The following is a 72,089-nucleotide window of genomic DNA, read 5'->3' as shown; positions in this document are numbered from 1 at the left end:
ATATATATATTACAGTCACTGGATAGGCGCAAGAATGGTGGACATTGAGCTTTTATCACAGTATGATTGACACATTGTGAATGATTCCGTTTTTATCATTGGCTATTCCATTAATGTGTTTTTGATATAATAAAATTAGACTTTTTGTACTTGCACAGTGGGCTGTGTATTTCCTTTCCTTTTTCCGTATCCCCTTTATGTCATTGGAGTTGGTTGAGCCCAAACAGGGTTTTTATTATTAGTTTTTGACACACATACAAACACATGTACACACACATACAAACACATTTTAAAATTTGCAGCACGGTACCTTTCTTCACACAGCAGGTTACTGCACTTTAGGGGGAAGCAGAAAGCACAGCACACACTTCCCCTCCCTTTGCTTTCACTTTGCTGAGTGTATTCAACAATCTAACAAGCTCCCTTACTGCTGAAGTACAGTTCAGCTGGGGATCAGAAGCTCGGTCTTCTCTGACAGCTTTTCCCTACCAGGATGCCATGGCACCCCTGAGGACCTCTGGTGGCACCCCAGGGTGCTGCGGAACCCTGGTTGAGAAAAGCTGCTATATAGGGGTGGGGTAGGGTGGGGGAGGGTCAAACCTAACAATATCTATAAGTGCTAATCAATGAACAGCCATGCTGCTTTGCTAAAAAAAACTAATTAAAATACACACAGGCTATGGTAAATGGACATACAATGAAGTGGAGAGAGATACCTGAAGCAGAGAGGCTCCCAAGGTTACAAAAACCACGCCTTCCTAGTACAAAGTTCCACCCACTTTCTAATGGCAATTTGAGCACTTCAATTGCTGTATTACTGGGTAGGGCATAACTTCGAGTAAAGTAATTTGACAGTTAAAATATTCAGACTTTTGAACTTTTGTTCTGGTTATGTATCATTTACAGGAAGTTCCATGGGCACATAATCAAGGGATAGTATTAAAATAGCATAACAAGCTGTAAAATACTTAAACTGTTTTCTGTTATGTATTTGAGACACATGTGATATACATAAAACATTTAATATTGCTCTAATATTTATGTTGCTCCATAAGATGCTCCTTTAGGGGGAGAAAGCGTCTTTGATTATGGAGATCCAAGAATTTTTGATGTCACGTTTTCATTACTTCCAAGCACATCATGGATTTGATTTGCTTAGCTAGGCTTCAAAGAAGTCATAGAGAGAGCTCTTTGCTGCAGTCAATGTGGCGTGCTTTGGCCATGCCTGAACTGCTGAGAAATTATTAGCAGTCCCATTTCCTCTAGTTCACACTAAATATGCTTATTGTGGTTCATACTATCTGTTAATGGTTCAGCATGGCAGGGATAGCTTTAGTGCCAGAGGTGAGGTAGCAACCACTCATTGCACATTCCTTAGTCAAGAAGTCTACAGTGTTTTGTAATGTTTTTACATTTCGGGTCTCATGTATATGTGCATTAGAGGAAAACAAAATGTTTTTTCTTGTAGCAGTTATTCGGATTCCAGTTCCCTATTATGAAGTATTGTGAGATATGTTAACGGGACCCCAAATGTAGCACTACCCCCGTAGGGGTTGCAAATGACAGGGTTCCCCACTGCTGCACGGCCAGGCACACAACAACTTCAGCTTGCATCCGAACACATTGACCAGTTTGTTTTATGTTTTATTAGGTAGGTAATAACGTGGATGGAGATAGGAATTATGGGATGTGCAACTTGACAAAACCAATGACAACTTCCTCCCTATTTACAGCTCTGACTGATTCTTCTTCTTTATCCTGTACAACTCCAATTGATTCCTCCTCCTTGGTCTGTACAGCTCTAATTGAGCCATATTTAGTGACTAGTAGTCTCTGTTAGATCAGCAACAGCCCCTTACAGGCTAGGAACTCTAAGTCCCTTGGGAAGTAGCACAATGTGTTGTGAACTGTATCCTGGAGTAACTTCCACTACCTTGTAGACACTGGTCCCAGTTCTGCCACTGCAGGAAATGCTAGCCCACCTGGCTTCTTCTTCACCGGTCTACCCAACTGACTCTCTTCACCAGTCTACCCGACTGACTCTCTGGAGATCTCCCAGGGCAAGGTAGGGAAGATTTAAGCACACCGCTATCTTCCCGAGAGACCTGCTACATGTGGCAATCGCCTTAAGGACTGGAGTTGAGAATAACTGTGCTAAGGCAATTCAGACCTTTAAGAAAAGTCAAAACTAAGGTAGCTTTCTTCAAAGTATTAGTATTTAATATTATTTTTATTATGCAAGATTATTAATATGCAGCACAAAGTTTACAAAGTACCTTATAAAATAAAAATAAATAGTACAGTTACAATACAATTCAAGACAGTAGGGTTTGGAGGGCCCTGCTCATTAGAACTTACAATCTAAAAGTATTCAGAGGTTCAGCGAAATTATTTTTACATATTGTTTTAATGAAAAAAAGAAAAATGTTGCAAGAAAAATACAACATAGAAAAATAATATTACAAAAAAATAAGAGCAATGATAAAATAAATGGGATTAAAAATGAAAGTACTTATCAAAGTTTGCCTATTCCTTGTTTTCTGTTTATTCAATTGAGAGTCAGAGACAGAGTCACTGGCCCTGAGAAATGACTGTTAGCATTCTAACATGGTTCTATTGAAAAACAAGAGCTACAGCTGCCGATTGCATTAGCTTTTCTTGAAACTCCACCTCCACCCCCCACCCAATCAAAAGAGCTGCTGGTCTGACGTAGGAGTGCTGAAGTGCTCACAATCCTTTATTGCTAAGTAATCAATTTATATTCATATTTCTAGATGACGTGGTCCATAATCCAGCAACCAACATATAATAATCATAGGCATGCGCACAGGGTGTGCCAGGTGTGCCTGGGCACACCCTAATCACCCCGTGTGGTGCAGATTCCCCCTTTTTAGACCCCTGATATTTCACCAAAGCCTCCTAACAGGGCTCCTAAACAAAAAAACAAAGTTGTAAAAAATAATAAAAAATAAAAATAAGAACTACTGACACTGGCCACTGCCCTACTGATAAAAATATCTGCCCTACTGACAGTGTCCACTGCTCTACTGACATCGTCAGTATATACACATGCACACACATGCATATGTATTTGAACTTTCGGGTACACACCCTAATGCAATAGGATGTGCACACCTACGTACATTTTATTGAATGGAAATCAGTCACGATGTCATACAGACCAAACATAATAACACACGCATAACAAATGCATATATCACCTAGGAGATTTAATGTGCCCCATCTGCCTTCTGTACAATATAGCAAAGGCATGTTTGGTATTGAACTGATTGGTATTCTCTAGTACATTTGTGCAAACATTTGTTATTAATTTAGCGCCATCATTGCATCAATTATGGAAATTCTATGAGACTTAACTCTGGACAGCTTACTTATAGGGTAATATAGGTCTCTAACTTCAGTTTGATAGATATTTATTCCTGTAGACTATTTACGATAGGCTATGTTTGGCTTTCCAGCCTCTACTAAGTACTGTTTATGATAGCCATTTGCAAAACTGCTCATTAACCAGCCATGCAAATCCTAGAATGTTTTAATACAATCTATGATAGCCTGCTTCGTTTCAAGGACTGAGCTGTGTTCAAGTGTAGAGGTGTTCAGTATGGTCTGAGGCAATTAAATGTCACCCCTTTATGCAATTTTGTTTAAAAAAAAAAATACTCTCCAAGGACATAGGGACTATTATAGGCATGTCAGACAAAGGAAACTCTGGAATACATGAATATATAAAAAGTATAAATTGTATTATATATCAGATTCAAATATATTGGATCTAAAAGAATGGCTTGTAGACATAGAGTAGCTCACAAAAGTGAGTACACCCCTCACATTTTTGTGAATATTTTATTATATCTTTTCATGCGACAACACTGAAGAAATGACACTTTGCTACAATGTAAAGTAGTGAGTGTACAGCTTGTATAACAGTGTAAATTTGCTGTCCCCTCAAAATATCTCAACACACAGCCATTAATGTCTAAACCGCTGGCAACAAAAGTGAGTACACCCCTAAGTGCAAATGTCCAAATTGGGCCCAATTGGCCATTTTCCCTCCCCGGTGTCATGTGACTCATTAGTGTTACAAGATCTCAGGTGTGAATGGGGAGCAGGTGTGTTAAATTTGATGTTATCGCTCTCACTCTCTCATACTGGTCACTGGAAGTTCAACATGGCACCTCATGGCAAAGAACTCTCTGAGAATCTGAAAAAAAGAGATGTTGCTCTACATAAAGATGGCCTAGGTCAGGGATCCTCAAACTACAGCCCTCCAGCTGTTGCAGGAATTACACATCCCATGAGGCATTGTAAAACTTTGACATTCACAGACATTACTAGGCATGATGGGAATTGTAGTTCCTGAACAACTGGAGGGCCATAGTTTGAAGACCCCTGGCCTAGGTCATAAGAAGATTGCCAAGACCCTGAAACTGAGCTGCAGCATGGTGGCCAAGGCCATACAGTGGTTTAAAAGGACAGGATCCACTCAGAACAGGCCTCGCCATGGTCGACCAAAGAGGTTGAGTGCACATGCATAGCTTCATATCGAACGGTTGTCTTTGGGAAATAGACGTATGAGTCCTGCCAGCATTGCTGCAGAGGTTAAAGGGGTGGGGGGTCCACCTGTCGGTGCTCAGACCATACGCCGTACACAGCATCAAATTGGTCTGCATGGCTGTCATCCCAGAAGGAAGCCTCTTATAAAGATGATGCACAAGAAAGCCCGCAAACAGTTTGCTGAAGACAAGAAGACTAAGGACATGGATTACTGAAACCATGTCCTGTGGTCTTATGAGACCAAGATAAACTTATTTGGTTCAGATGGTGTCAAGCGTGTGTGGCGGCAACCAGGAGAGGAGTACAAAGGCAAGTGTGTCTACAGTCAAGCATGGTGATGGGAGTGTCATGATCTGGGGCTGCATGAGTGTTGCCGACTGGGGAGCTAAAGTTCATTGAGGGAACCATGAATGCCAACATGTACTGTGACATACTGAAGCAGAGCATGATCCCCTCCCTTCGGAGACTAGGCCGCAGGGAAGTATTCCAACATGATAACAACCCCTAACACACCTCCAAGACGACCACTGCCTGCTAAAGAAGCTGAGGGTAAAGGTGATGGACTGGCCAAGCCTGTCTCCAGACTAAACCCTATTGAGCATCTGTGAGGCATCCTCAAATAGAAGGTAGAAGAGCACAAGGTCTCTTTCATTCAACAGCTCCGTGATGTCGTCATGGAGGAGTGGAAGAGGACTCCAGTGGCATCCTGTGAAGCTCTGGTGAACTCCATGCCCAAGAGGCAAATAATGGTGGCCACACAAAGAATTGACATTTTAACTTGGGGTTGTACTCACTTTTGTTGCCAGCGGTTTAGACATTAATGGCTATGTGTTCAGTTATTTTGAGGGGACAGCAAATTTACACTGTTATACAAGCTGTACACTCACTACTTTACATTGTAGCAAAGTGTCATTTCTTCAGTGTTGTCACGTGAAAAGATATAATAAAATATTTACAAAAATGTGAGGGGTGTACTCACTTTTGTGAGATACTGTATGTACAGTGTCAGTACAGCAGTATGATATGATTTCCAAAACTTCAACCAAAACATAATGGTAAGATGAGACATCCGCACCATCATCTTATCATTATATTATGGTTGAGGTTTTGGTAATCATATCATACTGCTGTACTGACACTCTGCATATGTCTACAAGCCATTCTTTTAGATAGAATTCATTTTAATCTGATTTATAATAAAATGTATACTTTTTATATATTCATGTTTTCAAGAGTTTCCTTTATCTGACATGCCTATAATAGTCCCTGTGTCCTCGGAGGGTATTTTTTGATGCTTTGATTGGGATCATGGCATTCTCACAGCTTTCCACCTTCTCCATTTGTTTCTGCAACTTTGGAGAAATGAGGATGGCACTGTATGCAAACAACTTCCTCCTTCGCCCCACTCAGTTTGGGGTCATGAGAGCTCATTATCATTACAGCCGTCGCCAAAAGTTTTGAGAATGACAAAATATAAATTTTCACAAAGTCTGCTGCTTCAGTGTTTTTAGATCTTTTTGTCAGATATTACTATAGTATACGGAAGTATAATTACAAGCATTTCAAAAGTGTCAAAGACTTTTATTGACAATTACATTACGTTTATGCAAAGAGTCAATATTTGCAATGTTGACCCTTCTTTTTCAAGACCTCTGCAATTTGCCCTGGCATGCTGTCAATCAACTTCTGGGTCACATCCTGACTGATGGCAGCTCATTCTTGGATAATCAATGCTTGGAGTTTGTCAGAATTTGTGGGGAAGTTTTTGTTCACCCGCCTCTTGAGGATTGACCACAAGTTCTCAATGGGATTAAGGTCTGGGGAGTTTCCTGGCCATGGACCCAAAATGTTGATGTTTTGTTCCCCAAGCCACTTAGTTATCACTTTTGCCTTATGGCAAGGTGCTTCATCATGTTGTAAAAGACATTGTTGGACATTGTTGGATAGTTGGGAGAAGTTGCTCTTGGAGGATGTTTTGTACCATTCTTTATTCATGACTGTGTTCTTAAGCAAAATTGTGAGTGAGCCCATTCCCTTGGCTGAGAAGCAACCCCACACATGAATGGCCTCAGGATGCTTTACTGTTGGCATGACACAGGACTGATGGCAGCGTTCACCTTTTCCTCTCCGGACAAGGTTTTTTCTGGATGTCCCAAACAATGGGAAAGGGGATTCATCAGAGAAAATGATTTTACCCCAATCCTCAGCAGTCCAATCTCTGTACCTTTTGCATAATATTAGTCTGTCCCTGATGTTTTTCCTGGAGAGAAGTGGCTTCTTTGCTGCCCTTCTTGACACCAGGACATCCTCCAAAAGTCTTCTCCTCACTGTGCATGCAGATGCACTTACACCTGCCTGCTGCCATTGCTGAGCAAGCTCTGCACTGGTGGAGCCCCAATTCCACAGCTGAATCAACTATAGGAGACGGTCCTGGCGCTTGCTGGACTTTCTTGGGTGCCCTGAAGCCTTCTTCACAAATGCAGTGGAAATTTTGTTTTTTTTTGGGGTTATGTTCATTTTCATGGCAAAGAGGGGCTTTGCAAATCATTGCAATTCATCTAATCACTCTTCATAACATTCTGGAGTATATGCAAATTGCCATCATAAAAACGGAAGCATCAGACTTTGTGAAAATTAATATTTGTGTCATTCTCAAAACTTTTGGCCATGTCTGTACACAATGCATGATATTGTGTATTATTATTACTCCACATTTTTGCATTGTACTTTAATTTCCTCAAGGATACAAAAGGAAAACCTAAACAAATATACATTTTGAGGAAAATGTTCAAATAAAAAAACTTACAAAAGTGAAAAAAGTTTAAAAAAATTAATTGGCAATCTCGAAAGGGTTAAGCATTTGAATTTAATAAAAATTTCCGCTACATTCCATGTAGCCTAGAGTGAGATGTGATTTCATTACGTTTGCAAATCCCCAGCTAGTTTGCTAGCTAATTAGCCCTCATTATAATTTTTGCTTATTCGATACAAAATATCCTGCAGGTAAATATTTAATACTGTTGCTGAAATAAAAACAGTAAAGTAAATACCTACTATACAGGAATTAATGACTTCTATATGGCGGAGCCCATTAACAGCATGCAAAATGGAAATTAAAGTGTAATGATTATGAGAAACCTATTATTTAAAAATCTTTTTATGTAAACCTGTAATGTGGGCAGACAAAACAAAGCAAAACTGACACTATATAACAGGAACCCTATGGTGCCAGATTTTTTGCTGGTATAATGTGCACACCTACACTATGAAAGGATGACACATCATTTTCTGTCCTTACAAGCACTCTAAAGTTATACAGCAGTAGACCATACATAGCTTTGGTACTGCTTCTTTGCAAATTTGGCACAGTAAAGATATATTTAGTATTTAATTAATTGCCTAGAGTTTAGGCTAAAAATAGACCCTGTTAAAGGAATATATAGGTGGATCTTCCGTATTTCTGCACCATGTGTAAACTCAGATTTCACCTAAGGGGTTACTGCTTGAGAAAAACAATTATGCATTCTACTGTATTAGACATAATACAAGTCTATTGGTTATGGGCAAAATATCTGTGAAAGGAAAAACATTGTTTGGCCATAGATTTGTAGGTCTTTTCTAACACCAACCCCTCATCCTCTATATCAGCCCTTGAAGAAAAAGTTTAAAAAAAAAAAGCTTTCTGCAAAAGACAAGGAATATTACTAACCTTTTAAAAAAATGATGACTCCCCTATTAGCTCTCTTCAATGGCTACAGTGACTGAAGAATCTTCAGCATCATTCACATAGATTGTGTCAGATTCCTTGCTCCCCACTGCATGCCGTGTCTCCAATTACAGGCCCAACATCGTCATTGTTTCCTGTAGTGATGATGAACTGTATATCTACACTGTAGTGACCCCTATAATCAGAATAAATGGCCATTACGCAATAAAATGCTTATATATCTTTATGGCATTCACAAACATGCTCAAAAACACCTTAGAAGATTATTAAAACACAAAGTAGAGGTAGAGGGGAAGTGTGAAAAGAGGATTTAATCAGAGCATATGTGCAACACGCTTCTTGCAAAGGATATGGGGTTCGACGAGAAAACTGTCCTCATATTTAGTTGAGAATTGGAACTGAATCCAATGGAATCCTATTTTTGAAATATACTCATCTTGCTGTCTAAGTGACAGGGTGAGGTCTTCCATTTTCATGATATCGGTTACCACAAAAATCCATTATGCCACCTTTGCAGGGGATGTATCTTTCCACGTATACAAATTCTTGCGGCATTTAAGAGGTGAATTACCAAGGAACGTTTATAATATTTCTTTGAGGTAAAACTGAGATGTAGAAGGCAAGCAGTAGGACTATCAACCAAACACAGGCTCAAGACTCAAATGTTTTTCCTGAAATCACACTTTAAAGTTAAAAACTGAGAGTATCAATATATTTCAAGAATATCTTAAGTTTAGAATTCTTCAATATGACCCAGTCAAAACTTCAGAGTGTAGAAATCCTAAATCTTGATTTTGTTAATCCTATAGCCAATTTGAACTATGTTATAACAGCATCTCCAGACTTAATGACCATATATAGAGAGTTTTGCCATTTCCAATATCTAATTATCTGGTCTGTATTGTTTCGCAGAAATCCAAATGTCAATGCAGGCAATCGTCATTATTTCAGAAATGCCAAATGTTCATTTAGAAGTATACTGGAGCTTTACAAATGTCAGTGGCTCAGGTAGTATATAGGGTTTTTAAGATAATCAAGGTCAAACCTTCCTCTTAAAATTTTTATTTGAAAACTTGCATTAGGTAAACACACACACATATATATTTATTATTTATGTATTATATTGCTTCTTATTTTAATACATTTTAGTACATACATAAAAGGTAATGATATTAGCAACGTACAATAAATCTTGGCTTAGGTTGTAGTTATTTATGTAGTATAATGTTGTAGCAAGGTCTCCGGCCTTGTCCAGTCTAATGAGAACTTTCCAGGCCAAAGCTAGCTGACATCCTTCAATGTGTGGTGGGTTGTGAGGCATAGTGGGTGCAAAGATGGTGAAAGTCATTGGGCTCCAGGCACTTCTTAGATGTAAAAGAGGTTTTATTTCTTTTGACAGTCCTTTTGTATTTTTGGGGGAAAGAGGGTTAGGGCCAGGATACCCTTAGGTAGCTGCAAATTTAATTGTCAGGCTCCGAGACTTCAATAGGAGGACAGTCGTGCAGGGAAAGGCCCCAGCAAGAAGCCACTAGATCAATAGATAGTCAATAGATCTCTATTAATCGACCAAGATACCTACTCTTGACAAGTAAATTTGTGAGGAGCTCCCTGACTAAACCCTAGGGTGCTACAATGTATTCAGGACATTACAGAAAAAATGATATATTGTTATATAATATTGTAAATGCACACAGAGTTATAAAGAAGTAAAAATGTAGTAACCCTTAAAAGTTTATATTGCTGAAATACAGGACATATGATTAACCCCTGTAGGTTCTTAGGTAAGATATCTCAAGTCTTACTCTATGGATTGTTCCAAAAAAAAAGAAAGTGTAAGGGAAGGGACAACTGTGTTGGTAAGAGAAACATTGTCATCCCTATGGGGAGGATAATGAGTGAGAAGGGGCACAGGAAATAAGAAAAAAAGGGGGGGGGGATTGGAGGAGGAAAAGAAAAAGTAAGTGTAAGGGGAACTATGGTTGGTTGTGTGTTAGTGCCAAATTGCTAGAACCCCCACCCCACTTCTTCTTGGAGATGACAATGATCCGCTGCTGGTAGATCGAAGCCTTTGCCATATTGTGCCCAACTCCTGACCAATCTTGAGCCTTTATATTCATAAAGAAAGGAATGTCCAAACAAGAAATGTATTTTCTGCACTTTTCTGTGGCTTGCAAAGATGGCCGTGACATTAATATTACATTGACATACTGACAGAACTCTTTGGCGCAAAACATAGTAGGCATAAGCAGACATCCTGCAGCAGTCAATAGGGCGCAGAATGCCAGTGCATACTTGTTAAGCCATCTTCTCTTAGCATCTCTTTTCCCCTCTCCTCTGGAGCACCACAGCGTTGCAATTCTTTTTTTCAGATCCTCAGAGAGTTCTTCGCCAGGGAGGGTGCCATGTTAAACTTCCAGTGACCAGTATGAGAGACTGAGAGCAATAACACCAAATTTAACACACCTGCTCCCCATTCACACCCGAGACCTTGTAACACTAACGAGTCATGTGACACCGGGGAGGGATAATGGATAATTAGGCCCAATTTGGACATTTTCACTTAGGGGTGTACTCACTTTTGTTGTGAGCAGTTTAGACATTAATGGCTGTGTGTTGAGTTATTTTGAGGGGACAGCAAATTTTCACTGTTATACAAGCTGTACACTCACTACTTTACATTGTAGAAAAGTGTCATTTCTTTAGTGTTGTTACATGAAAAGATATCATAAAATATTTACAAAAATGTGAGGGGTGTACTCACTTTTGTGAGATACTGTATCTTTCACAAATTCTAGCATTTTTATTGTTATCTTTATAGCTGTAACACTAATAAGTGTAGGTTTAAAATTGTTTTTGTTCGCCCTGGATATTTTTCAGGATTTCAGGACTGCCATTCTTGGTATTAAGGTGAAATAATGTCTTGCTCTGAAACATACTAACCTCTTAACATAACCTGAAGCAGCTATCATTAGTTGATAAGTAACCCTAAGCTGTCTAACCCTAAGCTGATGCCTTTCTAGGGATTTGTATCTGGTGCATTTTATTTTAATGAGATTATATTTTGAGAAATAACTTGTGAAATGTATAGAGAGACAAGCTGTCATGGAGGACAGCAAGGTAAAAAAGAGGAAACAGAGTACAGTTCAATACACAGATATTTTCCCAGGGGTACAGCACAATGGATAGTTAAAAAAGGAGCACTACAATAACTGCAAATACACTGATAAAAATTATTCTGTTGGCTTGTAATTTTAACATAAAAATGTTATAATTTGCAACATCAAAATAAATGTTAATTCATTTACTTTGATATTTTAAGTACCTTACTTCATTTTTGATAGTTCTTAAAACACACCTTTTACATTTACAAAAATAATGTATAATATTGAGTAATCTATATTATAAAACTTTTAAGGTATGTGCATTTCCATATTCTAATTGAGTTACCTTTAATTTAAATTATCTTTTCATTTGACTGAAATTGCGGGACGCATATGTTTGCCAAATGTGCAACCGCATGAGTTGTGATGTTGTATATTTAAAGAATTTGATGTCTTTTGCAACTTTGAAAGCCTACACAAGGCAGTTCCCATATGTTTGAGGCCCATCAGGACAAAAGAGCACCACCAGTGACAAAAATTTTTCCAAGTCACTACAAAGCCATGCAATGCCATTGAAAGGTAAGAGTGAACATTGAACAAATTATCGTTCACATGCTTTAAATGTTGCTTAACATACCATCCAAAATGTTTATTTTATTTGCAGATTAATATATTTATAATAAATGGACATACGTCCATTGTATACACCTATTGAGACAACTCACTTGTGCGCGCGCAAAGTTTGCGTTTACTGCATGCGGCAGAACACAACCAAGATGCAGGGTGAGGGACCGCCAGCTTTTAAGCTTAAAAACTATTTTGTGCCATAAAAATGAATGTTTCAGCCGCTTAGGTTTTTGAGATATTGTAATTCAAATTCAGATTATATCACATCAAGTCCCACCCACTTTGCACCCAATTTTATTAAAATTTAAAAACAAAGATAGCATTTGTTTGCACTGCATCTGTGCTGATTTGTGCTGCAAAAACAAATGTATGTGCTGGTTTGGTTTCAGAGATATTGTGCATTATAGTTGTTGTTAGCACGAAAAACAAAATTTCCGTTTGTTCGGTTTTTGAGATATTGGACATTCAGCATTAGATTACGTAACCTAAAGCCCCGCCCACTTAGCACTATGTTATTACATTTCAAAAACAAATATACCATATTTATGCCGCATTGGCAGGAAAAACAAGCATATTGGTATAGTGTATCTTTTTCATATATGAAAAAAGAAAAAGGAAATACAGCGCTGTGTAGAATGAAGATGTAAATAGCAGCCAACACAGCTATAGACTAAAAGCAATTCGTGTAGGTGTGAAAAAGTGTAGCGCTATTATACCAAATATTTTAAATTTGACCATGAAAGGTAAAAAAACTACTTAAAGAGTACCCTACTATGCAAAAGGTCCCTTTGGCTCCACAAATTCCTGTTATTTATTATTTACCAAAGGTCTATAAGGACCCCCTCCATCCCCCTGGATGTCCCATAATCAGTGGGATAGATTCTATTACCTCCAGGATAGGGAAATATATCGACTTTTTTCATTTTTTAATATTTCATTTTTTATTTAATTTTTATTGGATTTATCTTAATTTGATAGCACATGGCTATCTTTATATTTTCCATTTATGGAGAAAATATATTTTAAATATGTAATTTTATGGAGATTTAGATACTTTCATAAATATTAAATCTATACTATTCATATATTTATATTTTTTTGTATCTAACTGATGGCCCCATATTGAATAATGCACTACCTATTTTAAATTATATTTTTATTTAATTTTATTTTCATTTATATCTTTTTTCTTTGGTAGTGCCATCTAGTGGATTTTTTCAGTATTATCTATAAATAGATTTCTATTGTTTAGAGCCCTGTCTATGTGCTTTCACTTTCTAGTGGGACATGTGATAACATCTGAATAGGATATTTTTAATCTTTTTGTGCCCATCTTTAAATTGGCTCAACGGTTTTGTCATATGATGGCAGTCAGGTCTAGGCCTGGTTCAGCATTTGGATGTGGGTACTGTTGTTTGTGATGTGGCTGCGTCTCGAGCGGCCGTGTCACCTGACTTAGAATAGTCCCGTCATGTGTCGCTATCCATATCGAGGCTTGGTCCGGTTCTTGGATCTTGCGCCGCGACGTTCGTGACGTTCGGCCACGTCGTCTGACTTAGTTCAAAGTGAGACATGGTTCCATCTCCTAGCTACAACGCTACGGAGATCTGACGCAGTGACGTCACGAATGAGCCTCATAACGAGGCTTGGATCCGCTTTAATTTTAGTACCCGTTTTTATAATTCCTAATTCTTCTTTCTGCTTGTGTCGGGGGATATTTGTGTGGCTTATTGTTTCCCACACACATATATATATATTTATGGATTACAACTATTCCTATTAGATTCACTAGATTTAACAACACCCAGTTTGGATCTACACTTCCGGTTTAATAACCGGAAGTGACGCAAATAACGTTTACTTCCCGTATTATGCATTGTTCATGTGGGGTCATTAGAGATTTATAAGCGGTGGTGTTTGTGGGGTCCGCACCCCAGATGACGACTTTTTAGTTGAAACGCGCGTCGGGTGGACCCACACACATATACCGCTCTTGTTCCTGTATTTACTAAGCCTATTTGATGATCCTCTAACATGTGAGTTTACAACTTCTTTCCTTTTAATAAACCCTAATAAAACGGTATCACACTATGGGAATATTTTATTTATCTCTGCATGGTTTTTGAACACCGAGCCTTTGCCCTATTGTTATACTATCTCCAATCTGATGTCTGTAAACATCTGTGCCAAGTCGGTGGTTTGATCCAAGATCTGTCGTGCCAGCTTAGCCTGGTGTATCTATCAAGTCAGTTGACTCACAAGCCTGTATGACTTGAGGGGCGTAAGCCTCTCCAGGTCATTGACATCTGGTAAGCCTCCTTTTGTTCACTGGTGGTGGCCCATTTGTTATTAGAGTTCTTTGGAGTATCAACGCCGTGCGATTACCTGTCTAAGTATGTTTTGGATTATCCTTGGACTTGTTAAAATGATATGTACTTACTAAATCTTAAAACCTGCTTGCTAGCTTTGGTCTTCATGTTCACATTATAACATTTATTGTGGTATGATTGTTTTTATTCATGTATTCAGTCACTTTTCATTAATTCTATTCATGTTTATAGTAGATCATTTACTGATTGATTTTTCACATATCATGTTTGTTTAGCATGAGTTATTTATCCAAACATAAGTTACTTTTTCACTAAGGTAGACCCTTTATGCACCTTTATGTGTACCCTTTTGCATACTAGGGTACTCTTTTTTAGTAGTTTTTTTACCTTTCATGGTCAAATTTAAAATATTTGGTATAATAGCGCTACACTTTTTCACACCTATCTTTTTCATATAGCACTCTCATTTTGTATCAGAAAGAATGATTATGGGACTCATTTATGCTTTTAGCCTGAGTTACCTTGAAAACCTAAAATATACCTTTGAAGTATTTCAGAAGATCTTTTTAGAGCTAAATGTGGGGAATCTATCTTCAAAAGTTCACACTTTAACCGCTTGCCGACCAGCCACCGTCATTATACCGCGGCAGGTCAGCTCTCCTGCGCAAACCGCCGTAGCTATACGTCGGTCTTTGCACAGGACATAGCGGGCGTGCAGATCTTCTGTTCCCAGTGATTGGGAACAGCTATCTCTGTCATGTCCCTGGTAGCCCACCCCCCTAGAGTTAGAACACACCCAGGGAACACACTTAACCCCTTGATCACCCCCTAGTATTAATCATTTGCCTGCCAAGGTCATGTTTATAGCACTGACCAATGTAATAATGTTACTGGTCCCCAAAAAGTGTGATATGGGGTCAGATTTGCCCGCCGCAATGTTGCAGTCCAGCTAAAAAATTGCAGATTGCTGCCATTACCAGTAAAAACAATTAAAAAAACCTAAAAGTTTCTAAATCTATCCCATAGTTTGTAGACGTGATAACTTTTGCACAAACCCAACAATAAACGCCTATTGCATTTTTTTTTTTACCAAAAATATGTAGAAGACTATATATATTTATATATATATATATATATATATATATACCTATATACCTAAACTGATGAATAAATTTGTTTTTATTTATTCTTTTTGGATATGTATTATAGCAGAAAGTAAAAATAAAATGTTTTTTTTTTTCAAAATTGTCGGTCTTTTTTTGTTTATGGCGCAAAAAATAAAAACCACAGAGGTGATCAAATACCACCAAAAGTAAGTTCTATTTGTAGGAAAAAAAGGACATCAATTTTTTTTGGGGTACAGCGTCACATGATTATGTAACTGTTAGTTAAAGTGATGCAGTGCCGTATCGCAAAAAATGGCCTGGTCATTAAGGGGGCAAATCCCTCTGGGGCTGAAGTGGTTAAAGTGCAAATTACTTTCCTAAAAGGCTTAAAAAAAAAGTTAATATATTCTGTATTCCATGTTCTTTACAGATATACATGTGTGTGTGTGTTTCAGTTTGATTTGTTAGCTTAGAAAAAGGCATTTTTTTCTTTTTCTTTTTTTAAATGTGTACATTTACATTTGATGCTGCTTTAATATTACATTTGTAACACTTTATAAATAATACATGTTAATTTGTTTTGAAAGCCTGTTTTATGAGACTATTCCTTTTTTTAAAAACATATTATATTATTGTATTATTTTCATATAAAAACCTTCAAACATATATCAAATACATTTGGAAAATACGTCTTACCAGCTTAAAAAAATTGAGTAAGTTACAAGTTAATATCAATGAAAACGAAGTAACAAAGTAATAGGGCAGCACAGTGGTGTAGTGGTTAGCACTTTTGCCTAGCACCAAAAGGGTCGCTGGTTTGAATCCCGACTGCGACACTACCGTCCTGCAGTTTGCATGTTCTACCCTGTGCCTGCGTAGATTTCCTCCCACACTCCAAAGACATGCTGGTTGGATAATTGGCTCCTGTGTAAATTGGCCCTAGTATGTGTATGTATGAATGTGAGTTAGGATCTTAGATTTGAAAGCTCCTTGAAGGCAGGGACTGATGTGAATGTATATGTAAAGCGCTCCATAAATTGACAGTGCTATATACATGTAAGTACTTGAAATAAATAAGTTAACATATCAACTTATTTTTTTAACTAAACTTTTCTAGAAACTGGAAAAAACTGAGTTGGCTTTACTTAGACCTATGATCTATAAACTGGAAAAGTTGGCTTTACCTAAAACTATAGTTCCAGACAAGTTAAGGTATGTATTCCTAACTTAAAGTGGATGTAAACCCTCACATATACCCAGTGAAGTGAACAGCCTCAGATGATACACCGGGATCAAAAACAAATTTCCCTACATAAGTTTTAAATGTATATCTGCTGTTTTCAGCTTTATATACTGTATAGCAGTAGCAGTGTAGTGTTGGATTACACTGGGAGACAGCTGATTGGAGGAAAGGCACACGCCTCCCTACAGATAGGCAGAGACTTTCAGAATTGACCTGTGAGTAGGGCAGCTTTCTGCTAATCTATTTATAGCACCCTCCCTGACACTAATTTCAGCCTGGTTTTATCACATGTGTCAGAGACGTTTTCATGCTGATAACAGAAGAACAGAGCAGGAGAAAGCCACGGGACTTAGTGCTTTGAAGAGAGATAAGTAAACACTGCAGATATGTGCCAAGCTCAAATTTCATGAATCGGGTTTACATCCACTTTAAAACACTATGGTCTATAAACCATAGACCATAAACATTTAGTTAGCTTTACATAAAACAAGAAAGTTGAAAACATGAAAAGTCTAACGAGTCAGACAAAAATAAGGTTAGTTGACAGCACTTAAAAAGCTGATGCTGATAGTTGCCTCAGTTTTTTTGAGTAGACCCAGCACAATATTTTTTACAGTGTAGAAGACCAAACAATTGCAATTTAGCCAATGGTAGGGCACATAAAGTTCATATGGTATCTAGTCCATACGGAATCTAGCTCATACTTAACAAAGCTCATGGTAAGCAATCCTTGGCAGTAGAAGTGGCTCTATGTACACCTTTGTGGCAGATTCCAAGGCTTGATAAGTTTTCATATATTACTAGGGGTATCACAAAATGTCAACAAGGAGATCTATTTACAAATGTATTCACCCAAGATTCCACATGACTTTGACCCAAGATTCACACATTATTTTAATTGGATTCGACTGGAAACGTCTGTAAACCACTGGGAAAAGTTGTGTGAAGCCTTTGTGAAAATGTTTTCACCTTAAATAGGAGCTCAACATGTGCTTTTAAAATACTCTATATAATTACAATTGTATATGTTTTACTTAACTACACACAGATCTGACATACATTAAGGTAAAAAAATGTCTCAACCTAATTTAATTTAATTTATTTTGTATCTTCTGAGGTGTATCAAGCATATTCTACTAAGGTCCCTCTCTACAGTATATGGTACATTAATAGGTTCTCTTTCTCTAAAGGTGAATAAGTTATATTCCCTCTGACATACCTGAGCTCACAGAGTAAGTTTGGCCTAAACAAATTGAGTACTAGATGGGATCTGTGATATCAGCTAGGAATAGGTTCACTCGAGTTAAATTCTTTTACTATGTCTATTTTGCCAAGTATACATGAACAAATTGAAAGTAGCAAATGCAAATCTATATCCCAAACATTAGAAAAAAAGATAAACATGGTTTAGTTATGTGATATTTTACAGGATTTTTTCTCTAAGATTGTTACCAAATATACACTATATTACCAAAAGTATTGGGACACCTGTCTTTAAACGCTCATGAATTTTAATGGCATCCCTGTCCTAGTCCATAGGGTGCATTATTGAGTTGGCCCACCCTTTGCAGCTATAACAGCTTCAACTCTTCTGGACAGGCTGGCCACAATGTTTAGGAGTGTGTTTATGGAAATGTTTCACCATTATTCCAGAAGCGCATTTGTGAGGTCAGGCACTGATGCTAGATGAGAAGGCCTGGCTTGCAGTCTCCGCTCTAATTCATCACAAAGGTGTTCTATCGGTTTGAGGTGCAGGCCAGTCAAGTTCCTCCATCCCAAACTCGCTCATCCATGTCTTTATGGACTTTGCTTTGTGTACTGGTGCGCAACCTTGTTGGAACAGGAAGGGGCCATCCTCAAACTGTTCCCACAAAGTTCCCATTGCATATGTTTGCTGCGTGGTGGTGTGGGCTTTTAAGGGTTAAAACAGGCAGTGAGGAGATGACAAAATGCCTCTTTACTGCCTATCAAGTACCTTTCAATCCACCAAGGACTGCTCTTCAGAGTACTAATGCTAGTATAAACGGGAGTATCAGAGTAGGGATAAAAGTAAGCTTGGAGAATCGGAGTGGGGAAAGGAGTAGTCCAAGAGAATCAGAGTAGAGATAGGAGAAAGCCTGGGGAATCAGAGTAGGGATAGTTAAAAGCCTGCAGAATCATAGGGATAGGAGAAAGCCAGGAGAATAAAAATAGGGATAGGAGTAAGCCTGGAGAATCGGAGTAGGGATAGGAGTAAGCCTGGAGAATCAGAGTAGTTATAGTAGGAGTAAGCCTGAAGAATCAGAATAGGGAAAGAAGTAAGCCAGGAGAATCAGAGTAGGGATAAGGGTAAGTCTGAAGAATCAGAGTAGGGATAGTTGAAAGCCTGGAAAATCGGAGTAGAGATATGAGTACAAATGTTACAATACATTGGGGATTATTTACTAAAGGAAAATCCACTTTGCACTGCAAGTGCAGTGAAAGTGCACTTGGAAGTAAAGTCACTGTAGATCCGAGGGGGACATGCAAGGAGAATAAAAAACAGCATTTTAGCTTGCACATGATTGGATGATAAAATCAGCAGAGCTTCCACTCATTTCAGATCTACCCCTTAGATTTAGAGCGACTGCACTTGAAGTGCACTTGCAGTGCAAAGTGGATTTGCCTTTTGTAAATAACCCCCTATGTGTGTTACATTTATTGTGGAGGGACAGAGCAAACAGTTGGAAGGGGGGATATTTAGGCATGGTTCATGACACAATCAATGGAAATTCTTCCCTTATAATATAAGTGTACTGTTTCTCATGCATGCTGTGATCTGTAGTTTCCACAAGAGTGGTACACCACAGGTTTCTTCACTCCCTATTACCAGATACATTTGTTTCTCAATAGACTGTACGGTCAATTTGTTTTCCTGTGATCTCATTCAGCACGCCGTTTCCTTTGAGCATACATCAATTACTTTTATTTTAAAATAATGACTATCTCAAACCCTGTTTCCCTCTTCTGTTTAATTATGAAATATAGCATTAGTTCTCCTGTGGATAAAAATTCAATCCTTCTTGCGCTTTGTGTTTCTGCTATTAATTGTGATTCTCGTATCTAGCGCCTGACTTCATTATGAGAGCACACCTCTGTTTGCCAGAAAGTTGCCACTTTATATTTCATTACGATGAGATGACCAACTAAACTTTGTGTTCCCTGTGTGATTTAAGTCTTCTAAGCTAATTAAGGAATTCATTTCCAGTTAACAATGTGCAATGAGAAAGATATATTAATGGCCATGAAAAGTTCCCAGAATTTCCATTTTCATACTTCTAATGTGAACAGCACGGCAGTGATAAAACTTGTGTGCACTATAACCCATAGTTTGGTTGATAAGTAAATGGCATTTTACATACAATATGCAGAACTGGAAAGTCTGCAGTTATCTCCCAAAGATAATTTCCACCTTGAGGTCATTATAAATATTTGTAATCACATTTGGGACATGAATAAATCATAACACTTGCTTATTTAACATTTTTGGAGTGTTTCTATGTTGCTCCGTGTTAAATGTCTAAATAACTGTTTTCTAAAGAAATAATTGTTGCCTTGCAGAAAAGCCATCTGCCAGATAGAACTTGCTTTAAAATCCACTTCTTTCACAGTGCTAGACAGATGAGATATCAATGAAGATTTGCCGCCCTGATTGACAAGCTCTGCACTGTAAGTAAATGTGAGTACATGTCAAGTGACACTAAACTTAGGATTAAATAAAAAGTATGTATTTTTAACCACTTTAGCTCCCGGAGATTTACCCCCTTCCCGACCAGGCCATTTTTTGCAAAACACTGCATTAATTTAACTGACAATTGCGCGGTCATGCGACACTGCACCCAAAGAAAATTTATGTTCCCTTTTCCCCACAAATAAAGCTTTCTTTTGGTGGTATTTGACCACCTCTGCAATTTGTTATTTTTTTGTGCTATAAACAAAAAAGACTGACAATGAAAAAAAATATATATATATATTTTTTACTTTCTGCTATAAAATATATCCAATAAAAGCAAATTGAAAAAAATCGAATTTCTTTATAAATTAGGCCAATATGTATTCTGCTACATATTTTTGGTAAAAAAAAAAAAAAAAATCCCAACATGCGTATATTGATTAATTTGCGCAAAAGTTATAGGGGTTGATTTACTAAAGGCAAAAAGACTGTGCACTTTGGAAAGTGCAGTTGCACACGGCAAGAGCAGTTGCTTCAGAGTTTAGTAGATGAGCAGAAGCTCTGCTGACTTTCATCAACCAATCATGTTCAAGCAAAAATGCTGTTTTTTTTATTTTCCTTGCATGTGATTGGGTATTCTTTGCAAAGTGAAACTTTACCTCATTTACTAAGCTCTGGAGCAACTGCACTTGCAGAGTGCAATTGCACTTTCCAAGGTGCACAGTCTATTGGCCTTTAGTAAATCAACCCCATAATGTCGACAAACTATGGGATATTTTTATTTTTTTACTAGTAATGGCGGCAATCAGTGACTTAAAGCACAATGTCCAGGGACTGAATTCCTCATTAAAACGACTAAAATACTTTCAAACCCTATTATCTCTTCAGATAGAAGTACTCCTGTTACAGGAAACACATTTTCCCAAATCTTATAATCCCTCATTCATCCACACCAAATACCCCAAATTTTACTTAGCGAACGCAGAGGATAAAACTAGAGGGGTGGGGATCTTTTTCTCTAAAAACACCATCTGTTCTCCTACAGAGGTAATTAGGGACCCCGAGGGGAGATATATTCTCCTCTCTGGGTCCATTGACGGGGTCCAATATACATTTATCTCGTATTATGCCCCGAACTGGGGCCAGTATGCCTTTTTCAACTCCATGATGGATGCTCTTTCCCCACACTTTCTAGGAACATTAATTTTAGGAGGGGACTCCAATGAAGCATTGGATCAAATGTTAGACAAAACTGGAAATGGTCACTCCAGACTGCTCAGTCCCCCCAAACAAAGCCTAAAGATTGCTAAAGTTCTTTATACCCATGGGTTAGTGGATATTTGGACAAATAAGGACTATACTCATTTTTCAGCTCCTCATCAAACGTATGAGAGGATAGATCACATATTTCTAGCGGCATCCACTACTCCCAGTGCCATTAAGTCATTCATCAGAGACTCCCCACTGTCAGATCACTCGATGGTAGTCCTGCACATTACGACACCTCTTGACTCAGACGGCAGATTTCGATGGCGTCTGAATGAATGTAACGTACTAGACAAAGACATTGGGGAGTACCTTCGGGTCAATGATAATGGGGAGGTCCCCTGAAATACTCTGAGCAGCTCATAAAGTGGTGATATGGGGCAAGATTGTCCAAATTTCCACTCAACTCAAATGTGTAAGACGAGCTGATATATCCAGGTTAGAACAGAAATTTCTAAAACTCTCCAAAATCCACAAACGGAACCCTACTTCTATTTCACTTACCCTACTGGAATTGACGCGTACTTCCTTGAGCTTAGCCCTAACTACCCAAGCGAAAAAATCTCCGGTGGTCCAATGCTCGCTTCTACCTCCATACAGATAAAGTGGGTCCCAGGCTGGCAGCCAAACTGACACCCAAATCTAGAACTTTCTCATTCCCCAAAATATGTGACTCCACAGGTATACTCATGCAAAACCCCTGTCGGATTATGACCGCATTTCAGGATTTTTATGCTAATCTATATATGGCGAGTGACGTCTCCCCATCAAATCTACTTCCTAAATTCCTAGATGAAGTTCCTCTGCCTAAATTAAGACATGAACACATGTCCACTCTAGAAAAAACCCATTACAGAATTGGTAGTACTTGGGGTTATTAAGAACCTCAAGCGGGGCTCTGCCTCAGGCCCAGTTGGATTCTCATCATGTTATTGCAAAACCTTTGCCCCCACTCTATCCCCTCACCTAACACAGTTCTACAATGCTCTGGGGGGGGGGGGGGGCGCTCCTCCCTGGATAGTGAAGCTAACCTAGCTTATTTATCTGTTTTCCCTAAACCAGGTAAAGATAGCTCTGAGATTGGCAATTACAGACCTATATCACTGATCAATAATGATCTTAAAATAATGACCAAAATCCTAGCAAACAGACTATCAAAATGTATAAGTAGCTATATTTACAATGATCAGGTTTGCTTCATTCGGGGAAGGCAGGGCCCTGATCAGATATGAAGAGCTGTAGATGTGATATCCCTTTTACGGACAGTGGGATGGTGGTCTACATCAAGAGGGTTACTTGTTATTGGTGGACCTACAAAAAGCTTTTGACACAATGGAGTGGCCCTATCTATTCAAAGTCCTACAAAGATGGGGGTTTGGCCCTCGCTTCCTACAAATTTTGGGAACCCTATACTCAAACCCTAGAGCAAAAGTTAAGCTTCAAGGTCACTACACAAATCCCTTTTTAATACATAGAGGCACTAGACAGGGAAGTCCCCTATCACCTATTATCTTTGCTATTGCAATTAGGAACCATTCGGATATACATGTCATTACCTGTGGCTCTTGGGTCCACAAATGTGCCCTATTTGCGGAAGATTTGCTATTATTCATTACCTCCCCCCTTATTTCCACTCCAAATATCTTTAAACTCATACATGACTTTGGCAGGGTATCTGGACTCAGAGTAAATATGAACAAGTCTGTGGCACTAAATGTTACCACCCCCACACACCTGGTAGAGCAGCTTAAATGAAATGAAATTAAATTAAATTATTTTGCTTTCACATGGGACCCCAAGTCAATCTCTTACTTTGGGGTCAATTTGACAGCTAGTATCGACCAACTCTACAATGCTAACTACCCTCCAATGTATAAAAAGTTGTCTGCAAACCTATTTGGTTGGGGGAAGGGGGGTATTTCATGGTTGGGGAGGGTGAACTTTATTAAAATTACCCTTCTTCCTAGGATATTGTATTTATTTCCTTCTCTCCCTATCCCGACCCTGAGACCGCAATTACATAAATTTCATTCCTGGATTATACGCTTTATCTGGGGCAATAAGGGTTACCGGGGTCCCAAAAGCGTACTATTTAGAAGACGTACACAAGGAAGCCTGGGATTGCCTGTCCTTTGGAGGTACTACAAGCAGCTCAACTAGCTCAGTTCTCAATTATGTATTTGTAGGATAGTAAACCAGACTGGGTTGAAATGGAAAGACAAGCAATTCCGTTGCTCTGCTGATTTCCATCATCCAATCATGTGCAAGCAAAAATGCAGTTTTTTTAATTTTCCTTGCATGGGATTGGGTACTCCTTGCAAAGTGAAGCCTTACCTCATTTACTAAGCTTTGGAGCAATTGCACTTGCAGAGGGCTCACCTAATCTACACCTAATCTACAATCCTACATTTCCTTCTGGCCAAAATATAAAGGCGTTCCAGAGGTGGATGAACAAAGGCCTGTTTAGGATTGCACACTTCCTTTCCTCATTGGGACCTCTCACGGCAAGCCATTGCATTAGCAAATTGAATATGCCCTTATCTGAACAATTTAGACTACACCAAATTCAACACTCTATGCTCTCTTTAGGGACTTCGGAACAAAATCCTCAGAGAATCACTACATATGAGAAATGGTGCTCAGGCCACATGGATCAATGAGGAGGCATTTCTATCATCTATGCCTCTCTGATGGAGAGTCCTGATAAACCTTCTTACGACCTCAACTGGGAACAAGATACCTCGGTAAGTTGGAATGCTGACTCCTGGTTCTTGAATTTCAAGAAGTTTTTCAAGGGGATTACAAATGTCTCACTTATTGAATCAAGTGTTAAAATTATTACAGGGTGGTACAATGTTTCCTTACATCTGGCCAAGATTTACCCAGGCACATCCTGGCTATGTTTTAGAGGATGTGGGCTTACGGGTTCATTCTTCCACATCTGGTGGGAATGTTACATAGTTACATAGTTAGTCAGGTTGAAAAAAGACACAAGTCCATCCAGTTCAACTAAAAAAAAAAATGCAATCCCATATACACAATCCTATACCCACAGTTGATCCAGAGGAAGGTGAAAAACCCTAGCAAAGCATGATATAATTTGCTATAGCAGGGGAAAAAATTCCTTCCTGATCCCCTGAAAGGCAATCAGATTTTCCCTGAATCAACTTTACCTATAAATGGCAGTACCCAGTTATATTATGTAGGAAAGAATCCAGGCCTTTTTTAAAGCAATCTACTTAGCTTGCCAGAACCACCTCTGGAGGGAGTCTATTCTACATTTTCACAGCTCTTACTGTGAAGAAACCTTTTCGTATTTGGAGATGAAATCTTTTTTCCTCTAGATGTAAAGAGTGCCCCCTTGTCCTCTGTGATGACCTTAAAGTGGATAACTCAACACCAAGTTGACTATATGGACCACTTATGTATTTGTAGATGTTGATCATATCCCCCCTTAATTTCCTCTACTCAAGATGGAATAAATTCAGTTCCTCTAATCTTTCCTCATAGCTAAGCTCCTCCATGCCTCTTATCAGTTTGGTTGCCCTTCTCTGCACTTTCTCCAGTTCCCGATATCCTTTTTGAGAACTGGTGCCCAAAACTGAACTGCATATTCCAGATGAGGTCTTACTAATGATTTGTACTGGGGCAAAATGAGATCACTGTCTCTGGAGTCCATACCTCTCTTAATACAAGAAAGGACTTTGCTCGCTTTGGAAACTGCAGCTTGGCATTGCATGCTATTATTGAGCTTATGATCTAGTAAAACCCCCAGATCCTTCTTCACCATTGATTCCCCCAATTGTACTCCCCCTAGTACAGTACGTATGATACATGCATATTCTTAGCCCCCAAGAGCATAACTTTACATTCATCAACATTAGCATTCATTTGCCATTTAGTTGCCCAATTAGACAGTGCATTGAGGTTGGCTTGTAAGTTGGAGACATCATGTAAGGACGTTATTCCACTGCATAGCTTAGTGTCATCTGTGTCATCTGCAAAGACAGAAATTGTACTTTTAATCCCAGACCCTATATCATTTATAAAGATATTAAAAAGTAAAGGTCCCAACACTGAACCTTGGGGTACACCACTGATAACCTTAGACCATTCAGAGTAAGAGTCATTAACCACTACTCTCTGAATCCTGTCTTTTAGCCAGTTTTCTATCCATTTACAAATTGATCTTTCCAAGCCTGTAGACTTTACTTTACACATGAGCCATATGTGGGGAACTGTGTCAAACGCTTTTGCAAAATCCAAGTATACCACGTCCACAGCCACCCCTCAGTCCAAGTTTTACTTACCTCCTCATAAAAAGAAATCAGGTTTGTTTGACAAATTCTGTCTTTCATGAATCCATGCTGTCTGTTGCTTAAAATATTTTTTCCAGCAAGAACTCATCTATGTGGTCTTTTATTAAACTCTCCAGTATCTTCCCAACTATAGAAGTTAAACTAACAGGTCTGTAGTTACTTGGCAAAGACTTTGATCCCTTTTTAAATATGGGCACCACATTGGCCCTGCACCAATCCAGTGGTACCATTCCAGTCATTAAAGCGGAGGTCTACCCTAAAAAAAAAAAAAAAAAAAAAAAATTACATAAAAATGCTCCTAAAAATTGCAAAAAATTTTTTTTTACTTACCAGAAATGGCTGTTGCTAGGCAGATCATCCTAATCTGCCACTTCCTATTCTGCGATAGTCTTCATTCTTCTCCTCCTCGCGTTGTCTTCTGGGGAATGGGGCGCGCTGTCTTCTGGGACCTGTGTGTGTCCCAGAACACAGCTGGCCATTCACAAAGCGCTGCGCGACTCGCGCATGCGCAGTAGGAAACGGGCAGTGAAGCCGCAAGGCTCCATTGCCTGTTTCCCTTAGTTTGAATGGCGGCGCCGGGACCCGATCTGATGGACGTATCGGCCTCGGGCGGCCAACATCACGGGCACCCTGGACAGGTAAGTGTGCTTACTAAAAGTCAGCAGCTACAGTGTTTGTAGCTGCTGACTTTTTAAAAAAAAAATTTCAGCTGGAACACTGCTTTAACGATGACTAGATTATTTTGTAAAGGGCCAATATCCTCGGGTTTTGGAACAGGATATTTTGTTTGCTGCGTAAGGTGACAGGTCTGGGTGTTCCAAAACGCCAGATATTGCATTACTGAATAGTAGACTACTTGATTGTTCCAGATCTCTTCTGACTCTCACTCATTTTATACTCTCGGGTGCCAAAATCACGATAGCTCGGTCTTGGAAACAGCCGGGCGTGTCATTCGTGGCAGCAAAAAGGAAAATATCTTGGATCCAGGAAAAGACGCTTAGCATCCTCCAGTCCACTATACGATTTGGTCTGGGAACCATGGCACTCCTATATACAATAAACTAAGTGAATTCCCTCTTAGAGCTTTAGCATTCATAGCCCATTGGTGCCGCACCTTTTCTCTCATACCTTCTCTCCTTCTCTTCGATTTCCCTCTTATTCTATACCCTTTCTCTATGTGATTACTTATATTTGGTTACTAGATGACAGGATGTGGTTTTCACTCTCTGATGCTACAAAAAACAAGGCCTGAGGTCCTTATGCATACTCTAGATCTCAATACCCAAGGCATATATACAAAGTTGATAGACCATTAGATTATACCCTATATTTCTTAATTTTCTCAATAGCTTCATTTACTGCCCACTTGCTTTACAATAGGACCTGCATTTTATGCTGTTATTATGAATGTACCTACCTTGGTCAAACTTCTATGCATTTTAAAAGCAACTGATAATTTGATAGTATTGTTCTTCTTCTCCTCATGACACAGTGTGTTCCCAATTGGGGTGTCTGGGGTTGGGGAGCAATACCCTATTTATTAGATCATTGCAATTCATCGAAATGTGGTCCTAAACCATTAACATCTTTAACCAATATATGTCATTCATTTCAATAATGGTCAGGTTTCTGTCAGTCAGTGTAACAGAAGGCATCATTGTTGTCTTATATGTGTGTTCCTGTCTACTCGTTTGTGAAAACTTTAATAAAAAACATTGAAATATAAATAAATAAATAAATAAATAAAAATATGCACGGTGATTGTAATAATGACACTGGCTGGGAAGGGGTTAAACATCATGGGCCCTCAAAGGGTAACTGTGTACCTAGCTAGTGTGTTTGTATACTATGTGGGAGGAGGCATGGATCCATGTCCCTGCTTTGCACAAACATGGGATCCATGCCTTTCCTCCTTACCTAACAGCGATCTGCCTTGTTTACAAATCTCCTAATTCCTTTGTTATGCTGTTGTGATCTGATTTCCTGTTAGAGGGTGGCTAGGTTTGTTCTCCATAGTCCCTCTGTATGTAGGAACGTAGCCATCCTCTCTTGACCATCACACAACATTGTCATTCAGTTCAAAAGTATGTTAAGACATTGGAGGTTGTATTATAAAAACTTGTTTCCCTTTTAGTCCTTGTACAATCAAGTCATCTGCCTCCTGGCTTGTGATATGCACCACACTGATACCAAAAACATTTTAACATGTTTATTAATTACATTACCTCTGTTTTCAGCTGCATAAGGGGCTTAGAGGTGGGGGAGGAGACTGCAAAGAGGTGTGACAGCGGGATGCAAAGAAAAAAGCAGTACACTGATCTTCATAGTGATCCTAGATTGTAAGCTCTAACGAGCAGGGCTCTGATTCCTCCTGTATTGAATTGTATTGTAACTGTACTGTCTGCCCTCATGTTGTAAAGTACTGCGCAAACTGTTGGCGCTATATAAATCATGTATAATAATAATAACAATAATAATTAGCTGTGCGGGGGGTCGTGTGTACAGAAGTCTGACTATTGGGGCACAGGCAGGCTGTGCTCCCAAGTAGAAAGCAAAGACGTAAACTGATAAGAGAATCAAAAGTGTAGCGCTAAATTATAAGTGTAAACATCAGTGTAAACATTAGTGTAGTCCACCCATATATACACCTGCAGTCATTGCTGCCAATCAAACAGATAGGACGAAGGGTCTTGTGACAACCCCTATGAAAAATCTAATAATCATCAAATGAAAATTAAACCACCACAATTAGTAATAGTCCTTATTCTGGACTATGTGATTGTGCCAAAACAATCCCATGGACAACCAAAACAAAAACAAAACAAAAAACATGTACAATAAAACTTTAAGTGAGATATAAACCAGTCTCTGGGATATTAAACAGTTCATCCAGGCATCAAGATGGTTCTAAAGCATGAATACGGATCTCACAGTAATATATATACACATCCAGAGTGATCTTTCTTGTATTCAGCAAGGGGGGAAGAAAAGTGAAATGCCCTTACCAGAAGCGGTGGACTCACAGGCCGTTGGCGGTGAGTCATATAGGCTTTCACCGTTTATACGGTAAGGTTAAAGATGTCCTCGATCTGTGATGGAGGGTTCCGGATGGCCCCACGACCTGCAATCTTCAACGATGGGATCGAATCCACCCAGATGGAGGAGCAAGCCGGGTAGTACCATAGGGTCCTTCTTCCGATAATCACTCGCTTGGTTTTACTCGTATTGATCGAGAAAAAGAAAAAAAGCTTCCACATAGCATAAAATCCAAGTAACCAGGGAATTTTATTGTTATAGTTAAGAATTCCAATAAAAATCAGGTTTAAAATCAAAGTTCATATGAACAAAAAACGAATCTGGCGCAGTAAATTCAGATGGCTGTGGTAGCGTCAAAGAAGAAAACTAACCACACTGGGATGGATGTGCTTCTATGTCTTAGCGTGGTCAGGAAAGCAGGGAGACTGATAGGATCACCAGGTATTTCACAAAAAGGAAGCACTAGGGAACAGTATTTTGCAAAAAGTAAGCAATAGGGCACAGGCTAGGTGAACTGCCCTGGGGTTTAGGTGTATGCCCTGGGGTTAGCTGTAACTGACCACACTGGGATGGATGTGCTTCACATAAAGATGCTCATGTGATTCCCCCAAACATACATGTTTATGCTCATTAAGCATGTAGAGTAGTCAGTGGTCAGGCAGCTCCAAATCAACCAATGGGAAAACAGCAGTGATCACTGTTAAGAAGAAAAAACACTTTATTGTTTTCTTCCCCTGAGATTGGTTGGGGCTGCCAAGTACTTACTGCTGGAGCCCACATCCGTGGGAGTCATCATCCAATCACAGTCCATCTTAAGCCTCGTTAACACATGGATTTGCCCTCTAAAGTCTTAAATACAGCTGTTCATTGCCGGTATGCTTTGCACCGTAGCAAATCTAATGCAGCATGCAGAATGTCGAGCTGACAGACGGCACTGCCTGTCAAACTTGGCCGTTCAAGTCACACCGCAGCGAAGTACCAAATGCTTTGCTCCAAGTTGTGGCGTATTCACCCCATTGCAAATTGCTGTTCAGAAATACAGTGTCACTGGATTGTAATGAAAAGTTTGCACTGAAACACTGTGCCTGGGGCAGCTGCCCCTCCTTCCCCCTCCCTTTTCCTGGCTCTGCCTGGGGTTTATGTACATTGGGTGCGAACCACTATTATAGGCAGAGTACTGATAAGGCAGGGAAATATTTGTACAATTTATATATTAACTTATTGCTGAAATGCGTTGTTTATGTTTAGGTCATGTTGAGAAGATATAATTACCTACAGTATAATACCAATAATAATGTAATAATACTCACAAATCTAGAATTAGAAAATGTTATCAACAGCCCAATTTAGCGTGTTATCAAAGCACATTATATTATGCACAATATCAAATTATATCACCTAGGAAGAATATATTATATTACACTAGCAAGATATATAACACAACAGCATATTGTATCAGTCTATGGAATACTTAGTCAATATCACTCTAACCAACCCCCCACCCCCCTCCTTATGATTACAGCTACTATCTCTCTTCTCCTTCATACTAGTTTTCAACCCCCACTTGTTAGGGAATCTATTCCCTACAGTTACTTTCTAATGTTGCAGAGTGACAATGAGGACTTTCATAGTCAAGCTGTGAAGCTGAGAGATCATCTCTTGGCCTGCGGCTATAATTCAACGAATGTACAGTCAACCTATCACAGAGCAGCCAGATAGAACAATCATTTAGTCCGGTCCCATAGGAAAAAAAGAAACATAATGAGAGTTTCATCTCTTCCTTCCAATAACCACTGATGGCACAGAGAATAAGACAAAATAAAAAAAGAAACAGAAACTGACGCACTGTTCAAAAATCACCAGGCTTTGTAAGAAATGTAGGAATCGTTCAGTTTTTGTGTTCTATAAGTGCAAAACTAATTATAATAATCCTAGTTAACGGTAATGCCCCGTACACACGGTCGGACATTGATCGGACATTCCGACAACAAAATCCATGGATTTTTTCCGACGGATGTTGGCTCAAACTTGTCTTGCATACACACGGTCACACAAAGTTGTTGGAAAATCCGATCGTTCTGAACGCGGTGACGTAAAACACGTATGTCGGGACTCTAAACGGGGCAGTAGCCAATAGCTTTCATCTCTTTATTTATTCTGAGCATGCGTGGCACTTTGTGCGTCGGATTTGTGTACACACGATCGGAAACTCCGACAACGGATTTTGTTGTCGGAAAATTTTATAGCCTGTTCTCAAACTGTGTGTGTCGGAAAATCCAATGGAAAATGTGTGATGGAGCCTACACACGGTTGGAATTTCAAGTCCTATCACAAATTTTCCGTCAGAAAATCCGACCGTGTGTACGGGGCATTAGGGGAAAATATAGCATTTGGGCCCTAAACCCAATGTTGCTTCAGATCTGAAAATGCAATCTTTGCCCTCTGTTGTAAAAGGGATCTATCTGCACATCATTAGGTCTGTCTTGGACCACATTTAAGTGGCATATGAAAGATCTTTTTGCTATTGGCGTTTGTCAAGCTTATTGTAAAGTCCAAAAAATGCAAACTTAAATCTGAACCACATTAAACATCGGAAAAACACAAATACTTTAAGTTTAATGCTTGGGAGATGCCTTTAAGATGTATCTGGTGTTATTAAACAGTACAATTTTCACCATTTTTACATATCTGCATGTTTTAAATACATCAACAGCAACCCAATTGGCTTCATTACAACTTATAAACATATTTTTTTACATAGTTTTGGATACAACACCTGATTTTTTTTATCCAGTGATAAGAGGAACATTTTCTCTTACTAAAATAAAGCCAAAGCCCTCAACTTTGTACATATTGGCAAATGGCAAAATGACACTAAAATGGCAAATAGCTGACCTACTATATTATTGATATACAGTAAATGGACGTGACCTGACGCACACTATATAAAACACATGGCGGCCTCCATCCCTGATTTAGTAGGTAGAAAGGAAGAGTTTGTGGGACTTTAAATGACGGAACGCCATGTCAGGAGAAAATAACATAGTAATGAAGTTACGGTACATGATTTATTTATTACAATCTAGAATACATATCAGATATTTTGTATCAAATAAATAGGTAGTCAAAAGACTTACACTAAATATGCTGCTCATAGCATGCAATACAGATAGAAAAGAGACATGGCAAATATACATGGTATAATAAATCGATTGAAAAACATATGTAACAGAGACAAGTAACTGTTGGCATCTAGTGGCACTCAATGTGTTTCCTGGCATTACAGCCATTTATCAGGAGTGTTGTGAAGTAATATATACACAGCCTCAAGACCAGGTCCGGTATTTGCCAAGGAATACGGGGGTAACAGGCATGATGTCTCCCCCGGGGTTGAGACGGGGAACCCTCCAAGGATGGAGAACAATGCCCGGAGCCCAACACAGTGGTCACAGCATGATCCAATAGACTATGTGTGCATGAAAAGTGCATAGTGTTCCTAGAAAAAATGTGTCAAAAAGGGATTAATTAAATGTGTAAAAGTGTAAAGATAATGTGGCAAACTTTCTATGTGTTCCCACAAGGGGACTACATGAGGGGGTGTATGTGAAATAAAACCAAGTAAAGGGAAGAAAAAAACATACCAAAAGAGGATGGCTGATCTCCCAGCGAAGAGGGTAACCTGTGTGTGGGATCAGTGTGTGCTTCCTTGTGATTGAGTTAAGCAAATGAGCCATCAGCTGCTCCAAGGCTAGTGTCAGCGGTGTCATAGGCACTGATCTAACGTCTTTTTTTCCATCCTTAGCCACGCACGAGATGGGTGGAGACTCACTGCTGATGGCTCCTCCACATTCAGCTGGGAATCCCCTCCCCACCTCTCTTGTGCAGATTGGCCAATCAGGCATGACGTTGACGGGGCCCCTCCTAGGAAATGGGAGTATATAGTAGCCATGTCTATTTTCTATCTGTATTGCATTATATGAGCAGCATATTTAGTGTAGGTCTTGTGACTACGTATTTATTTGGTACAAAATATCTGATATGTATTCTAGATTGTAATAAATAAATCATGTACCGTAACTTCATTACTATGTTATTTTGTCCTGACATGGCGTTTCCTCATTTAAAGTCCCACAAACTCCTACTGTATTATTGATCTTAGACACAGATTATGTCTTATTAAAAGTAGTAAGAGGCCAGCAAACTTTTAATCGCTTGCCGATCACCTCACGCAGGAGTACGGTAGCAGAGCGGCTCTCCTGCGCTGGATCATGTATCTAGTATGTGATCCAGCACTTCTGGGTAGGGGCTGTGCATACGTGCAGCCACCGCACCAGCTGTGCTGTGATTAGTCACAGCACAAGCCAATCAGCAGGTGCTGGCCAATGATTGACCCACTGTTAGGCACACATTTAACACTTTGATCACCCTAGATGTTAAACCCTTCCCAGCCAATGTCATTAATACAGTGACAGTGCATATTTTTAGCACTGATGACTGTATTAGTGTCACTGGTTCCCACAAAGTGTCAGTTAGTGTCAGACTGCCTACCATACTATCACAGTTCCACTATTATGCGCTGATCACTGTCATTTCTAGTATAAAAAAATAAATAAATACAAATTCCAGTTAATATACCATAGTTTGTATTCACTATAACGTTTGGGCAAATCAGTCAATATAGGCTTATTGGGATTATTTTACCAAAAGTACATAGCACAATACATATTGGCCTAAATGTATGAAGAAATGCATTTTTTTTTAATTCCGGAGGGCAAGTGGTTAAACAAGATAGAAAGGGCAAAAACCTGACCTTAGATAGTTATGAGCGCCAAATGCTGGTCCAGACCCGGCTATTTCGCACTGTCACGTACCTTGTGGCTGAGCCTGTTGTGCAGAGGGAGGCTTCTCATACAGGCCTGGCTCAGAGACCACTGATGTTGGGACAGTGGTCGAGAGAGCAAGGTGAAGTATGACTGCCTGTGTAGTCTTCCGCTGGTAGAAGTGAAGCTGAGCAGGTGCGTCACCAAAGTTGGCCGGGAAGCTGGAACAGCAGATGGCAGCAGGAACAGCAGACCCTGGGCTCGTAGACAGCAGGCAGCAGTAGGTGCAAGAAGACTGACAACCCACAGCAGAAGAAGCACCAGCGGGAGCTAGGCAGGGTGCAAGCAGGACAGATGAACAACTGGATGCGAGGTCAGACAAGCCAGGTCAGCAACAGACGGTCAGGAAAAGGCAAAGACGGCAGGCAGAGAATTGCCAGCATACAGGCAGAGGTCAGCAACACAAGATCAGGCAGATCAGGAAGAGAAAAGTCCAGAGGCAAGCTAAGGTCGAGGCAGGTAGTGTTCAAGCAAAGTCAGGAGCAAGCCGGTTCAATCACAGAAGTCAGCAGAATCAGATACAGGAACACGGGTACATCTGTAGTTCAGACAGCAATGAACTAGTGCAGCTGCTGCACTTATATAGGCCACTTGGTGCCAATGTTAATGGTAAATGAGCTCAGCTGTGCCTCATAGGCATGCGCTAATACGTGTGTTGAGCACAGCAAGATGGGCACCAGCTGGGCCGCGCCTGTGCATTTACTGTACATGCGCATTGGAACTTCAGCTGCGCTATAGCCAGCATGTTCCTGACACCCACTCTTCACTACTATTTTTAGTCACTACTAGTTTTAATTTTTTTACACTGTTTACAGATTAGAATGTTTAAAATCATTTTTGTTTACTTTATTTTCTTGTAAGGCCATCCCTGCCCTGTTTAGGCAAACAGGGTAGCTATGGATGGTAAGTCTGTAAGTAAAACACTTAAAACTAGCAAACTTATCTCTTGAATTAAAGGCAGGACAGCCTTTTTTCTGCTGTCTCCGGCATGTATACCAGCTTAAAGTGGGGTTCCACCCAAAAAAACAAACATACCTGAAAAATTAAAAAACAAAAAACAAAAAAACATTTGGATAGTTTTTTTTTTTACTTATCTCTAAATGCCTGTTGCTAGGTGGTCCCTCGTAGTCTGCCTCTTCCTTTGCCTGGGCTGGTGACATCACTTCCGCCTCGGCACAGGAAGGGCTCCGCTCTATTCCCTCCCTCCTGTCAATCATCTGGGACCCATTACAGGTCCCGGGTGATTGAGCGGCCAATCACGGCACGCGGCGCCGCTCGCGCATGCGCAGTGGGTGCCAGGTTGTGAAGCCACAGTCCGGCGCCCACAGATGAAATGCTGGCGCCGACGAGCGGAGGGGGGGGACGAGCGGGGCTTCGATCCCCCGCATCGCTGGACCCAGGGACAGGTAAGTGTCCAATTAAAAGTCAGCAGCTGCAGTATTTGTAGCTGCTGACTTTTAATTTTTTTTTTTTTTAATGGACCCCCTGGGTGGAACCCCACTTTAATGATTTTACTATGGCTCTGTATTGGGAACAAAAAATAATCCACTCAAACCAAATGGAACTCCAGATCTAAAGATGATTGATGTGGTTTTCAAAGCAAAAGGTCTACTAGCCAGCCGAAACACCCTGATTAAGCACCAGTAGGCAGGGCAAAATGCTTTATGGTGTGTGATGTGGTGGAAACATGGAGGCTGAGGTTGCCCCTCATCATTTATTCCCCTGGGCTGGTTGTGAGTAGCAGCGATCCTTTCCTCTTTACACTTACTAGCCCTCTGGATCTGTATTAGGATAAGCCTGCACCCCATGTTCTAGGGCAGGGGTCTTCAAATTATGGCCCTCCAGTTGTTCAGGAACTACAATTCTCATCATGCCTAGTCATGTCTGTGAATGTCAGAGTTTTACAATGCCTCATGGGACGTGTAGTTCCGCAACAGCTGGATGGCTGTAGTTTGGAGATCCCTGTTCTAGGACATACTTTCACTTCTGCTTTGAGAAGCAATATAACAGGTCACAGCCAGTTTACTTTCTTGTAGAGATCCCAAAGAGGCCAAGCAGATCAAAACTCATGAATATTTCTGGATTTACAAAGTAGACATTACTCCATTTTTCCTGACAAAGATGAAGAGTTTGATGAGAATGCACTTTCTGACTTTGTCTAAACAATCCAATCCTTGAAGCAGAATTACCATTTTGCTGTGGAAAGGGAAACAACAAAAACTATGCTATCTAATTATGCAGCTCATTGTGTAAGGTCTAAGTGTGTTTAGGAAGCTAAGCCGGCCATAAAGGGATGGAATCTAAGTGGGTTCAGCAGGGACCAGCAAGCCATACTTTATGGCTTTCCTTACTTACTAGATGTCCTGTGAGCACTTCATTATTAGTTACATTTTTTTTTGTCTTATTCTGTTGAGTCATGCTGACTATTTTCATTTACCAATTAGTAATTGCATAAAGAATGGTACTAAAGATAATAGTATCTGGTGTATGCCTAACTTGTATTTTATCGAGGGAGATGCAGTCAATGTGAGTGATGCCATGTGAGGTGGTTTGGTTACACATTCTTTTTGCACTTATTTTTTTTATCTTTGAAATAATGCAAACAAATAAGCTCTTGGACAGACTAGCAGCATCAACTGCCTGATGCACTAGTTACCACAAACTTAAAAATGGAATCTATAGAAAAATAAAGGGAAAATACATAATTTAATAGAAAAAAGTAACCTAGGTATTGACAATTGTAAAGCCATTTATCACTTAGCTATTACAGACAAATATTTTGGATGTATAAGTCTGTGCAAACAGGCAGGCCACATAAGAAAATTAACCCCAGCACTGAGGTTTAAAGGACTCAAGCATAGTTTGCAGAAGTTAACCCAAACACTAAAATATAGTATAAGCTTTAGCAGGGCAGCCATCAGAAATTTTGGGGCCCCTTATACAGCTTTAGGTCTGGGCCCCCAGGGCCTTACCACAAACATTCCTCAAGGCCCTCCTACTGGCTGTCCCACCGAATCCACCCACTGGCCATCCCACCAAGTCCTTCAGTGCACCCACTTTTATTTTAATACACTTACAACCCAATATATCCTCCATCCCATGTCCTCTTCCTCCTCCATTCCCATATCCTTCATCCCATGTCCTCCTCCATTCCATGTGCTCCTCTTCCAGTCCCTTCTCCCCCATCCCATGTCCTCTTCCTTCTCCAGTCCCTTCTCCTCCATCCCATGTCCTCTTCCTTCTCCAGTTCCATCTCCCCCATCCCATGTCCTCTTCCTCCTCCACTCCCATATCCTCCATCCCATGTCTTCCTCCTTTTCCATCCCATGTGCTCCTCTTTCAGTTCCTTGTCCCTATCTCATGTCCTCTTCCTCCTCCAGTCCCATCTCCTCCATCCCACATCATCCTCCTTTTGCAGTCTCATCTTCGCCATCCCATGCCCTCCTCTTCCTCCATTCTAGGTCCTCTTCCTCCATCCCATGTTATCCTTCTCCAGTCTCATCTCCCCTCTATGTCAGTCCTCTCTTGCAGCATTCTTCCTCTGTAGTCCTTCTATCCCTTCTGTGCCCTCAGTACAGCCTAGATCCACTCCAGTGTGTAGAGGAGAGGAGTGTGGAGGGTATGACAGTGGCAGAATGGGGAAGGATTTATTTTAATAGCAGTCTGTGGGGTGACTTGGGAGTGATGTTGGGTAGATAAGGGTCTGAGTGATGTCTGTCAGCTGAATATATGAAGTGGTCTGGGGGGTGATGCAAGCTGGGGGGAGTAGAGAGCTGCGATGTGGTCTGATAGTGATGTATATAATAATAGAAAAAAACTATTGTGCTCATCTACTAATATATACAACAATACATAAAACTGGTACTCAAAGAAAACATCCTCCTGTTAAAAGATATAAATATATATCTATATAATCCAGCCCCTAGCACTCTGTGTATGTCCAGATAATGTGAAATTAAATTATGACAATTCATATAACCCTGTGTTATCTATCCAAGCTCTGAGTCTGCACCATCAGAAGTGTAAACTCATCACATAAACACAGGGTTACATGAATGGTCATAAATTACATTCACATTATCTGGACAGAGTAATTGGGCTATGTTTATTTAGATAGGGCTGTGTGCTAGCTTGGTAGATATCTGTCACTCTCGCTGTCTCTTCATTTTCCATGTCTCCTTTTTACTGCAATACATATAAAAAAAAATCTTTCAAGGAGACTTTAGTCCAAAAAAAACAAATCTCACCTCCTCCCTGTAGTGTGAGCAGCCATCCTGGCCAGCAGTAGCTACAGTGTGCTCCGCCCCCTCAGCACACCACACTGGTGATCAGAGTAAAGGGGGGGGGGGGTGAGTCAGAGATCTCTCACAGTACAGTACAGTGTATGCATTTAGAAGCTATGGCATTGCTGCTGTCCCCACAGTGGCAAGTATACCCCCCCACTTACCCTGGGCCCTCAGTCTGTCCCTGGTCAAAATGAAGAAGGAGCCTAGACTCCATCTGCTGGGTGTGCTGTTGTGATAAGCAGTAGACACCTGTCACAGAGAGCTTCATTGCGGCATCGGTCCTGAGAGGATATGTAGGCAAAGTGCCCAAAGAAGCGCCCCCCCGCCCTGGCCCCTAGGGATATTTTGTGTTATGGGGTGACAATAATCTGCCCCTGTCTCACAAAATCTCCTACCTGCAAATCACCCTGTCATGTGCCTTCCTAAAGGAAAAAATAAGCTTCTGAGTTGATGCATTTTACCCAGCAATATAACACCGCTCTTTACAAAATAAAGTCTTTAAAAGAATTATTGCAGCCAGAAACAATTAGTAATATGCCCTGTAAAAATACGCAGTTGGTTAGCAGTGAAATGCATTTGGACAGGCCAACCTCCAGCATGCAACCGGAAAAAATTGAAAATATGCCCTTTTAAAAACACACATGCAGCCTGGCATGACTGTAGCAGTCCACATGGAAGGGTTGTAAAGGAGCTGCAAGGTGCTTCCTTCCCTCCCATACCACTAAATTCCCCAAGATACACAGCATTTTGCTACCTAAAGGACATTCAGTGAAGGGTTTATATGTCTTTTAACACAGCAGTTCCTGCCTAAAGGCCTTACACCAATGAGGAAGAAGAGAGGGGACTATCTAAGGACTACAAACAAAAAAGGAAATGCAGTGCTCAGAAAGTGAAATGAGTATATAACAATGTGACCAGTCCGTAAGTATTAAGCCTGGTGATGAGTCATGTGTTCATAGAATCATAAATACTAGTGTACAGAAAAGTATACTGAGTCCACACTGTAGGGAAAATCAATCCAAACTAAATAGTAGAAAAGTCCTACAAGGAGGGACAGGAGGCGGAGCCTAGCGAAGCAGACATGCATTGTTAGAGCTCCACACCGCTGAGGAGAGAAGAGAAGGACAAAGCGGAGCCTGCAGGTTCAAAAGGTATCCATTTGAACCTTTTTGCCCTAGGGAACAAACTGTGAAAGTTTGGGCAGGAAATATGGTACTGGGAGGAAGCCGTGGCAGAAATAAAAATCACCTCACAAAGAGCTCACAGGCAATCACTGCAACTAAAGCAGCTCCAGTCACCTCACAAGATACAGCATCAGGGCGCTCTCACAGACAGAAAATGTCACAGCAAGACTCTCCATTTGAGTCAGATACAGAACAAATCCTCTCACAAACTTCTCCACAAGCCTCCTCAGCATCCCCAGTAATATTATTACAATTTGAAAAGATGCTTCATAAGGCTTTAAAACAAACCTCAGACCAAATAACAAACAGCCTAACCAAAGAAATAAGAGAGCTGGGAAACCGCACCGCAGCCTTAGAAATAAAAATTGATGAAATTGAAATTACAACCCAAGAAAATATAACAGAATTGGAACAATTAAAAGAAGAGAATTTAATACTTCAAACTAAGCTCGAAGATTACGAAAATAGAGCCAGACGTTCAAACTTGCGCATAAGGGGAATACCTGAAACTGTGACAGACCTGCAATCTACTATTACTGCTCTATTACAAGAACTAAAGCCAGATATCCCTATTGAACGTTTAGAACTGGACAGAGTACACAGAGCCCTCACAGCCAAAAAGAAAGATGGACCCCCACGTGATATAATCACAAAATTTCATTATTACAGAACGAAAGAACAAATACTAATTGCTGCAAGAGAAAAAAAGGAACTTAATTTTCAAGGACACAATTATCAAATTTTTGCTGACCTATCCCAACTTACTATTACTAAAAGACGATCCATGAAACCCCAACTAATGGAACTGCAACGCCACAACATTATGTATCAATGGGGCTTCCCCTTTTCAGTCAGATTTAACTACCAAGGTACAATTTACAGAAGCAGATCAGCAGATGAACTACAACAAACCCTTTTAAAATTAAATCTGACAGAACCCACATACAGCAACTCTCCCACACGCAGAAGAATGGCATCATCTTCACCTTCAGGCAGCACCCAGAAAATTTCAGAACAAAATGGGAATCATCATTCTCACAAAAGAGGCCGTTATGCCACATCATCCATGGACCAAGAAGATTCAATGGACTGACATCCTAATTCCTGATATCTCTTCATTTATTATACTAAGAGATGGTTCTCTATAAAAAAACCTGTATTTATAACTGAATGTAACTGCATTCTGATAGTCACACACTGTATGGGATCAAGTTACATTCCAGTTATATTTCTTATTACTTCTGATTCATATAGCCTTAGAATATATAAGTGAAATAAGGAAATTCTTGTTCAGTTATATATTTTCAGGTAATAACAATAGATTTATTACTTTTTAGGACAAATATGTTCAATAATCCAGAAGTAATGGAAGCTTTTTCTTTCTTTTCTTAAAACAAATATATTAGTACCTAACTAGTTCCTAGAACTATGTTTTTGTTTATTCTAATCTGAAGCAATACAACCTCAATTTTATGAGTTAACATATCTAAACAGTTACATATGAATAAAATATGTAATTGTTTACTCTAAAAGGGTTAAAATCCCAAAATAATTCAAATTATCTTCATCAATACCAAAGTTATTAACAGTACCTTTCTAACTGAATTATTTAGCCTAGGGCAAGACTAAACATATACAACCACCCTGGAATAAATAATTTCAACAAAAACTATATTCTGCACTCCAATTAATGAATCATCATTTTGATGTCTTTTGACATAGCACTTCTCTCCTGTAAGCGGAAGATCCGTGTACCCCCATTAGCCCTCCTCATTCTCCCAACCATATTATGTGGGAGTGTGACGAAGGCACTTATTCCCCTGAGAGAGATATTTATTCTCTTTCATGGGTAAATTGTGATTACTTGCAAAAAATAATTTAGAAAATGTATCATCTAATCTCATATGTTTTTTGTTTACTCTTTACTCCAGAATTCACTGGTTTCTTTTCTATCTTTTCATCTCTTCAGTCCACACAGGTTGATCTGCGCAGTCAGCTCTGCATAACAAAAAGTAAGTCAAAACTATTTGATCTGTTGCCATGGCACCACTGAATATACTTTCCCTGAATGTTCAGGGAATAAATGTCCCTCAAAAAAGGACCAAAGCCTTCCGTACTTTCCATAACAAGAAGGCCCACATAGTATGCCTCCAAGAAACACACTTCACCAAAGATTCTACTCCAAAATATATTTCTCCTTTTTATCAACAAATTTACATGTACCAAACAAAGGGGTACTCTAATTGCATTTCACCGATCCACACCATTCACCTTATCATCAGAAATTAAAGACCCAGAAGGTAGATACCTGATACTCATGGGTTATATAATGGATACAGCAATCACGGTGATTTCCTACTACGCTCCTAACAAACAACCTACACAATTCCTCTCACATATATTACAAGTGATTAATACACACAAAATAGGAACAGTGATAATTTGTGGGGATTCGAACCAGGTCCTCCTCCCATTTCTAGATAAATCACCTTTTACACCATCCAAAATAACCTCTAGATTACCTTTTTCTCAACTTCTTTCCAAATACAATCTGGTAGATTCGTGGAGAGAAAGTAATCCAATGAAAAAGAAATTCACTTATTTCTCGGACCCTCATCAAACCTTCACCAGAATAGATCATATTTTTCTAACAATAGGAATGATACCAGAAATTATTGCATCAGATATAATTCCGATTCCGTGGTCTGACCATAATGCAGTATACACTACTATAGCCTCAGCCATACCAAAAGCGCATGACCCAACGTGGTACTTACCGGACATAATGCTCAAACACCCACTTTTTAACATGGATCAAAGCATTATATAATAAACCCAAAGCCTATATAAAATATGCTGGATACAAATCTGATGCCTTTAATATCGAAAGAGGTACCTGACACGGTTGCCCATTATCTCCCTTATTATTTGCCCTTATACTCAAAAAGAAAAAGAAATTCACTTATTTCTCGGACCCTCATCAAACCTTCACCAGAATAGATCATATTTTTCTAACAATAGGAATGATACCAGAAATTATTGCATCAGATATAATTCCGATTCCGTGGTCTGACCATAATGCAGTATACACTACTATAGCCTCAGCCATACCAAAAGCGCATGACCCAACGTGGTACTTACCGGACATAATGCTCAAACACCCACTACATCAGATGGCCATTGAACAAGCTTTAAAGGAATACATATCAATTAATAATACAACAGACATTTCCCCAATAACACTGTGGGAAGCTCATAAGCCTGTCTTGCGTGGTACAATACAAAGACAAATGGCACTATTTAAACGGGAACGCAAAAATCTAGCAAAAAAACTAGAACTCAATTTTAATGCAGCCTACATATCATTCCAAGATAATCCATCTCAGAGTACAAAATCTCATCTGGAAAAATCTAGATTGGAATACGATCTATTTCTCACTGAGTCAGTTGATAAATCCCTCAAACGCTCCAAGCACAATTTCTACATGAATACAAACAAACCAGGTACATATTTGGCTCGGGCATTAAATTCAACTAACAAATCTTTCAAACCAATACGTTTGAAATTATCAAAAAATGTTTATACTTGTAATCCAGTTAAAATAGTCCATAAATTTCACTCACATCTCGCAACTTTATACAAGACAAACAATGAATTTAATCCTACAGAGGCTGAATCCTTCTTCTCAAAAATAACCTTACCTGAGTTGTCTCAGAATCAAAAAAGCAGTTTGGATGAGCCTATAACTATAGATGAAGTTGCTAACGCCATAAAAGACCTAAAACTTAACAAAAGACCAGGCCCAGACGGCTACTCGGCTTTATACTATAAAACATTCTCAGAAATACTCTCTCCCATTATCACTGAAACTTTTAACAAACTTCTAGAAGGACATTCTTTTCGGCAAGAAACACTAATGGCAATTGTTTGTATGATCCCAAAACCCCTTTCTGATGATACTTCCTGTGTAAATTATCGGCCTATCTCTCTGTTAAACCTTGATATTAAATTATTAGCAAAAATAATAGCAAAACGCCTCAATAGCATTATAGGAAAATTAATACATAGAGATCAAGTAGGCTTCATGCCAAATAGACAGGCAGGCGATAATATACGCAGGGCAGTGTTATTGGCACATATTGCTAAAAAACGGAAAATCCCTTTATGTTTTCTATCTCTCGATATTAAGAGGGCATTTGACACAGTATCCTGGCAATATATGCAATATTCATTACAAAAATGGGGTTTTGGACCCCACTTTTTAACATGGATCAAAGCATTATATAATAAACCCAAAGCCTATATAAAATATGCTGGATACAAATCTGATGCCTTTAATATCGAAAGAGGTACCTGACACGGTTGCCCATTATCTCCCTTATTATTTGCCCTTATACTCAAACCCATGGCCCAATACATCAGAACAAACCAAACTATAACTGGCATTGAAGTAGGAGGTATTACACACAAATTATGTATATTTGCAGACGATATATTACTTTTTCTATCATCACCACAGGTCTCTGGTCCTAACTTAATACCAGCTCTTGATGGATTTGCAGCCCTATCCGGCCTTATGATTAATCCTAAGAAATGCCTAGTGCTTAATATTTCGCTCACAAACATGGAATTGATCCCGGCTAGGGCTGCACTCCCATTCACATGGGCAGAAAAATCAATCCCATATCTTGGAATTCATTTAACAGCATCTCATTCTGACTTATTCTCAACCAATTATCCTCCTGTATTAAGACAGATCACAAATCTAATAAAACAATGGTCGCAACTTCCTTTATCCTGGATAGGGAAGATTAATGCAATCAAAATGACTATTCTACCCAAATTGCTTTATCTATTCAGAGTCCTCCCTATTCCAAGTCCTTCCTATTTTTTGAGAATAGTACAAAAAAGAGCAACTTCATTTATATGGGGCTCTTCTAAACCACGTATACCTATACACACACTACATCTTCCCAAAAATAAAGGAGGCCTGGGATACCCTAATTTTACTAACTACTACAGAGCAGCACATTTGGCCAGTCTGTTCAAATACCATGCAAAACAGGAAATCCCATTATGGGTATTTATAGAGGCTTCAGAAAATGACCCTCTATTAATATCAAACTTGTTATGGCTTGATCCTAAAGACCGCTTTAAAATTCATAATCCCATAACTAAACACTTCTTATCTCTCTGGGATAAGCTAAAAACCAAATATCAGTTACAATCTCCACACAATCCTCTCCTTTCTTTTATCAGAAATCCGGCCTTTTATCCGGCATGGATCTACCCAAATTCTTTTAAAGCTTGGACAACATCAAGCATTCAGACACTAAATGACTTCATAGCATCTAAATCATTCCTTTCATTCCCATCGCTTAGAGAAAAATATGATCTACCAAACTCTGAGATATTTAGATATCTCCAAATCAAAAATTTCTATACACCATTCCTAAAGGAGGATACACCATTATCCCAATTATCCATTTTTGAATCAATCTGTACAAAAGATCCATTTGCTAAAGGTACAATTTCATCACTTTATAATCAATTATATGGAGTAGTAAATCTTAATAGACCCTCTTACGTTCAGAGGTGGGAGGAGGACCTGGGACGAACTTTAGAAGACACGGACTGGTCTAACATATGGCTCACATCTAAGTCATCCTCACCCAACATCTTAGCACTGGAGACAAATTATAAAGTCCTAACTCGCTGGTACCTTGTACCCGCTAGAGTGGCAAAATATTCACCTAATACCTCAGCTCTTTGTTTTCGAGGATGCCCAGAAATAGGCACACATTTACACATATGGTGGACGTGCCCAGTAATCCAAACCTTCTGGAAGGAAGTCTTCGTGATTGCATCTAAAATATTTAAAAAAATAATACAACCAGATCCATATATAACTTTACTTAATCTAAAACCGGAATGGTTAACACTCTCTCAATTCAAACTTATGATCCAACTAACAACGGCTGCAAAACAAACAGTGGCCAAAGCATGGAAATCTCCTATGTTGGTACTAGCAGAAACAATTCACAGAATGAATAATACAATGTCCCATGCTAAGATGGTAGCCATCAATCGAAATCAAATTCAAAAATTTGAAAAACTTTGGCATCCTTGGATAAAACAACAATTCCTGTCAAATTTCAATGACTCTGTCCTGTTGCCATGGTAACAGATTAAATGACTTACAGAGACACCCATTCTAAGGCTTCAAAGAGAACTAAAAAGAATAATAAACTGACGAGCAGGACAACCTTGTGGACCATACCTCTGCCTTTCTACCCTTTTTCTTCTTTCTCTTTCCTTTTCTCCACCTTACGTTTAAAGCTCATTATCAGAATTTATTTGACCTATATACACTCTACCTGTAAACAATATATATAGTAGGTATAAATCATTTAAATACCTACAAAAGTAACTAAGGAAATGATATATACCTTTAATTTAGGTTTACGTGAACCCAATGTTTAATATTTGAAATTTTATGATATTTACCTATATAATCCCTACTGTAAAACAATGAGCTTACTTTATAGATCCTTGTAAACTTACTTTATGTATCTTTATAATATTGTATACTCAATAAACTTCTTTTGACAAGGAAAAGTCCTACAAGGGCTGGTAAGGGTGATGTGAATCCGTGGATAAAAAACGGAATCGGTGATATGCGATGTGAGTCCATGGATGGAAAATGACATCAGTGATATATAACATCAATGAGTAGAGAAGGGTGGGTACTCTTACCAGATAAAATGGACTCCCGTGTCTTATGACATGGAGTCAATGAAGCAGGGAGCCCCACCGAGGCGACAAAGAGATGTCCGGGAGGCTGGAACTTGTAAGATGCACTTCAACCCCACCGGGGCGATGATGAGATGTCCGGAAGGCTGGAACTCACAAGGTACACTTCAACCAATGTACATCAAACGATCATCTGGATGGATCTTCAAACCAGGATTTCCAGGACCATATAGTTCAAATAGCCAGTGGAATGCAATCTCTCTTGTCAAGGTGGTATGTAAAAGAAAAATCAAAACTTCCGCATAGTGCAGATAAAACAGGGATTTTTATTGCTAAAAACCATACAAATAAAAAAGTGATCACTATAAAAATACAAAAATATAAAAATACGGAAATGCATCATAGTAACACATGGACCAATGGGAATCAAGAAAAAATGACACTTTTCTGCACACTAGTATTTATGATTCTATGAACACATGACTCATCACCAGGCTTAATACTTACGGACTGGTCACATTGTTATATACTCATTTCACTTTCTGAGCGCTGCATTTCCTTTTTTGTTTGTATTCTATTGTTGGTCACAATGTATGCGGCTGCTGTTTTATTGTTGTTTTCATTTTAGAGCGCAGTGTTTTTTATATTTCTTCTTATCTAAGGACTAACCAACTAGCCCCAACATGCAGGTAAACTAGAATTTGCCATTTAAAAAATACAGCAATAACAGGTTGTAGTTACACAGAATTGCTACTAGATGTCAGCACAAAGATATTTATACATTACATAATGAATTTCAATACAAAAGTGAAGGATACAACATATGTTTTCCAATACATCTTGAGATTATTTCCTTTACAAGTGGTGATTACAGCTAGCTTTTGCTTCAACATAAAATACTGTAGAATTATAGGTTGGAAGTTATTGGTACCCTTTGGTTCAAAGATAGGAAACAAAAAACATATAATACAAGTGATCTAACCCAATTGTTTTTTGTTTGTTTGCCTTTTCTTATTCTCTTTATTAATTGTTTTCTTCTTTCATTTTTTTCTGAGGTTCTTGAGTTATATATATCTGTTTGCATGCTTACAATATTTTACAACACTGTATAATTGCTTTAAGACTTTTTAATTTTTTTTTTCGTTTTTTTTTTTTGTACCAGTGGTAACAGTTATATTCCAGAGAAGAATGTTGTGCTTATTATTAAAGACATCACACATGTGATTTAAAATATTACACTGAGTAGTCTATATACCAGAACAAGTGCAAAAATATGGTGTTCACAATAAATGGCCAGAATGTTTGCATAGGGGTTGATTTTACTAAAACTGGCCAGAACAAAATCTGGTTTAGCTGTGCATGGTAGCCAATCAGCTTCTAACTTCAGCTTGTTCAATTAAGCTTTGTGTAAAGTGGGCAATCCGCGCTACCCCCCAAAATACAATGTGCAAACAATAAATATTGATTTGGAACATACAAATAATGATATAGGATAATATGATATAAAATTGTGATGGTGCGGCAAACTAAAAAAGAAAACCTGAATATTCGGCTCAACAGTATGTGTAAGGTGGAACTAAATGCGCAACCTAGAAAATGCAGAAAAATAGCAAATATGTGTAATGTCAAAAATCAGTGTAAAAACTAACACCATATGATTAACACCAAACTAAAATTAAAAAACTGGATCAAAAAACATATAATCCACCAGAAGGCTTGATAGTGTCCATGTCAGATGACACCCAAATACATAGAACTTCACTGGAATCAAGTCCTTCAATCAAATAGGGGATGTTTTCTTCACTATATACTCCCACAAGTCAGGCAAAAAAATGATGTACCCAAAGGCCGCTTACCAGATCTGTAGGATCCCTGTTACGGAGATCTTATGGGCTCATATGTGCAAGATCATTCAGGCAGGGACAGCTGGTTCACACATCCATCTGGATTCCTTCCTCAACAGGCGGTTCCAAAATGCTGCAATGGTCTCCGTAGGGTCCTTATCCAGGTAGAGTCACTCGTGGAGTATTATGTAGAAACATATTTAGTGGAGGAAGAAAAAGCGCTTCATAGTGCAGTGGGTTTAGAAAATCTCTTTATTCCATGTGATGGACAACTGATATCTTTATCATTTCTCCATATTGGGCATTGACTAGTCTCCTTTGCCAGTCGATGCCTAATACGGAGAAACGCAGCGTCGGGCGGAGCTATAGGACCTGATGTCACCACGTACCAGCTGGCTGGCTTGAGCCGCGGCTGTGAATCTCATTTGAAAATTTGTCTGCCAAATGCTTTTAAAGATGTCAGTTGTCCATCACATGGAATAAAGGGATTTTTAAACCTACTGCACTATGAAGCACTTTTTCTTCCTCCCTTAAATACGTTTCTACATAACACTCCACAAGTGACTCTACCTGGATAAGGACCCTATGGAGACCATTGCAGCATTTGGACCCGCCTGTTGAGGAAGGAATCCAGATGGATGTGTGAACCAGCTGTACCTGCCTGAATGATCTTGCACACATGAGCCCATAAGATATCCGTAACAGGCATCCTACAGATCTGGTAAGTGGCCTTTGGGTACATAATTTTTTTGCCTGACTTGTGGAAGTATATAGTGAAGAAAACATCCCCTATTTGATTGAAGGACTTGATTCCAGTGAAGTTCTATGTATTTGGGTGTCATCTGACATGGACTTTATCAAGCCTTCTGTTGGATTTTATGTTTTTTAATCCAGTTTTTTAATTTTAGTTTGGCGTTAATCATATGGTGTTAGTTTTTACACTGATTTTTGACAATACACATATTTGCCATTTTTTTGCATTTCCTAGGTTGCGCATCTAATTCAATTAAGCTTTGACAATAAAAAACAGAAACAGAAACTGATTGGTTCAGATTTTCACCAGATTTTACACTCTTCAGTTTTAGTAACTCATCCTAATAGTCCTGTACTTTTCTACTTTCCATAAAATGGATTTAAATAGCTGTGAGTGGCTCGGCTGATTTTTGTCATCTTCATTTATGTGGAATTATGAAGCACTGATACCACTGGATGAGATTTGTTGGTGTGTTCATTTCTGGCTGGCTGCATTAAGAACTTTGAAGTTCCACACGTTACCAGAGAGATGTGAAATACTACATAAGGAAAAGAATCACCTAAAAACACATAACTAAATAGGACTTTAACAGTACCACACTAAAAAAGACCTCCAAGTAAAAGCGAACAATTTTTATGTCATGTATTCAGTAAAAAGATGCTATATGAGGGACTAATTTATACACATAATGACAAAACTGTGCAATTAAAATCTGCATGAAGACAGTATTACATCAACCCTTCATAATAATTTCTGCCATGATGCTTTTACAAAAATTCCACTCATAGCATCTTGTATCCTTTGACGCGTTTCACAGGGCAAAGCCTGCTTCTTCAGGACAATAGATTGATTGATGATGCAGGGCAAAAAACAGTCACATGGATAGAAAATCCAACAGCCAAAGATCCATAAAAAAGCCTGACAATCAATGGAGCAGTGAAGTGTGATCAACAAGCCTCCTATGAGTAATTGCCAAGAATCCAGGCAGCACGACCCCACAGTGCTCCAGTACTACTACATCCAATGCTACTAGTGTGAAGGACTGCATGTAACAGAAATGCACTGTGTGTAAGCCAGCGTTATGAGGCACTGCATGTGATAAAGAGGTATCAGGCTTCATTTATATACCAAAACATACAAAATCATATTAAAGAAGTGCAAAGTATCCTCTAATCTGCATCTGGGGATTCAGGGGCAAGATTAGCACAGTAAGGTTGGGGGCAAAAAGGATATGTACACTTAAAAATACACTTACCTTTAGGGTACACCTAACAGAGTTTTTATCTATAGAACAATTTTTCCTTACTTTGTTTTCTTTCTCTACAGTATATTGTAGGTTTTTTCAGCTTTCTTTTGTTACCCAAATTTGATCTCTAACTTTACTTTGTAAAAAAATGAGGTACTTTCAGAGACTTTAGTAGAGAGAAAAATTACAATTGGAGTTAGGAGCTTTTCAAAGTCTACAGAGTAATATTAGAAAGCAAGAACTAAGTATACTGCTAATAATGAAATTCTACATTTCTCTGTCCCGGTGACAAATGTATGTAGAGTGAAAAAAAGCTGCAATCAATGCTAGAAACTTTAAGGCCTTGACTCTAATAACAACTCAATATAACGGCTTCAAATAAAAGATAACAAATGACCCAGTGTTATTCTTTAATACGGAGCAATGTTTAATCTGTGGAACACACACTGCTGTATTGATTAAGTCCAGCCATGATACGACTATGTTTCCATATAATGCTTAGAATATTTTGTTTGGTCTTTATTGTTTCTGGTGCCCAGGGATTTATTCTCATTTATGGAATAGTCATCCATTTTCTTCTAAACATTCTTTATTCTGTATCTGAAAACCACAGTAATATCGTTCTCAGTCTTAATATATTTACAAGCCATTGCTGATAGTTAAGTTGATAAGTAATAATGAGCCCACACCAAACAATAACCAACACCAATATCAATCAGTAATAAAATACAAAAGAAATGTTTACAAATGTTTTGCTGGTAAACAAACATTTTTAGCCAATAGGGAAAAAGTGTGAAACTAGGAACTTAACCACTTGCCCACTGGGCACTTAAACCCCCTTCCTAACCAGAAATTTTTAGCTTTCGGTGCTCTCACAATTTGAATGACAATTACTCAGTCATTCAACACTGTACCCATACAAAATTTTTGTCCTATTTTTCGGACAAATAGAGCTTTCTTCTGGTGGTATTTAATCACCACTGAGTTTTTCCTTTTTTGTGCTATAAATGAAAAATGACCAAAAATTTTGTAAAAAAAATAATGCATTTTTCTTTGTTTCTGTTATAAAATTTTGCAAATTAGTAAGTTTCTTCATAAATTTTGGCCACAATTTATACTGCTACATATCTTTGGTTAAAATAACCAAAATTATTGTATATTATTTGGTCTTTGTGAAGGTTATAGAGTCTACAAGCTATGGTGGCAATCATTGAAAATTGATCACACCTGATGTACTGACGATCTGATATTTGAAATACTAACAAGCCAGTAAAGTACAAATACCCCCCAAATGACCCCTTTTTGGAAAGTAGACATTACAATGTATTTAGTAAGAGGCATGGTTTGTTTTTGAAAGTTGTCATTTTTTCCCACAATTCTTTGCAAAATGAAGATATTTTTTGTTTTTCACAAAATTTTTATATTGACGGGTTATTTCTCTCGCATGGCATGTGCATACCACCAATTACACTCCAAAATACATTCTGCTACTCCTCCTGAGCATGGAGATACCACATGTGTGAGACTTTTACACAGCCTGGTCACATACAGAGGCCCAACATTGAAGTAACACCTTCAGGCAAGCATAAATTACACATCTACAGTAATTTCTCAACCACCTATTACACTTTTGAAGGCCCTGGGGCACCAAGACAATGGAAACACCCACAAAATGACCACATTTTGAAAAGAAAACACCCCAAAGTATAATCTAAGAGGCATAATGAGTCTTTTGAACAGTTCATTTTTTCCAGAAGTTTTTGGAAAATGTGAAAACAAATGAAAACGCATTTTTTTTACACAAAGTTGTCAATTTATAAGATATTTCCAACACACAGCATGTACATAGCAAAAATGATACCCCAAAATACATTCTGCTACTCCTCCTGAGTATGGTGATACCACATGTCCCCTTCTCGTAGCCTTTCATTAACGAGCCTTTGCGGGAAGCCCTTACTTTTGGCTCTCACTGTACAGCATGCTGGAGTCTTCCTCCGTTAAAGATGGCGGAAGAGGGGCTAGCTTGTATATGGCAACAATGTAGCACTGTAGTAGCACTGTAGTGGCACTGTAGAGCACTGTAGTGGCACTGTAGAGCACTGTAGTGGTGCAGATGAGCACTGATGGCACTGTAGTGGCACTGATGGGCACTGTAGTGGCACTGATGGGCACTGTAGTGGCACTGATGGGCCCTGTATTGACAATGAAGGCACTGTAGGGCATAGATGAGCACTGTAGTTGCACTAATGTAGCACTGATGGACACTGTAGTGGCACAGGTGGCACAGATGAGCTCTGTGGTGGGACTGATGTGGCACAGGTGTGGCACTAATAGGTACTGTAGTGGCACTGATGGCACAGATGAGTACTGCAGTGGCACTGATGAGCACAGGTGGCACTGTAGTGGCACTGGTGGCACTGATGTGGCCCTGATGGCACAGATGAGCGCTGTAGTGGCACTGGTGGCACTGATGTGGCACTGTACAGGCACTGGTGACACTGTAGGGCACTGATGTGGTACTGTAGTGGCACAGGTGACACAGATGTGGCACTGATGGCACAGTAGGGCACAGAATAGCACTGGTGTAGCACTGTAGGGCATTGCTGGGCACAATAAAATGTTCAAAACTCACTGCTGGGCACAGCTGTACACTCGATCTTTAAAAAAAACGACAAGTGTAGGCGCAAAAAACTATGGCTCATTTATCTCCCAATACCAACAATTAGATATAATAAAATATTTTAAAAAAGTATCAAATACATCAGCTAAGTATGCTGTAAAAAACATAGTAAGCTTATTATATCAAAATTAATAAATAACAAGCATATTAAGTAAAAAGAGGAAATCAAAAAATTATAAAAAATGAATAAGTTAATTAATCATAATGATTTAGAAAAAAAAAAAAAAAAAAAAATATATATATATATATATATATATATATATATATGCGTATACACATATTGAGCATATTTCACATAAGAAAATTATATATAAAGTCTGTCAATAGATATGCATACATCTATAGCAGTGAAAGCATAATTATCTATAAAACCCATAAATACCAATATTAATAGATAAATTTAAAAATAAATCCATGAATTATATTGGAAATTAACTAAAAGATGGATAAGCCAGATAATCATACGCATATTTATATAGAACTGGCAAAGGGATTACTCTGAAGACCATGAATTGGATCTACTGTCAGGGTTAATACTAAATACATGATATCGAGAGAAGAAAAAAAGGGGAGGGGAAATGGGGGTAATGTTTATTAAAGTATTAGTTATATTAACCACTTACCGCTCAAGGTACGTCCAGGGATGTCCTTGACTTTGCGGGGGTATATCTGAATGATGCCTGCAGCTACAGACATCATTTAGATATCATCTTTTAGTGCTGGCGATTCTGTGCACCTTAAGAATGATCATAGCGGCTGTTCCGCTGCTTGATTGTTCTTACGGCCGCGAGAGGGGACGCCCCCCCTCCCGCTGCCCTCCGGTGCTTCTATTCACTCACCGCTTCCATCGGTGAGTCGGAGACAGGATCCGCCAGCCCCAGATGGTGATCATAGAGATTTCTATGATCGTTCGGAGGCCAGGCGCGATGTTATGGCATCACGCCCGGCCTCTGCATTCAAACGAATGGCGGCGCCTCGGCTGGGAAGCTGAGATCGTTAATTTTTTTTTTTAATTTCAGGCTTCCCAGCCTAGAGGTGAGATGTGGGATCTTATTGACCCCATATCTCACTGTAAAGAGGACCGATCATGCCATATTCCTATTACAAGGGATGTTTACTCTCTAAAACATGCGCTAGTCACCCCCATTGTTAAAAAGCTCTCACTGGACCCCACCAATCTTAACAACCTTAATGCCCTATCTCCTTACTCTCCTTCTCCTCCAGACTTCTTGAAAGACTGGTCTACAACCGACTGAGTGACCATCTGACCACGAACAAACTTATTGATCCCCTTCAGGCCGGATTTAGCCCTCAACACTTCATTGAAACTGCTCTCCTTAAACTCACAAATTACCTACTAATGGCTAAAACCAATGGACACTATTCTGTACTACTTCTCCTGGACCTCTCTACTGCCTTTGACACAGTGGCCCACCCCCTTCTCCTCAAAAAACTCCACTCCTTTGGTCTCCGTGACTGTGCTCTTCGCTGGTTCTCATCCTACCTTTCCCACCGCTCCTTCAGTGTCCCTTACAACTCAACTTTCTCCTCTCCTCTTCCTTTCTCCGTCGGGGTCCCCCAGGGTTCTGTTCTTGGACCTCTCCTTTTCTCAATCTACACCACCTCCCTGGGTCTGTTGATTGCCTCCAATGGCTTTCAATATCATCTCTACGCTAATGACACCCAAATCTATCTCTCCACCCCCCAGCTCTCTCCATCTGTCTCCTCACGCATCACCAACTTACTAGTAGACATATAAGCTTGGATGTCACATCACTTCCTCAAACGCAACCTATCCAAAACCAAGCTCATGATATTTCCCTCCACCAGGTGCCACTTCCCTTGTTTTCTCTGTCAATATCAACGGCTCAATTATCAACTTGTTCCTCCATGCCAAGGTCCTAGGTGTAATCCTAGACTCTGAACTAACCTTTCTGCCCCACATCCTATGACTATCCAAAATTTGCAGCCTCAACCTCCGCAACATCTCCAAGATATAACCCTTCCTAACCAGTGTCACCACAAAGCTTCTAATCCACTTCCTGGTCATCTCTCGCCTCGACTAATGCAACTCCCTCCTCATTGGCTTACCTCTAAATAGGCTTTCCCCATCATGAACGCTGCTGCCAGACTCATCCACCTCAAAACCGCTCTGGCTCAGGCTCAACCCCTCTGCCAATCCCTCCATTGGCTGCCACTCAACCAACGAATTAAATTCAAGATACTAACAATAACTTACAAAGCCATCCCAGTCTCAAAATACCAACCTAATCATTCTCTTCGCTCCTCCCAAGACCTCCTACTCTCTAACTTCCTTGTCACCTCATCCCATGCTCGCCTTCAGGACTTCTCCAGAGCCTCTCCCAACCTCTGGAATGCTCTACGCCAATCTGTCCGACTTTCTCCTATTTTGTCCACTTTCAGATGATCCCTGAAAACTCATATCTTCAGAGAAGCCTATCTGGCCCCCACCTAACAACTGTACATACTAGGGCAGTGGTTATGACACCAGATTAAGGGCCGGTTCACACTGGTCAGACATGCGCTGTGACTTCCACAGCACAAGTCGCATGACATGTAATAATCAATGGTTCCCTATAAGAGCTGTCTTAACTGGTCTGACTTGTGTTAGTCTGACTTTGAAAATGCTTCCTGCACTACTTTGGTCCGACTTGGGCATGATTTCCCATTGATTTGAATGGAAGTTGGGATCATCATCTTAACAAATCCAACTTGTGGCATGCGACTTATGCTCTGAGGATCTTGAGGGGGAACCCCAATGGCAAATTTGAAAAAAAAAAACTGTGTGGGCCCCCCCCCCCAAGATTCATACCAGACTCAAAGGTCCTGGTATGGTTGGATCAAATTCGGATCCCGTTTATTGAAATCACGTGGAAGTCAGACATGAAGTCAGATCAGAAGTCATGCGACTTTCAGTGTGAACATGGCCTTAACTGGAACATTGACAAGGAATAAAGTATAAGGCAACTGCATACTCAGTAAGTGATTAAATCATCTGCTGAAAGTGCTTAATATGATTAACAAAGAACGAAAAACAAAATTCAACAAAGAAAGTCTTTTATATAATGTTACATTAATATACCATCTACTGTATAGCCAATTGTATGAAATGAACTCTATCCAGGGTTTAAATATTTGTTTATGAATAGCACAGCTTCCTGTATTTCATATTGCATTATAAAGGTTGCAAAGAAAAGGACAAGCATTAAAAGCACTTTAATGGCAAAGCTATAGAGATTGTCCTTTACCATCAAATAAATGGTACAACGTATATAGATCATAAAACTGAGGTCAATCAGAAACCTTCATCCATAAGAGCTGCTTTATTCTCTTTACAAACGCACAATTTGTTTTGTCCATGCTGTAGGCAATAAATCAAAGCCAATGATGTCTTCTGTGGGATATTTATGTGGAAGAAAACAGTAGAGGACATTTCAGCTCAGTTCTGATGATGAAGACATGAGGCTTTCAATCAACGGAGCACATAAATGGAGTCATCTGAGGCTTAACTTGGGGAGTCATAAACTTGACAAGGTTGTAAATTATTGTACGAAGGCCATTTTGATTCAAAGTCTATATATTCTGTTGCTGGAGAACTATGAAGATGGTACAATAGTAGTCAAATGTGTGTCCTTTATGTCTGTCTTTGGTGTGATAATAGATAACATCATGTGCAGCATTTGACTTAATACATTAAAAAATAAAATAAAAACTATGCATAGATATTAGGGCTCATGTTGATGGATGTTCTTTCCCTGATGTGTGTTTGGAACACAAGGGACCTCTTTATATATTGGCATACCTCCTTTAGACCTTGGTTCATCCAACCAGTATAGTCACCCTCCACACAGCGCCAGATTTAGACATTGGGGCGTCCGGGGCACTTCAAGTTCGGGGGCCCATCAACATAGAAATAAATTATTTGAATTTAAATGAATAATAAACCATATTTGTTCTAATAAAAATATAAGTTCTGAAGAAGACACTTGTCTGATTATTTTCCCTCAGTTTTATTGACTGTAAGAAAACATATTAGAAAGGTGATTGGAACTGGCAAGTCTTTTAACACAGTTATGCATCACACTACAATATTTAAAAAAAAAAAAAAGTATTTCTTCCTGCACTTAGCACCTGCAAAATCTTTAACTTAAGTTGACCGACCACAGATGGATTGAAACTCGGCTAGTTCAGCAGGGACTGCCCATAAATCGATCCATCTAATGGCAGATTGGTTGTACCCAAGTTGATCCATCGATCGACTTGTGTTCAACCAACATGTTAGATTTTTTGCATGCGATTAATGCCAGTGGCTATCAGCACTGGCAGTAATCTTTTTGATCTGCTGGTCGGGAAGGCTCCCTGCGCCCCCCCAACCAACAGAACACAATAGCGCAGAGGTAGGCATGCCCCCATCAACACCCAGATGGAAGGAAAGAAAATTGAATTTATGGGCTGCCTAACTCATCAAACTGTATCATCTTGAGGACACTCTTGAGGATACTATAGACAGCCAGTAGGCACAGAGCACTTAGTCTTTCATGGGTCACTGTGGTTCTCAGATAATTCTGAGAACCACATGCTCAAATATTTTCTAAGAGCTACATTAGCACTTGGAAAAGCATCAGCAAGCCTTTCATCATGTAATAGAACTGCCTGTTGAGATGGAGCGAGGCTGCAAACTAGACTGTTTCATCAATGAACACACTACTGAAGTCTCGAGGGAAAATAGGTTTCATTTTTTCATAAAGGAACTCTGGGGCCTCCTATGGCTTGGGGGGCTGGGAAAGTTACCCCGTATTGCTCCCTTATAAATCTGGCTCTCTAATAAACATAGCAGTTGAATCGACTGTCATTTCACGTGTTAAAATGCAGTACATGGAATGTTCACCAGTCATTTGAAGTGTAAAAAAACAATAATCTTCTAAACCCAATGCCCACTATGAAGGCTGGTAGTTTACTGAGTGAACATGAAGAAGGGAGGGGGTCTATTTAAGGATTAAACCAACTAGCCCCAATATACAGGTAAACTGGAATATACCATTTTACAGACATTAAATGGCATGTTGTAGTTACTCTGATTTCCCACTAGATATCAGTGGAAAAGTTATTTATACATACATAATAAAATCCAGTGCAACAGTAATGGATACATGAAAAGTGTTCCAGAAAAGCAAGGGTCAATAGGTTTTGTCTAAACCATTGACCCTGCTTTGGTCTTGATGCTGTCAGAACTGTAGACCACTGGAGCGTGGGAAGATACACTGCGGGTAGGAGTGAAGGATCTAGTAATTAAAGCTTCTTTTTTATTCCCCTAGGCCAAAACAAGCAATTAAACTTTACAGTACAGACATAGCCCCACTGCAAGGGATACTTTTTTAAGCTTTCCAGAGTTCGGCTTTAATGAAGCAGTACACATGACATTTCAGAGGCTCTGTTTGACCCGCATTGTTTTTCGCTGCTTTCATTGGTATGTGTGAACCTTAGGTAAAGCAGGTGAAACACAGTCTTTTCTTGTCATTTTTCATTTGTGCATGAGTTGAAAGGCATACAAACAAAAAGTCCCAGCTCACCTACCAGTCAGACTGCAACAAACCGAATTGACCCTAAGACCCCCTTCACACTGAGGCGCTTTACAGGGGCTATAGCGGTATAAATAGCGCCTGCATAGTGCCTGTAAAGAGCCGCTCCTGTCTCTCCAGTTTGAAAGCCCGAGACGTTAAAAAAACTCCTGCAAGCAGCATCTTTGGAGCGGTGAAGGAGTAGTGTATACACTGCTCCTTCACCGCTCCTGCCCATTGACAACAATGGAGCAGCGTGGCTATACCGCCAGAACAGCGCTGCTGCAGCAGCGCTTTGCAGTGGTTTTAACCCTTTCTCGGCCCCTAGCAGGGGGGAAAAAGCGCCCCCGCTAAAGGCCGAATAGCGCTGTGAATTTGACGATAAATCGCTGCTTAAAATAGCAGCGCTTTACCGCCGACACACCCACCGCCCCAGTGTGAAAAGGGCCTAACAGTTCACATTAAACCAAGGGGTTTAGTTTGCACACATTTGCAAATATGTGTGTAAGCTGCAGTGGCCACGTCACAGCACCCCAGTGTACCCCAGTGTACTGCAGCTATAAAAGCCAGCAATTAACCTTTGCAGTGAGGGTGCAAGCACACTGCTGGAGATCATTCTATAATTTCCCCAAGTTAGGCTTTAATCCATTCTTCTACCAGCTGAGTCTGTCGTAAAGTCACCATATAAAGGATCTACTGTGCAGACTGTTTTCCTAGGAGATGTCTACAGGCACTGATAGCTCTGTTTATTAAGCATTTTCAAGTGGGGTGGCTCGGGATCCTGTAAATTTTAGGACTTCTACATCTTTACTGTATTTATAATCTTTCTAGAAACAAGGAGAACTTAAAGTGTTACTAAACCCACAACAGTAAAATCAACCTTTATATGCAGTAAAGCATGCTTGTTATATGCACTGTGAAACCTAAGGGGTTAATCTTCTGCATTGTGTAAAAAGGCTGTTTGAGCTTGTCTTCTCTGATCCCCCCTTCTTTTACTGTCCCCAATCCATCTCCTGATAGAACAGAGCCTTGGAGGTACTCTGCACATGCTCAGTTTGATGTGTATTGCTAAATTGTTTTTTTTTTTTTTTTTTTGGGGGGGGGGGGGTGCATGTTATCAGCACAGGGCCAGTTAGCACTGTCCAGGAAGTCAGGGGGCATGCAGCCTCATAGGACAGTCAGAGGAGTATGAAAACTTCTCCTACAAGCTTTAACCAATGCTCGGATGGACACTGATAGAAGTCACAAGACTGCTATATACTGCTGATGAGAAAAGATATTTAGCAGTTTATATTTACTAAAATAATTGCATTTCCATGTTCTGTATACTGTAGGAGACCAGATATTGTAAATGCAGGTTCCTGGGTTTAGTAACACTTTAATTACCTGATTACTTTTCAGATTACTATTTAAAGTAGAAGGAAATGTATCAAAATAACTTATTTGTTAAATGACGTTTCCCCTTTGCTAAAATCCTACCTACTTACATTTTCTAATAATCTGTTTTCTGAAAAATTGTACTGCATAAGCTCCTGTATGCGGTCATGTGACCACAAAGCTCCGACTCATTCCCTTTTTCCTCTCTCTTTGGCTGCTGGGCAGAACTCCTCGCCTCGTTGACACTGTGGATGGGACAAAGTCATAAATTATAGGTAATTCAGCATCATTGATTGGCAGAAGCTTTTCAGTCACCTGACCACATAGAGAAATCTAAAAAACTGTTATTTAGAAAGGAATTTATTGGAAAACTTAAGCAGAGTGCATTGGAGCAAAGGACGTTATTGCAATGCCTCTCCTTGTACTTTAAATTTTCATTAAAAAAGAAAGTTTCAACCTTCAATACTGTTCTTTGAAAAATATAATTGCTGCATTTTCATGTTAAATGGAAACAGCCCATGTAATACTGTAGGCAGTCTGTACTTCAAGTTACAGAACATTACATTCTCTACGAGAGACTTAAAAACCCTTTAATTTATTATTATTACATATCTAATAGATTTGTCTTTTCCAAAGCAATTGCTTCAGGTCTTGTTCCTTACTGTGTCCTCTAATGCCTTCAAAATTCCCCACTTTAGATTCCAGATCTGATGATGGTGCACATGGAAATATCTGGTGACTGAAATGTCATTGGCTTCCTCACTGTCATTATTTTTTCTGGCAACATTAGACAGAGTTATCTCCATCAGCTGACATTTGCAGGCTGGTACATATGACAGCATTATGCTTGTTAATCTATACGGGGGCACTTGGTTCTGAACAGTACATGGCAGATCGTATTCCCTTCATCACACACTGCCCTTGACTAAGGTAGAACCCCGTTCCTTACCAGTTACCTGCTATACTGTCCCAAGTCAAGTCTCTTAAGATACCAACCAAAAATAAGTCCACACAAAATCTGCAGTCACAAATGGTCATAGTATTGATGCATCATGGAGGGGGGGGGGGTGGACCTGTAAAAGATTTATACAGTACCTGCTCTGAGGTATTTCTGAATATTTCTGATTTTTTTTTTTTTTTTTTTTTTAATATTTATGAATGTTTCTGAATACTTATGAACATTCCTGAAAATTCTGAAAAATCCGTAAATTCAAAAAAATTAGTAAATTCGAAAAATGTATCAATTCAAAAAAAATCGGAAATTCGAAAAAGTTTGAAAAATTCGTAAATTCGAAAAAAATCGGAAATGCAAAAAAAAAATTGGAAACTCGGAAATTCGATAAAAATCGGAAATTCGTAAAAACTTGTTAATTCGAAAAAATCAGAAATTCGGAAATTCGAAAACCTGAAAATGAGAAAATCTAAAATAATAACTAACTAATAATAACTTAACTATTACTAGCTATTAATAAAACTCTGTAAGGTGAACTTACTCAGGTCCCCCTCCTCGCCCCACTGGTCCTGCTGACCTCTCCGGTTCTAAGCCACAGTATATCCGCGCCAGGTGTCCGGGGCTTAGAAATCCCCTGAGCTGAACATCGTCAGGGGGACATTTTGGAACATTCTACTTGATCAGTGCCATCACATGGGCGGCACCGACCAATCAGCAGCCGCATAGCCCGTCCTGTTATCTATAGAGAAGAGGCGTGGCTGCAGAGAGGATTTCCAAGCCCCGGGCTCCTGATGCGGATATACCGAGGCTTAGCCGGAGACTGCGTAAGTTTACCTTACAGAGTTTTCTGTAAAGGTAAACTTACCCTTTAAATTATAGGTATTGGAATCTCCTTTCAAATTTGGCTATTAGTGAATGTAATGAATACAAATGTATCCAAAATTACGAATTATCCGAAATAACGAATCTAAACAAATGAAATGGAACAAATTAATAATAATAAAACATTTTTATTATTATTGTAATTTATTATGATTAATTAGTTACGTTCCATTCGTTTAGTTGCGGCATTCGTTATTTCGGATTCGTAACTTTGGATAAATTTGTATTCGTTACGTTCACTAACAGCCAAATTTGAAAGGAAATACCAATACCTTTCCAATTTTTTTCGAATTCCCGAATTTAATTTTTCTTTAATCGAATTTCCAAATTTTTTCGAATTTAAGTTTTTTTTTAATTTACAATTTTTTTCGAATTCTCGAATTTATGATTTTTTTCAAATTTACGATTTTTTTGGATTCCCGAATTTACGATTTTTAAACATTTTTTAGAATTTCCGAATTTATGATTTTTTTCGAATTTACAGAATTTCGAATATTCAAATTAACGAATATTCAGAAAAGTTTGTTAAATGGGTTTTCGTTAATTCGGACATTTACGAATTAATGAATTTGTCGAAATTTGTTAAAAAACAAATTCAGAACGAAAACAAATTGCACATGTCTACTGCTCTTCACCCCTTCCTGGACTCTCCAAAGCCCCACCAGGACATATACTTCAACCAGTCAGGTAAGTGATTACAATTCTCAAGCCCAACCTTAAAGTAGAACTTTACACTCCTTAAAGAAATAAACCCAGGTCCATTATCCTTTACTTTAATGCTGGACTCAAGGCAAACATCTTCATACACAGAGAGTTCCATTTCTATTCAATTTATTTTGAGATTTTTACAGCTCTGCGACACGCCAATGTGCCCCGAGTGGTGACGTCACAGGCGGGCGGGGTCCCTGGATGACGTCGCCGTGTGGCCACACCCCATGACTATAGTAATGGCACATGCTGGACCAAACATTACAGCGGTAGCGATCGTCGAGAAGAACTGGAGGAAGAACTGGCAGAGGAAGAAGACAACAGAGAGAGAAGAACCGGAAGAAGAGCCATCAGCAGAAGACATCAGCACAGAGAGAAGAACTGGAGGAAGAAGTCATCAGTGCAGCGAGAAGAACCAGAGGAAGAAGTCATCAGCGGAGGGAGAAGAACCAAAAGATGAGACATCACCGGAGGGAGAAGAAATCGGAAGAAGAGACGCTGGAGCTGCTTTAATAAATTATTTTGTCAAAAACCTGTGTACTGTTTTTAGTTTTGATACTTTTTTTGGGTGAATGAGTACCCCATACTCATTCACATAGGGTGGGGTGCCGGGATCGGGGGCTTCCAGATTCCCGCTACCCCCACCTGCAGACCCCCACAACCACTGCCTAGGGTTTTTGGGAAGAGGCTCTTGTCCCCATCTACATGGGGACAAGGTGCTTTGGGGTGGGGGAGCGCAGGGCCTCCCCTACCCAAAAGCACCCACCCCCCTCATGTTGAGGGCATGTGGCCTGGTATGGTCTGGGAGAGGGGAGCTCTCTTGTCCCCCTCCTTTCTTGACCTGCCAGGCTGCATGCTTGGATAAGAGTCTGGTATCAATGGCCTCTCCAGCTTCCATATTCCCATTACCCCCACCTGCAGACCCCCACAACCACTGCCTAGGGTTGTTGGGAAGAGGCTCTTGTCCCCATCAACATGGGGACAAGGTGCTTTGGGGTGGGGGGGCACAGGGCCTCCCCTACCCAAAAGCACCCACCCCCCTCATGTTGAGGGCATGTGGCCTGGTATGGTCTGGGAGAGGGGCGCTCTCTTGTCCCCCTCCTTTCTTGACCTGCCAGGCTGCATGCTTTGATAAGAGTCTGGTATCAATGGCGTCTCCAGCTTTCATATTTGGGGGGGCATATGGGGGGACAGGGACAAAAGTAGGGGGCAACTATAAAATGCATTTATATATATATATATTTATATATATATATATATATATATATATATATATATCCTGGGGCCCTTTACTACGATCCCACCACAATGGGCCCTTTCACATGTTCTGCAGTGAGCTACTGTATTGGGACCCCCCAGGGTGGCAGAAAACAAGAGATATATGTCACCAGCATACCAAGAAAATATAAGGGTTCAAAGCAGTGGGAGAACTATCAGGGTTGCAAAGGTTGTCTTGCCACCGGGCCCTGGTGTTCTGCCACTGTTGGGTTCCCCAGCCCCCTCTTGCTGCCCTGCTCCTGCTATTGACAGCGCTGGTCTGGCATCTCTTAGAATTTACAGTCTGGTTCTCTTGTCCTAAGGACGGAAGAAATCAGTCTGTTTTCAACTTCTCCCTGCCAATGAGGATGCAGGGGAAGGAGCAGATCGGGCGGCCGTGGTTGTGTGAGCACTCGCATTATGCAGTGTCAGCGAGCAGAGGGAGGGGGGAGGAATCACCCGCAGGAGCTGACTGGGGACGCTCTCCCTCTCAATAGAGACTGTGTTACTCCAGCGGCAGCCCGAGTAAGATGTGGTACATCCGCTATGAATGCAAACAAAAAGACATTGCCTTTTTGTAAAAAAAAAAAATACATTTTTTTTTAAATTGGGGGGGCACATGGTGGGGCACAGCATAATGTTGGGGGGGTCTGGCCCCCCTAGGGACACCATTGTCTGGTATAGATTTTGGGGGGACCCCACGCCGTTCCCCTTAAAGTCCATACCAGACCGAGGGGTCTTGGGGGGGACCCTACGCCATTTTTTCTTTTAAATTTGGCAAGGGGTTCCTCCTTAAGATTCATACTAGACTCAAAGGGCCTGGTATTATCAGGATCAAAGTCAGATCCCGTTCATTGCATTCGGACATTAATTCACAGGGCAAAGTCGGAGCCACAGCCGTATGACTGACGTGTCGTACCAGTGTAAACACGACCTTAGGCCAGCCCTACATGGGTCGAATATCGAAAGATTTTTCTTTCGAAAATCTTATCTAAGAATTTTTGTTCGAAATTTTGCACCATTAGTGAGCTGCAGCAACTGTCGATTTTTGTGTGGCCATCGAATTTGAGGGAACAGGCATGTTGGAAATTTTTTGAAAAATGAACGATTTTCTATGATGGGAGAATTGTGCGAGAAATTTAAAAAAAAATAAGAAAAAAAAGGAATGATCATGAGTGCAAGAAAAGAAAATTCCCATAAAAATATGAAGATTTCCAACCACAAAAATTATTTCCTGTAGCAAAATAAGGTAAAATTGAAGGCTTGGCTAGTCAAATTTTCAAAATTATTGGTGGCACCATCAGATCACAAAACGCACAACATTTCTGATTTTCAAAAGAAAATTTGTTTTGTGAATTCGAACCATTGCTAGGTATATTTAAAAAAAAAAATTCTATTTTTTTTTTTTTTTTTTTTTACTGAATACTGAGCTGCATTATTGTGTGTCTTTTATATCTGCCTGGAGTTCAGCTTTAGGGAATGGTCCTGCACTGGCCAATTACTAACTGATATTGAACAAAAAACAACAACTGTGTTTTCATTATTAGGGCATTGAAGACTGAGGAAAACATAAGAATGGAACAGCATACTTTTATTCAAAATAAGCAACATTCCTGCTAATGACAGTTGGCATTCTTACAGGTCACCACCACATTTGAAAGAATGCCACCTAAACAGTGAGCCTGCTATAGGACTTCACCCTTCCAGTGCGAAGTCTGGTCCCGTGAAGCACTCAGTAACGGCGTAGGTGGACTTTAAACAGCATTTAATAGAATTCTAAATGATGCACCAAACTGATCAGTTTGTTTTCAGAAATGTTCCCTTTTCAGTTACTAATTAAGCCAGCATTGTAGGCAAGCTGGCATCGTAGGCGTTTTTCAATAATAACAAAAATAATTTTGAACATTTCCTGCTTGACTCCATTTAATGGGCTGAAGGTCAGACCCTTTTATATTTTCTGATTTCAAATAACTACAAAACTTGCCACTTACAATATCACACAAAAGTGAGTACACCCCTCACATTTTTGTAACTATTTTATTATATCTTTTCATGTGACAACACTAAAGAAATTACACTTTGCTGTAATGTAAAGTAGTGAGTGTACAGCTTGTATAACAGTGTAAATTTTATTATATCCTTTCATGTGACAACACTGAAGAAATTACATTTTGCTATAATGTAAAGTAGTGAGTGTACAGCTTGTATAACAGTGTAAATTTGCTGTGCCCTCAAAATAATTCAATACACAGCCATTAATGTCTAAACTGCTGGCAACATAAGTGAGTACACCCCTAAGTGGAAATGTCCAAATTGGGCCCAATTAGCCATTTTCCCTCCCCGGCGTCATGTGACTCATTAATGTCTCAGGTGTGCATGGGGAGCCAGTGTGTTAAATTTGGTGTTATCGCTCTCACTCTCTCATACTGGTCACTTGAAGCTCAACATGGCACCTCATGGTAAATAACTTTCTGAGAATCTGAAAAAAAGAATTGTTGCTCTACATAAAGATGGCCTAGGCTCTAAGAAGATTGCCAAGACCCTGAAAATGAGCTGCAGCACGGTGGCCAAGTTCATACAGCGGTTTAACAGGACAGGTTCCACTCAGAACAGGCTTCGCCATGGTCGACCAAAGAGGTTGAGTGCACATGCTCAGCTTAATATCCAAAGGTTGTCTTTAGGAAATAGACGCATGAGTGCTTCCAGCATTGCTGCAGAGGTTGAAGGGGTGGGGGGTCAGCCTGTCAGTGCTCAGACCATTCGCCGCACACTGCATCAAATTGGTCTGAGTGGCTGTCATCCCAGAAGGAAGCTTCTTCTAAAGATGATATACAAGAAAGCCCATAAATAGTTTGCTGAAGACAAGCAGACTAAGGACATGGCTTACTGAAACCATGTCCTGTGGTCTGATAAGACCAAGATAAACGTATTTGGTTCAGATGGTGTAAAGCGTGTGTGGCAGAAACCAGGCAAGGAGTACAAAGACAAGTGTGTCTTGCCTACAGTCAAGCATGGTGGTGGGAGTGTGATGGTCTGGGGCTGCATGAGTGCTGCCAGCACTGGGGAGCTACAGTTCATTGAGGGAACCATGAATGCCAACATGTACTGTGACATACTGAAGCAGAGCATGATCCCCTCCCTACAGAGACTGGGCCGCAGGGCAGTATTCCGACATGAAAACAACCCCAAACACACCTCTAAGACGATCACTGCCTTGCTAAAGAAGCTGAGGGTAAAGGTGATGGACTGGCCAAGCATGTCTCCAGACCTAAACCCTATTGAGCATTTGTGGGGCATCCTCAAATGGAAGGTGGAGGAGTGTAAGGTCTCTAACATTCACCAGCTCCAAGATGTCATCATGGAGGAGTGGAAGAGGACTATAGTGGCAACCTGTAAAGCTCTGGTGAACTCTATTTGGACATTTTCACTTAGGGGTGTACTCACTGATGTTGCAAGCGGTTTAGACATTAATGGCTGTTTGTTGAGTTATTTTGAGGGGACAGCAAATTTACACTGTTATACAAGCTGTACACTCACTACTAAACATTGTAGCAAATTGTCATTTCTTCAGTGTCAGTCAAATGAAAAGATATAATAAAATATTTCCAAAAATGTGAGGGGTGTACTCACTTTTGTAAGATACTGTACATATGGTAGACACAGCTACTTTAGCAACATAGTGACTAGATTGTTTTATTGTGACTGTAGAGCACTAGGGACCAGTTTGAGAATCTCACCCCTGTACCCTGACAGCAAGGTAACCTAGTCAGATTCTACCTAATTGGCCTTGGTGTAAGGCTGACCCCACACTCTGGTCTCTGCTCCTCACTGCTGGCATCTGGTCAGCAAAGAATGAACCTCAAGGGTAGCCCTGTTTTTTGATTACTTCCAAAATGTGAAGTTCCCCCTAGCCTATAATTGCACAATGAAAGAGCAGCAGGAGACGGATGAGGCATACTGTAGATGCTAACTGTTCAGGTTTTGCTGGGACTGTATCTAACTGCTCTGTTCTTGATAATGTATGTCACAGCCCGGGACACAGCCTCCTCCTTGTTTGAGTTACTGAGCATGTACAGTAACTCAAAAAAGAGTATTAACTGAGGGCATCAAACCCACAAGTGGTCTATTCCTGCATAATTAGGGGTGAGACTGTCTGAAAAATAGGCATGATCTAGGAAGGACCGCCTGAAAATTGAATTCATTTACAGTAGGTGTGACCATCCAGAAGGTGGTTGTGTTAAAGATGAATTCCAGGTATGGATATTTTATACCTAGTTACATTGGTCTAGCTTGGACCAATGTAAATATGTATACTGTGTACCATATCTGGCCAATGCCCCTGGGAATTGGAAATAACCAAAGTAGATGCATTCTAAACCCAGGAGGTCATCCACTTGGCATGGGTACCTTTGAGAGAATGCTTTGCATTTTCAGAAGTGTGACATCACTGCTCCACCTCTCCAATCAGAGAATGCCTTGCATGTAATTATGTATAAAATATTAATAACTGGAATTCCCTGTTAAGTGTGGGCTGTGGGCGACGGTGTGTCGGAGACTGGGACAAAAATGATGAGGTCATTATTCTATGCTCTCTCCTCCTGTCATCTTTCTTTTCAGTAAATTGGTATTTCTTACAATTGATTGGCTCCTATGGCTGCTCCTTCCTTTCAGACAGGGTTCTGATACAATGGCATTTCAGTGTAGCCATGCCTAGTGAAGAGCAAATCAGATACCAGCTGCTTTTCTAGTGAATAGAAAACTAGTAAAGGGCCTTTTGGAGTCCTATAAGTTCACTGGGGAAGCCCACACTCCAAGGCATCTGGTTAACAATGTGGGGTAACCATGCTTTTGTTTATTTGCAGAAGGTGCAGAGAATTATGAAGCTGTTTCTCATTATCTGGGACAAAACTCCCAAACAATAATTTGGGCCCCAATTTCCCTCACAGGAGCCTACAGGCACTCAACGTAGGATTGCATTTTTAACATTTTCTTGTTTTATGGGTCCCTACCCAGATTTGCATATTGTGGCTGTGTACAAAACTTTATGTGAGATTACTGTATTTCTGCTCAGAATAAGGAAAACATGTGTGGTCTATGATTTTACAGGGAAAAGTCTTATGCCCATAGGTACACGCCTATTGTGCCAAAAAGGTATTAGGGAAAAAAAAGGCAGCAGATAACTAAAATGAAAAATTGAATTTGCCTTATTGGCAGACCATATAGGACAACAGGAGATAGTCTGTGAATATTCTGAATAGAAGCTCTGATGAGTTATGCCAGTGCAGGCACTGTCAAGCCCCCAACTCTCATCCACTGCAACATTACATATATAGACCATGTAGTGGGTGAAGCATGGACAGTGTGTTTTCCTGAATAACCCCCCTACACCAGTGCCTGACACCTTGGCAGGTACGATGAGTTCAGGCATGTTAGGATTCTAGCCCAAACCCGCCTGAGCTTTCTTTCCAGGAAGCTATCACTGCAGGCCACCAATCATAAGTGGCTGAGGTATTCCCTGTTCTGGAACTGCACTTCTACAAGGGGCGTGTATACACGTGGCTGTGGGGCAGGAATGCCTCGGTGGTCCGAAGTAATACCTTCTTGGCAGGATAGTACAGGCAGATTCGGGCTGGGATCCAAACATGCCTGAGCTCATCCCTACTTGGCAAGGGACAATTCTTACACAGAAATTGAAGCCAATAAAAGCTAAAAAATTAACATAGAATTCAGAGACACATAAAAAAAACCTTGGGTCGCATTTTCCTTTTATGTATCGATGGTAATGATTAGTTGTGATGTTTTGTAATATATTATTATTTCTTTACCCAACACTGAACTTCCACCTCCTATTCCCTCATATATTGGTTTCAATGAATGGAGCCGAACAAGTATTTCCTTTTTGAATGCTTCATGTCTACAGAGGCAATTAGTGGATCAATTCCCATTGTTTTCTTCTTAATTTAATAATAGAGAGAGCGCTATTGCATAAAAGAATTAATTAAAAATGTATCTGAAAATAATAATATTACAAGTTCTTGCCTTCCAAGCATGACCAATAGTTTAAAGACTCATGAATATTGTAGTGAAATTCATATGCAGATCTCTGCGGAATGAGCCCTATAAAAGAATATCAATCATTCTAATCTGAATAGTAAATTACCGGCTGATATAAATCGCTTTTCATGCATGAACAACAGAAAAAGAATGTTACCTGTTTACTTCCTTCAACAGATTTTTTATTCTACTTCAAGGAAACCTATAATATGAGATATACAGTATGTACAGAGGATAGTTGCCAGACTGTCTCTGGCTTCAATACTTTATGGCTAACTGAACTAAAACCATTATAAACTGGTTTAGACCTGGTTCATATTACTGTGTGCCGGGAATGCGCACAAAATCTTGCATTCTTGACCTACAGAGAAATTCCATGCTCTTTAGCAGATGTATGGAATACCATTAATTCTTTATTGTACCCACATGCCTTGGTAAACAAGCGCAGAACAAGAAGATTTTAAAAAGGGTTGGGGAAGACCAGACCTGAAATGAATTTGCTGCCCTTCACACAACATTCATGCGCAAACGCACCCGCATAGGTGTAAACCAAAGCTCTGATCTGCATCTGTGATTAGGATAGATGACTCCGAAGTCCCATATTTCACTTAGTAAAAGTTTTTTTTTTAAACCTCTCCGGACATGTTTTTTTTTTTTAATTTGGAATGGAGTGGGAAAAAGTTTACATTTTTTCTCAGGCTTTGATTTTATTTTTTGACCCCCTTTGTCTCTGTGACCCCCATACACTAGATAGAAGGTACAGTTGTCACCAGGAGCCCCCATTGGAAAGATATTTCATCACTTCCTCACTCTGATGGTGAGTGATGTGGAAATAACCCCAGTGGGGCACATACTGCAATAAAATCTTGACAGAGTGTCACGTACCTGGTTGGTGAGCATGACATGCAGAGGAAGGCCTCTCGTTCAGCTCCGGCAAGAGGGCCAATGATGGTGAGACAGCAGCTGCTGGAGCACGGCGGGATAAGAGTGCCTAGGATCAGTCCAGTAGTCTGTGGGGGGTAGTAGCCAGGTACCCACAGGGAGGAAGACAGGATTGGCTGATAGCAGGCAGATGAGATAGCAGATGGGCTGGCAGGGCTTGATGACAGATTGTGGATGCACAACAGGAAGCAGGAGCCTGAAGATACTGAGCTGGACTGAAGGAGCTGTAGCAGGTTGGAGGAGCTGGAGGCAGGGTCAAACGAGCTAGGTCAGTAAAGGGTGGACAGATCAGACATAAACGGCAGGCAGTAGCGTAGTCGGGTCACAGGCAGAGTTGGCAACAGATGCAGAATCAAACAGGAGCAGCAGGCAGAGACAGAATCCAGTGTAAAGCCAGGGGTAGGAGCAGGTAGTTGACAGGAATGGTCAGAAGCAAGCCGGGTCAGGATCAGAAGTCAAACATAGGAATCAGGAACATACACAGAACGCTGTAGACCAAACAGCAATTAGCCAGTACTGAAGCTCAGTTTAATTAGGGCTTTTGGCGCCAGTCTTGGTGACAGATGTGTGTACACAAACATGCAGTTGAGTTTGCGCATGCGCATTCACATATGCGCCTGTGACTGTTCTGCTCGTTCTTTGTTGGCGCATGCACATATGTGTATGTCTGGAAACAGCAGCTGTACTATGCTGATGCCTTTCCCGACACAGAGGCTCTAACCCTTCCCCACTTATGGAATCTGGATTTGGTCCTTGGGTCAAAGTTTGGAAATCCCTGCTGTAAGTCATTATGATGTCATTAGTCTGCCCTATGTGTAGGGAAAAGGAGGGGGTGAGCCAACTGAAAAGGCATCTAGCAGACCCCTTAACCTATTGTGGATATCCACAAAAGTCCAAAAAATAGATAAGAGGGATGGATTCAACAAAACTCACTTTTCTTCGATGGAAGAAAACATCCTTTAACTGTCAACTTCATTCTCCAGCATAATAGATGGCTTGCTGCGTTAATGTGCTGTTTTGTTTATTTTAAAATGAAGACCATGTGCTACATATTCAGATGTCTGCTAGTTACAATGCTTTCAGTCTATTATGTTCTGTATTTAATTTGCTGTTCAGTACAGATCAGAGCCACTCTACCCAGAAATAAACTGTATTGAGGTTTCTAACTTTAACATATAATTCTAGTATACACTTACGTAAACAGCTTTAGGAAATGACACACTTAACAACTATTAAGTCATGAAATTGACTGTTTACTTAGTGGCTACAAATAGCACAAGCTGGAAGCAATCTATACTTGTTTAGTTAAGATTAAAGAATCAGATCACGTTTCCTTATATGAAAAAAACAAGAGAATGACAACTATCATGACAGATAAGTAATGTATTCAAAATTTCATAAGTGACACACTCACTCATACAAACTGCAGATGATGGAAGTACAGTTATTTCAAATGGAAAGCCTTTATTGATTTGTTTTTTAAATAACACAAAAGTGCCAAAACTACTACTTTGAAATGTCTATGGTATTAAGAAATAAGGATGTAAAGAGATTTAAGATGAAATACACACCATGATTCCATGTATTGTCTTCTGCTGTTTCGCTGTGTGAGTTTTTTTGAAAACTATAATCACTCACTGGCACAGCAACCCTGATTTATTGCTGATGCGTGAGAGATACATGAGCAGA

The 72,089-nt window shown here is 39.8% G+C and overlaps 1 long non-coding RNA gene across 1 annotated transcript; it reads left to right on the top strand.

Annotated features, from left to right (window-relative positions):
- Positions 1-20,242: 20,242 nt before the first annotated feature.
- On the top strand, positions 20,243-57,176 carry LOC141125324 (uncharacterized). The gene is made up of 3 exons (XR_012241377.1): positions 20,243-20,406; positions 24,256-24,410; positions 56,038-57,176. It is a non-coding gene; the product is annotated as an uncharacterized lncRNA (long non-coding RNA).
- Positions 57,177-72,089: the final 14,913 nt, after the last annotated feature.

Source organism: Aquarana catesbeiana, linkage group LG01, assembly GCF_042186555.1.
Source record: "Aquarana catesbeiana isolate 2022-GZ linkage group LG01, ASM4218655v1, whole genome shotgun sequence".
NCBI lineage: Eukaryota > Metazoa > Chordata > Amphibia > Anura > Ranidae > Aquarana > Aquarana catesbeiana.
This window is presented reverse-complemented; position numbering and strand designations above follow the sequence as displayed.